Source organism: Amblyomma americanum, chromosome 8 (assembly GCF_052857255.1).
Source record: "Amblyomma americanum isolate KBUSLIRL-KWMA chromosome 8, ASM5285725v1, whole genome shotgun sequence".
Taxonomy (NCBI): Eukaryota; Metazoa; Arthropoda; class Arachnida; order Ixodida; family Ixodidae; genus Amblyomma; species Amblyomma americanum.
The window spans coordinates 79,343,268-79,415,356 of NC_135504.1; the positions used below are offsets into that span (position 1 = coordinate 79,343,268).

The 72,089-nt window shown below is 46.6% G+C and overlaps 1 protein-coding gene and 1 pseudogene across 1 annotated transcript; both read right to left on the reverse strand.

The window, feature by feature from the left end:
* Positions 1-5,631: 5,631 nt before the first annotated feature.
* Positions 5,632-6,871, reverse strand: LOC144101243 (uncharacterized; annotated as a pseudogene).
* Positions 6,872-30,928: 24,057 nt separating this feature from the next.
* On the reverse strand, positions 30,929-33,886 carry LOC144102532 (uncharacterized). The gene is made up of 3 exons (XM_077635782.1): positions 33,626-33,886; positions 32,697-32,780; positions 30,929-31,533 (listed from the first exon to the last, which is right to left on the reverse strand). The coding sequence occupies exons 1-3, from the start codon at positions 33,696-33,698 to the stop codon at positions 30,929-30,931; spliced, it is 762 nt and encodes a 253-aa protein (XP_077491908.1). The 5' UTR covers positions 33,699-33,886.
* Between the last annotated feature and the right edge of the window lie 38,203 nt (positions 33,887-72,089).

A 72,089-nucleotide genomic window follows, 5' to 3' on the forward strand; every position in this document is an offset into this window, starting at 1 on the left:
CTGTGACTGCCGAAGACACCTGGCTTTGTTAAGCGCACCATTAAAGCATGCGAGGCGCACACAACGAGCACGTAGTGCCGCTTGGTCTTAGGCAGCATTCCCACTGCAGCAGAGTGCGGACCACCTCGCATTCCGCGATGGACCCCTTTTTTCTTTCTTTTTTTGGCATTCTCGATGGCACAGAAGCGCCGCGGCTCTCCGCCGTCTGAAATTCCTGCGGAGAGCCAGTAGATCAGTAGTCCCGCCAATTAGCTGAAAAACAACTTTTCATCCTTCGAGAGGCGACGCGCTGGTGCGGCAGGGAAGGGAAAAGCATCAAGCAATAAGGGCGAGAACTCCCCCCCCCCCCCCCCCCCCGGGTAGAGGGTTTTCAGAATGTTTTCTGTATGCGTTTCTTTTTCTTTTTAGCCAAGCCCCGGGCTCGAAGTTGGGTCCAACCCTCAGGGAAGGTGGCTACCTCCATTGGTTATCGAAGCTTAGGGTGGGCCTCGACATATGATCGCCCTAACTTATTTGTTTGCAAAAGCTTTAAAATTGCATGTAAAATCATTGGAGAGCAGTCTTGCCTGGTTGAGCTACAGGCTACGTGCAGTGGCACGTAATTGTAGACCTAGACTCTAACCTCGGGTCGATGAGTAAGGGCTTGTCCAGTTTCTCTGTGTGAGATCTTTTCTTTTAAGTTACAGTTTGACTGTCCGTGTGACTCAACTTGTAACGCAGTTTGCCAATGTACATCCTGTAAATATATTTTCTTTTTGTGTCCATCATCTGGCATCAATCATCGTCTGTTCCTTCAACACAGTCGAATTCACGTTTGGAAAGGTCCTGTGCCCCTCCGAAGAAACGCAAAGAACCATCTTTGAATTTACTGGCACTGTCGACAGGATTCGGCACCCTTCCAAAAGCAAGCAAGAAGACCTCGGGCGGCAGCAGCAACCAAGGGACGGCTGTGCGAGCCACCTTCGAGGACGACCAGCCAAGGCGTGACATCCGGGCTCTGGGCTACAACCTGCAGCAACGCTGGTGCCGGGTGAGTGGGATTTCTCGCGTCTGGTCGAGGTTGGCTTGGCTTGTGTTAGGGATTTGAGGGTGTAGGCGTTTAAGATCTCAAGATGCATGCCGCAGCGAGATCGAGTTCCCAGTATGCTGTTACAGATACATTCGAAATTGAAAATCAGCGGCAGGAATTAGAATTCGAGCGGAAGAAACTCGAGATCTTGCGGGAGGAAGAGAGAATAATGAAGGCGCTCAGGCGGCAGCAGGAGGGCGGCAGGCAAGCTTCCGCTGCGCCCGACTCAAAGGCGCAGCGCAGGTCAGACCTAGGCCCCGTTGCCGTGCGCTCTACTGTAGGCGGCAACTCGTCTCGCTCCCAGACGGAGGGACATAACGAGCGTCGGCAGAATATCAGCAGCTCATCCCAGAGAAGAGCAGCGGCTCGCGGCGCAAGGCCGCAGGTGCATTCGGAGAACTTAGTGGCAAGGGGCGCAGCACAGATAGAGGCCGTGACAGCGCTCGAGACACTGCATGCAGGCGGCGGGCAGTCCGACGTTGCATCCGTAACTGAGGAGCAGCGCCGGCCAGACCTAGGCCTCAGGGCATGTCCCACTAGTACGGTAGGGAGCGACCCCTTCCGGCATTCGACGAATGCACAAAGTCAGGACGAGCGGAATACGGCAGCTCTTTGCAGCGATCGACCGAGACTGACAGCATAGTTCCCCAGGCTCAGCTCGAGCAGCCAGTGTCACTAGAGGACGAGCTGAACTGCGCAATCAGCACAGTGGCGCAAATGGCAAATCGAGAGGAACCGAAAGAGGTTTCGAAACTATTTCCAGCAATGCCGACCCACCAGTTGCCGCCGTCCTTTGCAAAGACAGTCGATGTTGATCTAACCGCGATGAGCGCGGAAGAGCCCAAGCCAGGAGCGAAAACGGGCACTCGGGAAGAGAGCCTCTTATACCCGGCGTGTCGCTCAGAACCTTGTAACGAAGGGCAGCCGTCGGAGGTTGGCGGCAGCGACGCAGACTCCGCTGTCGGCGGTTATGTTTCTGCACAGCGAGCTGATAAGCCAGAGGGCATGTGCGACGCGCCATTATTTGAGATCAGCGCGAGAACCCCAGGAGAGCAGCTTTGGGAGAAAGGGAGTAATAGAGAAGGTGCAGACGATGCTCTTCCAATTGGCCCTTATTCCAACAACCCGGATCAGGATAACGGTCCAGCAGGGCTAGGGCCGAGCCAAAGAGATACATTCGCGGCAAAATCGCTGGCCAATTGCAAGAGCAGCTTCACAGTGCGTAGCCCTAACAACTCGCTACCGCTAGGGGGAAGGTTTGAGTGTAAACTAGTCTTGCCAACTGCGTCGCCGTCAAAGCAGAACCAGATCAGGCAGGATTGCGGCAGCGGGATTCCACATGCACCAGAGCACCAAATTGTGCGGCAGCGCGAAAAGCGCGGTGAGTGCGCAAAGTCGGCGGGCCGCCTTTTTGCACGGGAAAGCCAGAGCGTAACTCCTGTCGTCCATTATGACAAACTTTACCAGGCAGCATCGACTCGCGAGCTGCCGCGTAGGCCGCGCACGCCGTACCGCAGCACCGGAAGCCTTGCGATCCGTATTTGGGACAGATCGCCAGGCATAGCCAGGCCAACCTCGGCCGGCGTGAACGTTCCCGCTCACCCAACGGGGGACGTGCACGGAACTGGTCAGCGCCGCCAAAAATTGGTGTAGACTGTAGAGACACTTGCACGACAGTGAACTTTGGTGTGTTTCGTGTGCGTGGGTGTCTGCGCCTAACTGTGCTGTGCGATTGTTAACGGACTTGTGCGCCGCTACCAAACTGTGTTTTTTAACTGTGTTTTTTATGTATGTGTGTTGCCTGTCAGTTATTCTGATTTGTAACTTTTGCGCCATGTCCGGATATGTATACCGTCATGTTGCAGTGTTGTGTATTCCTTTTTTTGTTAGTATGTGTGGCTATAACCCCCGCACCAACGGATTCGTGTGCCGGTGTGGCAAGAAGTTTTCGCATAAGAAGCTATGCTTGCAGGCTTAGGTTATTGCGGCCTTTATTTGGTTTTGCGTAAATGAGCAGACTCCAAGCTCATTTAGCATATTAGGAGGGAAGTGTAAGACCGTGCTTCACCAACGCGTGCATTTTTATTATTCCCTTAGCTTGCGGTCACTGCGGGCCTCCGGTCTACATGGACAGCTCTCAGTGAAGCTCCGAGCTCCCGCTACCGACGTGCCGCCCCCCTCCCCCCCCCCCCCCGCAAGCAGTGGCAAAAGCGCAGGAGGCACTGGCTGTTTAACAGCACAGCTGTGACGGCCGAAGACACCTGGCTTTGTTAAGCGCACCAGGAAAGCTTGCGAGCTGCGCACAACGAGCACGCGGTGCCGCTTGGTATTAGGCAGCATTCCCACTTCGGCAGAATGCGGACCACCTCGAATTCCGCGATGGGCCCCCTTTTTTTGCTTTCTTTTTTTGGGCATTCTCGATGGCACCGAAGCGTCGCGGTTCTCCGCCGTCTGAAATTCCTGCGGAGAGCCAGTGGATCAGTGGTCCCGCCAATTAGCTGAAAAACAACTTTTCATCCTTCGAGAGGCGACGCGCGGGTGCGGCTGGGAAGGGGAAAGCATCAAGCAGTAAGGGCGAGAACTTCCCCCCCCCCCCCCCCTGGGGAGAGGGTTTTCAGAATGTTTTCTGTATGTGTTTCTTTATCTTTTTAGCTAAGTCCCCTGCTCTAAGTTGGATCCAACCTTCACAGGCTGTGGCTACCTCCATTGGTTATCGAAGCCTGGGGCGGGCCTCGAAATATGACCGCCCTAACTTATTTGTTTGCAAAAGCTTTAAAATTGCATGTAAAATCATTGGAGAGCAGTCTTGCTTAGTTGAGGTTCAGGCTTCTTGCAGTGGCACGTAATTGCACAGACTCTAACTTCGGGTCGATGAGTAAGGTCTTGTCCAGTTTCTCTGTGTGAGATCTTTTCTTTTAAGTTACAGTTTGTCTCTCTCTGTGACTCAACTTGTAACGCAGTTTGCCAATGTACATCCTGTAAATATATTTTCTCTTTGTCTCCATCATCTGGCATCAATAATCGTCTGCTGCTTCAACACCGTCGAATTCACGTTTGGAGAGGTCCTGTGCCCCTCCGAAGAAACGCAAAGAATTATCTTTGAATTTACTGCCTCTCTACAGGAGCAGATGAGCATATCGCCGTGTTTTATTTTATGAAAAAGCTTTTTATCAACGGATAACGGAATTCGATGTGGCATATAGCCACATCGAATTCAGAATTGTGGCAGTATAGTTAAGAAACTCAAGTTTCACTTCCGCCTCTTGAGAACTTTGGCTTGTTGCAGCACCTGTTTCTTTGAAAAAAAAAGGAATGCTCCAGCTGATGAATTTTACGCTGCCTGCGCCAATGACCCCACTGGCCCACGCGTAACCTTCATTGCTCTGACAAAGTAAACACCAAATGTTCTGCAAGCTCCTAATCATGACGACGAAAGTCATCCGCTTCTGTTGGCAACCACCGCAACCTGAAAGAGGGATGAAGCCACATTTTTTTTCTGCCACAACAAACAGCCTATATTCTCATCCCTTTTGTCACCGAGTAGGCAGAAGCACAAGGTATACGTCATCTACCCGTCAAATAACGAACGCAGGAAGAAATAAGACTGGCCAGCACAACGGTACTGGCATTGCCTCTGTCTAATTGCACTTCATTTTTTTACACAGTACCCTATACCGTCTCAGTGAGCACTGCCGTCCCAAAGCCTGGCTCACAGTGGCCTTAAAAGCTGCTGAACATTTTTTTACAGTACCGTTAAAATGCACGATACACTAAATATATAATTTTGATGCCTATACTTTAATTTTTGGCAAGCGATACACAAAATGTAACGAAAGCTAGCGATACAACCCATGCCTGGTGATCGACTACTATGGTTATAAGAGGCGATGCACCGACTGTTTTGAGGCGCTGTTGAGAGCTACATTTCGGTTCGAGGGAAACAGACAGCGAGAGTGCTTACTACTTTTTATTTTTGTGTTCTGTCCTTGTAATCTTAGTTTTTTGAGGTGGTGTAGACCATAGCCTCCTCTATTTTTTTTCGTGCCCGCTCAACCGCGTCTAACGCCGTTGTTAGGCGCCGTTCGCGCCAGTAGGCGAAGCTGCCGACGAGTGGCCCGCGCAGCCCTGGATGGAGTAGACGACGCTGCAGGAGTAGCAAACAGCGTAAAACGCGGCGCGCAATTCTGCTTCTGTGTATACTCCTCTCCTTTTAGTAAGAGTGATATGTGGGCACGATCGTTAATGCGCTAAGTTGTTTTTGTTAAGCCATGTGCACATGTACTTTAATAAAAGCTGCATGCTCATCGAGGAAATTATGAAAGCGGCGGCCGGGCATACATATCTAACGTTGCTGCAGTACCGAGAAGAATTCCTCACTTTTCACCTTTATCGACGGTAATTATTAGTGTGCTTCTTTGCACAAAACACGCATTCTCAGCACAAGTCGTATCTGATTCAATATATAAGTAAGAACATAAAGGAAGCATTTTTGCGAGCGATGAGTCAATGGAAAAATTTTTACTGTCCTAGGTAGAATAAAACATACATGCACAAAAAAGTTTTCACAACTTTAATATCTTTCTAGATAGAGGCTTTGATGTGAGCGGCTTCACTACGTCGTTCCTGTCAGTCACCGATAACGCATAGTTAGTAAAAACAGGCCGGAAAAACTTTGTGCGATGAGAAGCTGGCTGTGGTGGTCATTGCAAGCCAGCTCACATTTCAGTGCTCCATGTTCTACAAGAGCATCAACTGCATTGTTGACTGCAGATTGCAGGGGTTTTGATAAGAACCTTCTTTCGTTGAGCAACGCCTCGACGTAGTTCTTGAGGGCGTACAGAACATACACAAACTGCGTTGAAGGATAAAGGAGACCTCCTCTGTCCTAATGACGGATCAAACTGTAACTGGGCGCAGATGAGGCTGGTCGCGTAAGAAGAGCATTGCAGTTGCTGCAATCAATTTTTCCTTGAACAACGCGAGCCAAATAACCTCCTAACATTGTAAGTGCTGCAGCGTCTGGCGCTGGCAGCAACGTTTTCTGTCCTCAGAAGGCCTTCGAGGAGACTTTTCGCCTCCGGTGGGAAGTCGTCCGCGCGCTGGGTGACGGCAGGTTTGTGTGTGCTGTTCAGGGCTCCAGGTATTTTCCTTTTCATTTTTATCACGTTGCTATCTTGGGAAGCAGACACTAAGCCAGTTTTCAGAGCCTTCTCTACGCCAGCGAGTACCGCTCTAGCGTCTGTCTGGTCATTGCTTCCTGCAGACCGCCTTAACCAGCCAAAAAACGACTCTATGGGGTCCAAAGAAAACTTTCTAGTCAAAACAAACTTGAACCCTTCATTAGCAATTAGGTACTTGACGCATTCCACGTTTTATTTTGTCGTCATCATAAGCGCTTGATACGTTTCCTTACTTAGGAACTGTTTCGCTTGGCAGTTACGCTGCATGTCTTCAAGATAGCATAAGAAGGACATTGTCAGCCAACTCAGGCGCCCATCTTCGACAGAGTGATATTGTCTACGGTCTGGCATTTTTTTTGTGAATGTGCTGCACCCACTTGCTGACATCCATTAGAAGAAACCATCGGTGCATCGTGTTCATAAACATGACGGTTGGACCCACAGCTGCAAAGCACATGTCACACGTTTGTCCTGCTTGTTCCTCGAGGAGCTTGAGCGCAGCAGTGACCAGAGGTGAGAGGACCTGGACAGCCCTTGAAACATTTATTTTCTCAATGTTTGACGGAAAGACGTGCTTACGCGGTTAAAAACGAACAGGTTTCACGATGCTCCCTTGTTGCATCTTGTAGAGGTCTTTGAGGTGGGAGGAGGAAACATCGCCGTCCTTACCAAGGTCGCGGGCAAGGAATTGGGATCTCACGTTCTTAATTATGTGACATTGGTCGAACGCGAGAAACAACTTTCGTGTCGGATCTTGAAGGTGCTGCATGCAGTGCGTTAAATTTCCATTACATAGCAGTTGAAAAGCAAAAGCGTTTATTTTGTGATTATCAGCCACAATCCGTACAATCTTAAAGCCAATTCTTTCCACTTCTTTAGGACGTACTTTATCAGGAAAAACAACTTCTGGCCAGTGCAGTTTCTCGTGAAGAAATACCCCACAGGTATCCGGATGCGCACCGAAAGCCCTACTAGCACAAAACACAGAAGTGAGTTGGCTAAAACAGGATCACTACTGGCTCTGTCTTCTGTGCTGTTCTCCAGGTCCACTTCCCCCACAAATGAATCTCTCTGCTTGTTATATTGAAGCCTCCGCTGAATTTGCATCTCATCAAGTACAAACGAGCACACCTTGGCCTGCTCGGCTTTTAGGCCCGTTATTTCCGCCTCAAGGCGTTGCTTAACAAGGGATGTGAAGCCTACTTCGCCTGAATTGACTCCGAGGAATCTTTGCAAAGTAGAGCTGCATGGCAGTTTCAGGAGACCTTCTTTGCAAACGTGCTCGTACGCCCGTGTTGACAGGTTCTTTAAAATTATGCAATGACGCACAACAAGCTCGGACAAGGTTGGCCTGATTTTTGAAAAGGTTTTGACTTGGTCGACCAGAAGGCTTGAACCTAAGTGTTTTTCACTCGCTGCTTTGACGACACCGGCAAAAGCAGCAAGATGACAGTCTTTTTTCAGTTGCCTTAGTTCCTCCTTGTACTTTTTAATTGTTTGTTGCAGTCGCTCTATTCGGGCTTTCAAGTCCCGCTCTTTTCGTCGTCACTTCTGGCGTTCGACTACAAAAATAAAACTGCGGATGTCAGTCTGTGTCGCCTTGTTTTTTTTGCAGTTCTCGGTGTTGAGGCTTCCAACTCGACCACGGGCTCATTGTTACCGATTGAGTAATCCATGTTTGCAGAGCTTTCAAGTGCAGGAAACGACGTAGTTGATGGTGGAGTCCGACCGACGACGTCGACGTTGTGACAAAGGCTACCTGCATCTGTCGGCTTAGAAGCAGCACGGACCAGGGCCGGCGGGCACGGAATGGACGCTTCCCGTTTTCGCACAACTGCATCGCTGCGCGGGCTCTTCGCAGGTGGCTGCATATATTGCGGATAGTCCAAAAAAACGCTTAGAGTCGCACCTCTTTTCAGCTTCCGGGTTTTGCATCTTTCCTTGTTGTCGCTTGAAAAGAAATGCTTGCTGCAGACGACCGAATACACAGGTGTGGTATTCGGCACCCAGTCCTTTCTAGAGATAACTTTTAACCACTGTGCTCTTAATTCGTTGTCGCTTGGAATCTCGTGGAAAGAAATACCTTCGGTCTTCCGCTTTGCGTCAGACTTACATCCCGGCACACAGCAATAAGCCATCGCACATATAATTTAGGTTGAAAAAATGCCAACTAAGAAAGTCACCACCACGACTTTACAAAGTAACCTACTCGGTTTCTTTGTCAGGTACGTGTGGCTGTGGGCGAGTTGCAGAGAGAGCGCCCCTTCTTGTGTTAAGCCGCTCTCTCCCTTGGCGGCACGTGATGCAACCTGAGGAGCAATTGCACAACACTGGATACCCTGGAACGTGGTTAAAGCTGTGAGTCAGGTTGTAGGACTATGGTGACGTTCACTGGGAAGCTGCAGAGCGCAGTCCCTCTTAGTACACACGTATACAGCGGGGAGGTTCCCTTTGTGGTGTTGATGTTGTTCGGGGTCGTTTGAACTTGCCAGGATTCCAGGAAGCGCGTGTTTGCTAACTTGTTCTGACAGCAAGTATGCTGGTTTCGTCGAAGTTGATTGTGTGTCTTAGGAATGTTCGGTTAGAGGACTGCGCTTTCTTGCATGAGTGGTTGAAGCGCACAAAAGACACGGCACATAGGCAAAGACGGACACGACACAGGCGCCTGTGTCGTGTCCGTCTTTGCCTATGTGCCGTGTCTTTTGTGCACTTCAACCACTCAAGCTATGAACCAACTTGCCCAAGAACGTGTTCTACTACAATAGCTTTCTTGCATAGTTGCCGACGTCGCTTTTGTGTTGCCGAATTTTTTCTTTTATATTTTTTTGTTTTTGCCGATGTAGCTTGCGTCGCATTCGGCGCAAGGAATTTTGTAGATAATGCCTTGGGCTCTTTTTCTCCGTGGCCGATTTTGGGAACACCTGGTAAGCAAGCGCAGCAGTGCTTGTAGACTTGGGCGCAACCTGGAGACCCCCTTGGCTCAGGATACGGGATATGGTTTCGCTGGCACTTAGGCATAAAGCAGAGTGACACAGTCATGTACAAGCGCAGAACAAACAGGGACAAAGAAGGATGGGACACCACGAGCGCTTTCTTACAACTAATGTTTTACTGACAAACAAGCACATTACATACAACCTTGCTGCATGACGCCAAACTGACAGCACTGCCGACATCAAGTGGCCGCACCCAAAAACATTTTTTCTTTTTTAGTGAGTGATACAGATGGTGCGCTGACGCAGGATGGACCCGCTTTTCTAATCAATTCTACTTCTATTATCTCTCTAACATCCTGGCACCTATGCTTGGCCACTATCTTGCATGCGCTGAAAAAAGGTTTGCATGGTTTCTTAGTCTTCTCCGCACAGTCATGACAATGTTCAGAAAGATGACCATACCTATAATTGCCTACCTTCCTCCTGTGCTCCTGCAATCTTTCATTCAGACATCGGCCAGTTTGACCGATGTACCTAGAACCACACGCTAGAGGAATTTCATATACTACTTCACAAGCACACGCTACAAAAGGATCTCGGTGCTTGATAGCGCATGGTTCTTTTGGCTTTTGGAAAGGATTGGTCATTTTCACTAGTTTTTCCAGCTTCTCAGGCGCCGAGAGCACTACTCTGACGCCACTACGTTTTGCAATCTTCTTATGGCGATGCGAGGTGTTGTGGAAATAAGGAACGACTACTATCTTATTTCCATTAGCTTTGCTCTGGTTCTTGTCCGTTTTCTTTGGCGTTTTCAACATGCCTTCTGATACAGAAACAATGAGGCTGATCAAATAACCAGCTGACTGGAGGCGCGTCACTTGGTTTTGAAAACTAAGGCTCAGTGAATGGCAACACGACATTTTTAATGCATTACTTAGACATTGCTCAGCGATTGCTCTCTTTACAAGTTTCGAATGTGATGAATTGGCTGTTTGTTTCCTCGCAGTGTGACTTAGCCCTGTATGCTATGCTGTATTAATGTGTTCCTTTTATGTTGATCGAAACTTTGTTCAACGATGTGACTGTACCTGCTGTTGAGTGATGTGTTTGGGAAGGGGGAAGGGGGCCGACACTGAGTCAGGCATTAATTTGCCTTTATGTCTGCCTCCTAGGCACCTATTACTGCTGCCTGAATAAAAAAAAATATTACCAGTTATTACCAGAAACGGTAAGAGAGGTTTATTAGCCCTTGGATGGTACTCCCAACAAGTAGAATTTTCAGTGAAATTTAGCTTTAAATCTAAAAACTGTAAAACACCATCTCTTGGAATTTCATGCGTCAGTACTGAAGGATTAAAACACTCACCAAAAAGGGCTAAAAGCTGGTTGACAGTGGCCGGAAATTCCTTGCACCCTTGTTATAAAATTAGGAAATCATCCACATATCTAAAAACTGTCACTTTGCTAAAATCCTTCAGGCGGTCACAAACGACTGTCACAATGGGCTAAAACAATGTCACTAAGAACAGGAGCAATACACGAACCTATACACAGCCCTTGCTTCTGAATGAAAGCTTGGTCATTCCATTCAATGTACGTTGACCTGAGATAAAATGAAAGCAATTCTAAAAAACTTGCTTCGGACAAACCTGCTGCATTCTGAAAACCTATTGACCCAAAACAATCAATGCACTCTTCCACACAACTGAGGAGGTTTTCTTGTGGCAAGGAATAATACAAACCCTTTATGTGAAAAGAGCAGGCCATAAGACCATTGTTATGATTCCTCTCCAAGAACTCCAAAACTATTTCAGAACTTCGAATCTGGAAGGGCTCGTCAATCACTAAAAGATTTAGTTTCTTTTGCAGGAAGAGAGCGACTGAATTTTGCCACGTGCCATTCTCTGATACAATAACCCTTAGGGGACACTCCACTTTGTGGGTTTTAGCAGTGAACATGACCTATAAAAATGCAGCATTACTTTTTTCAATGTTTTTCGCCAATATTTCAAGGTTCAGTTTGTTGCACAGAGCTTTACCAGACGACCGTAGTTTTTTCGCAGATACCGCTCGTGCCTTATGCAGCACTGACAGCACTGCTTCCATGGCCTTATTTCCAAACTCATCCCTTGTTAGCACCACAAAACCACCTTCTTTATCTGAAGGAAGAACGCACAGTTTATCTTTTCTCAAATTCGAAGCCAAACGACTTATCGAAGCACGTGGAATTACACCTTTAGCGTGATTTAGCACGTCAAACCCCTCCGGAATGCACCTTTCGGCTTCACTGGTATCAGCAAATCGCGAAACACGTCGTACAAGTGACAACTGTTCCGGGGCACTCAACTTTGGCTCAACGGCAAACTTGGGTCCAAGACCAAGAATGCGATCCATATTGTCCGGTAGATGAACCTGGCCTAAGGTCTTAACCGCACACCACATCGTGGGGGGCCGTTTGGGCTGGGCGGCTCGAAGCTTCCTCAGCTCTTGCTGCCACAAGCACTCGGGGACGCGGTCCACTGACATGAAGGCGGAGTGCAGAGCAATCGCTAAGCAATGTCTAAGTAATGCATTAAAAATGTCGTGTTGCCATTCACTGAGCCTTAGTTTTCAAAACCATGTGACGCGCCTCCAGTCAGCTGGTTATTTGATCAGCCTCATTGTTTCTGTATCAGAAGGCATGTTGAAAACGCCAAAGAAAAAGGACAGGAACCAGAGCGAAGCTAATGGAAATAAGATAGTAGTCGTTCCTTATTTGCACAACACCTCGCATAGCCTAAAGAAGATTGCAAAACGCAGTGGCGTCAGAGTAGTGCTGTCGGCGCCAGAGAAGCTGGATAAACAAGTGAAAATGACCAATCCTTTACAAAAGCCAAAAGAACCATGCGCTATCAAGCACCGAGATCCTTTTGTAGCGTGTGCTTGTGAGTAGTATATGAAATTCCTCTATCGTGTGGTTCTAGGTACATCGGTCAAACTGGCCGATGTCTGAATGAAAGATTGCTGGAGCACAGGAGGAAGGTAGGCAATTATAGGGATGGTCATCTTTCTGAACATTGTCAGGACTGCGCGGCGAAGAATAAGAAACCATGCAAACCTTTTTTCAGCGCATGTAAGATAGTGGCCAAGCATAGGTGCCAGGATGTTAGAGAGATAATAGAAGCAGAATTGATTACAAAAGCGGGTCCATCCTGCGTCAGCGCACCATCTGTATCACTCACTAAAAAAGTAAAAATGTTTTTGGGTGCGGCCACTTGAGGTCGGCAGTGCTGTCAGTTTGACGTCATGCAGCAAGGTTGTATGTAATGTGCTTGTTTGTCAGTAAATCTTTAGTTGGAAGTAAGCGCTCGTGGTGTCCCATCCTTCTTTTGTCCCTGTTTGTTCTGCGCTTGTACATGACTGCAATGCACCAACTAGCCCAAAGGTCTGTGCTCTAGAGTGACGCATTTTTTGTGGTGGCGTTGACTGTTATGCGTTGATTTCTCAGGGCAGTGAGCACAATGCATATTCCCTCAAAGTCAGCCAGGGAGTGTTCTGCGATCGCGCTCCTTTCCCTATTAATGAACAGGGCAGAGCACTACGAGGAATATGGACAAGGTTGACTTCGAGAGAACCATTGCAAAAATTTGAAATAAAAAAACACACAAGAAAAACATTTGGTGTCGAGGCGCTGGCGCTGCTGACTCACAATAAACTGGCGTTTAATTTCCAGGTGATATAAATGAGCGGTCCTCTTTGTTGTAGACATGAATCGGTAATGGCTTAGGAGGTGTTGGTCCTTTGAGAAGTAGGAAAAGCCCACGTTTATTTCGCGGCCGCCGAAGCCCCTGCATGCAGCAGGCCACAACTACGCGCACGCCCGTCCATCCAGGGCTGGTAGCGCCGCCTTGCGGAGAAACACGGCGGAGTCAGACGGTGCTTGAGCATCCTTTGACCAGGCAGGGAAAAAATAGAGCAGGCTCTGTGTAGACCCGTTCTCAACAATGCTTTGTTCACGTCAGGCATACTGACGGTCAAGATGTTCAAAAAAAAAAAGATGTATAAGGTACTGTCTATGCGGCACTGCATTTTTATTTTTCCTCTTCCTGTTTGGCCAAATGCACCTGCAGCATTGTGTAAATTAATAAATAAATAACGAAGGCGGGTCACGCCGGCACTCACGATTGATAGGTTAGTCCACAGGGCCCATGGCATTTACTTTGCTTGCATTACCCTTTCTGTTGTCTCGCGGCCTTGAGTTAAACCTGACTGTTACTCTAGTCCATGCGTGAGCTCGTAGCCAAGATGAAGCCACCGATCATTCACAAGACTTCAGTGCCGCAAACTGTTCACGCTTTTCTGACAGATCTGGACCCCTTGTTGACATGTAATAGACATGTTGGTGTGAGAACCATTTCTATGGCAAATACGAAAAGCCCACCTTTGCTTCTTTAGCGGTGACACCTTCTTAGCTTTGTCGGCGACATGGCAGAAAGAAACTTTTGACCGCATCTGCGCGAGTACCAGTGCAGCACTGCCTAAACGGGCAGTGACTGCGGCAACCAGCAAGCGTTATCGGCGTTATTTCAACCCGTGACGTCGAATCCGGTTTGAAGAAAAGATGTCACGTCCGACAATTTTTTGCGGTTTGAGCCATGTTTGAGCCGAGCCGAGCATTGCTGTCAGTAGCACTATGGCCAGTTGACAGAAAGAGCGCGTGATCGTGTTGATAATAATAATTGGTTTTTGGGGAAAAGAAATGGCGCAGTATCTGTCTCATATATCGTTGGACACCTGAACCGCGCCGTAAGGGAAGGGATAAAGGAGGTAGTGAAAGAAGAAAGGAAGAGATGCCGTAGTGGAGTGCTCCGGAACAATTTCGACCACCTGGGGATCTTTAACGTGCACTGACATCGCACAGCCCACGGGCGTTTTAGCGTTTTTCCTCCATAAAAACGCAGCCGCCGCGGTCGGATTCGAACCCGGGAACTCCGGATCAGTAGTCGAGCGCCCTAACCACTTAGCCACCGCGGCGGGTGCGATCGTGTTGCATGTGAGCAATTTGAACTTCCTCGCGCCTGACTATTTTGTGTTCGCAGATAACCCAGGACTGGCACTGAGCCCGCTTGCCCGACAGTGGACCCAAAGGCCCGGAGGGAAAGACTCATCTCTTTTATCGTATGTTCTGCTCAAAAGCTCTGTGCAGATCTACATAAAAGAGCATGCGCTAAGCGTGTTTTTATATCTTTTGTTAACCCAGCCCAACGTAACTCGTGGTCATGTAAAACACGCGTAATTACCAGCTATTGCGTGCTCCCGAAAAAAGCGGGAAACTTTTGACTACAGTCCAGTTGAACCACGAGCGGATTTATTACTAATAAAGCCGGTCGTGAGTTGAACTAACCGTTTGTACAATGAGTTTTGTACACGGTCCAATTTTTTGGGGCCCCACGGCTGGGAAAGTCTGTTTAGTGTTGACTTAATGCTGCACTTTACAATTCTGTGCTGCTGTTACAATTCGCTTTCTAAAACAGTTGCAAAAATTGCAGCGAGATAAGTGATTACGCTTTGGTGTCTGCGGAGCGAAACATTTTCTTTTTAAATTAATATTTATTTCAGGAAACAGCACTTGAAAAACTGACAGGCAGTTTTCTGGTATGCATGGACCTTCCCAATTCCTGCTTCGAGTCCGGCGTTCGGTTGCGGGCGCAGATGCTGAACAAATGGGAAGTTAAAATGTTGAGACAGCAAAGACTTTAAGGCTCCACAGGGTGAGCCCTCCACCTTCTGTGGGCATCGGTTTTACGTGGGGAAGGTGTTCGGACCCATGTAGCCTACTAGCATGGAGCGCATGAGGCAACTGGAAAAGCAAGCTTCCTTTTAAGGCCTTAAATCATAAGACCTTTCTAAAGGTGATGCTGTAAAGAGGCCTTAAAGAGATTAACATAGTGGGCAATGTGTTTGATGTCCTTTGACTTTTTGGAAGCTTGTGAGGTGCATAAAGCTCACAAGGGACTTTCGCAGAGTGTGACAGGTCATTATGGTGATATTAGAAGAAGGCATACTGTTGTGTCTGCACTTCATTTATTGCACAACTAAGAGCATGGTACAATACTGACACACAACATGCAAGCCATTCCGCCGGAACAACACACACACACAGCGTCAATACGCCCGCATGCAGCTTGTGTTCACAGTTGCCAACACACGCACGGTACGCCGCTGCTTTTGGCACACAACACTTCCTCCCTTGTAATTTTTTTACAAGTCCAGTTTCGATGGTGGTCGACGTACCCTCACTGGGCGACCTGCGATAGGATCAGCGAGGCTCACGGGAAGTGCTACCCGAGGAGTATTAAGTTTGTCTTCTGGTGCACTCACACATGGATCACGTTGAGGTGATGCAGATTTGTTTTCATCTGGAACACAAGCAGGTGATGTCTCGTTGTCCGGGGAGGTTTGCATACTGGGTAGGAATTCAGGTTCCGGATCCAGATGGCGTTTGTCGTCGGTGTAACCCTTGCGCAGTTGATCAGTGTGACGTTTCCAGGTTGTTCTTCCAACTTCCACTTCATATGATAGAGGCCCTGTTCTGGTTGTGATTGTTCCGGGCACCCATTTACTCGTACCCCTATAGGAGCGCACAGAAACTTCTTCCCCCTCAGAAAAGCAGCGCTGAGGCTTACTTGGTTGAGATGACCCTTGTTTCTCACACGTACGTCCACTGGGTTGTGGGCGTAATAGTGCCAGTCGAGTGCGTAGCTCGCACCCGAGATAAAGGTTTGCTGGTGTCTCACCAGTAGCACAGTGGGGTGTCGTACGGTATGCCAAAAGGAAGTTTGTCAATTTATTGATGATGGATCCCTCTCCTTTCATGGCCTTCATACTGTGCTTGAAGGACGGCACGAACCTTTCTGCAAGACCGTTCGTCGCCGGGTGATATAGCGCGCTAAATGTGTGTCGCACACCATTCTGCATGAGAAAGGTCCGAAGCTCTTCCGATGTGAATTGAGGACCATTGTCCGTGACAATGCGTTCAGGAATGCCGTGAGATGCAAACATAATGCGTAGTGCATCCACGGTGTGCTCTGCCATAGTTGAACTCATCACATGTATTTCTGGCCATTTTGAGAATGAGCAACATTTTGCCCAGGAATGGCCCTGCAAAGTCTAAATGAACTCGGCGCCATGGTCCACTCGGCACTTCCCACGGGTGCAGGGAGACCTTTGGTGGCATGTTGCTCTCGCTGGAGCACCCTGCACATTTCTTAGTGATGGCTTCGATATCGGTGTCAACAGATGGCCACCGCACAAACGAACGTGCAAGCGCTTTCATTTTCACAGTGCCTTGATGTCCAGAGTGCAGGTCGTTTAGGACTGCTCCTCGCAATACAGCTGGAATGACAGTTCTTATGTCCCAAACAATGATGCCGTGGTGTAAAGAGAGTTCATCTCCACGCCTGTAGAATGGAAGGATTTCGTTGTCTTGTTTGCACGATTCCCACCCGTTCACAACATGGTGGCGGACTCTCGATAGCAGACGGTCACGCTCTGTGGCTTGTCTAACTTGATGAGCTGTTACAGGTAGTTGCTCCATTTGGTTCAGGTAGAAAAGTTCAGCTTCATCTGGTTTGTCTTCAGGACTGTCTGGAAGAGGAAGGCGTGACAATGTATCTGCGTTGGCATTGTCCGATGACTTGCGGTACTGTATCTCGTAGTCGAGCCCAGCTAGAAACAAGGCATAACGTTGAATGCGTGCTGCCTGCATCGCAGGAACACTGCTGGTTGGGCCAAAGATGTGTGTCAGAGGCTGATGATCTGTGATCAGCTTGAAGTGTCTTCCATACAGGTATGCATAGAACCTTTGTATACCCCAGACAATGGCTAGTGCTTCTTTATCTGAGAGTACTGCTTTTCCGAAGTCTTCAAGGTTCGAGATGCAAATGCGATGGGTTTTTCACTCCCATTAGGCATTTTGTGCGAAAGGACTGCTCCGAGTCCGGGGGGGCCAGCATCACATGCCAGACGTACTTCCAGGCTCGGGTTGTAGTACACAAGGACAGTTTCTGAGGCTATAATCTTCTTTGCTCGCTGAAATGCCACCTCACATTCTTTTGTCCACTTCCATGGTGATGATTTCTCCAGAAATGCATGCAGTGGTCTGAAAAGATTAGCACTGTCTGGAATAAACTTCCCGTAATAGTTCACAAGGCCAAGGAATGACCTCAACTCAGACGTGGACTTGGGTGTAGGGGCATGTATCACTGCCTTGATCTTGTCCTCTGTCTTGTGTAACCCGGTTCCATTGAGCTTGTAACCACAGTATGTTACAGAGTCTTCAAAGAACGAACATTTCTGGAGGTTAGCTCTGAGCCCATACTCTTGCAGTCTTCTGAGCACTAGCTCTAGGTTCTTGAGATGAAAATCTTCTGACTCACCAGTGACAAGAATGTCATCTTGAGTAGCATGGCACATTGGGATTCCCTGCAGAATTTGATCTATTGTTCTCTGCCACACAGCTGGCGCAGGAGAGATGCCAAAAATCATTCTGTTGTACTGATACAGCCCTCTTTCTGTGTTGATGGTCAAGAGCGGCTTGGACTCATCGTCTACTTCCATTTGTAGGTAGGCTTGTCTCAGATCTATCTTTCAAAACTTCTGTCCTCCTGCTAACTTTGCAAAGATGTCCTCAATGCGGGGTAAGAGATACTGGCCCACCACCAAGTGAGGGTTGATTGTGGTTTTGAAGTCTCCACATATGCGGACAGTTCCATTTGCTTTCACTACAGGCATTATGGGCGTGGCCCAATCACTGTGATTCACTTTTGTAAGGATGCTGACTGCTTCCAACTGTTCAGGCTCAGTGTTCACTTTCTCCTTCAAGGCATAGGGCACTTGTCGTGGCCTGCAGAACTTCGGTTGCACACCACTTTGAAGACGCAGTTTCAGTTTAATGTGCTTGATTTTTCCAATGCTATTATCAAAGACGTCCCTGTGTTCTGCGAGGATCTTGTTCAGTTGATCTGCACGTGGCCCCAGTTGGTTGTCGATCCTCAATACACTGCTCAGCTCGAGAAGGTTGAAACGATTAATCCAGTCTCTTCCAAAGAGCGGAGGTCCTGGAGTGTCGACTACAAAGAACTGCACGCGTTGCGTTGACTTCCCAAACGTGACTTTGGCTGTTGCCACACCGTTAGGGCTGAAGGCTTCACCAGTCAGCGTCTTGAACCGTACTGAAGTTCCCTCCAGAGGCAGATGAGAGAGATGCGCTTCGTACGTGGTTCTTGGCACAAGAGAATACTTGGATCCAGTGTCCATCTCCGTTTCCAATGTGTGCCCTTCAATCTGTGGCTTCAGCCAGATCGGACTGCTTTTGTTCCCATCGTCGACATGTGCCAGAAGTTCAAATGCATCACTGTCTTGTTCAAGGCATGCACTTGACTTTTTGAAGCCTGCCTATTCTTGTAAGTAAGGCTTGACCGGCGTGGTGCTCTATTGGCATCACTTGACTTGCTTTTACACGCGGGACTTATGTGGCCAACTTTATTGCACTTGTGGCAAACACTTGTGAGAAACTTGCATTTCGACGGTGGATGCCCCTTGCGGTCACACCTGTAACGTCGTCGTGCTTCCTTCTCGACATGAGCCACGGAAGCCGTCACTTCTTCCCTGCTTTTGAATTCGGCGATGTCCTTCACTGCAAGTTCATGTGCTACTGCTTCGTCAAGGGCGTGCTTTAGTGTAACCTTTTTTGCGGTTAGCATTCTCTGCTGGACTTGCACGTAGCGAAGACCGCACAAATTTATCCCGCAGTGCCTGGTCCAAAAATGACCCAAAGTTGCAGTTCTGTGAAAGCCGCCGCAGTTCTGCCATATATTCGTTAGCAGACTCACCTTCTCTCTGAAGTCTCTTGTAGAACCGATGTCGCTCAGACATTTCAAGAGGCACAGGTGAAAAGTAGTCTCCCAGGTACTTTTTAATGTCTGCGTACGTGTTCTCTGAGGGTTTGTTCGGCGTGGTCAGCTTGCGAAGGATAGCGTAAGTTTTCGCTCCCATGCTTGTAATTATAGCCGCTACCTTCTTCTCTTCCAGTAAGCTGTTGAGCGCAAAGTATTCGTCCGCCCTTTCTATATACGACGACCAGTCTTCAACAGTGTCATCGAAACTGTCGAGCTTACCGATTAGCGCTGCTTGAGCTGTCATTGTTCTCCCGCCCAGAGTAGGGCTCGCAGAGTTAGGCCTGACACTTCGTGTTTGTCAATGCTCTTCTTGCGGCTGCCAGTTACTGTCACTTGATGTGGTGATCTTCAGGCCGTTCTTGGAGCGTTCTTGATCCCGTCCTCGTCGCCATTTGTTGTGTCTGCACTTCGTTTATTGCACAACTAAGAACATGGTACAATACTGACACACAACATGGAAGGCATGCCGCCGGCACAACACACACACACATCGTCAATACGCACGCATGCAGCCTGTGTCCACAGTTGCCAACACACGCACGGTACGCCGCTGCTTTTGGCACACAACACATACTACAGCACAATGGGACAGCGAAAACGAGCACACAGGATAAGCGCTCGTCCTGTGTGCTCCTTTTCTTTCTTCCATTGTTCTGCGCTATGTCTTCTAATATGCTATGCCAACAAGCCCAAACTACCACTTTGTTAAGATTGTGGTTATTATAGGTTTCTTTGATTTGGCTGCACTCTCTGCACTAGTTCTGTGAAGCTCCGCGGTGGTGCCGGCAGTATACAGCGTCAATTCAGGCAGTTCAAATGCACCTTCGCTCTGGCTGCTTCCAAAACGAATGGTCGAGTGCAGGCCCGATTTTCTGATAGCCTTGCTCTCGTTGCGAAATTGCAGCCAACTGCATGCCGCCGACACCAACGACCACTAGAATATTGAAATTCTTGGAAGAATTTTTAAGCAGCAAATCGCTATGAGGTTTTGCCATGAAGCTGCTCTAGGAAATCGTCGTTTCACAGAAAAAAATCGTTGCATGTATACACACAGGCGACTTACGAATGCGGCTCGACTTGACCGCTTAGGTTTTCAATATCACTCCTCAGTCAGTCCTCTCCTCTATATGTAGGTAGAAGAAGTAGAGAAGGTATGACACAAGTTTTTTAATGAAATGAGGAGAGTTATTTGCTGAAAGGTTATGGTTTATGGGGGTTTAATGTCCCAAAGCGACTCGGTCTAGGGGGGACGGCATAGGGAAGGGCTCCGGAAATTTTGACCACCTGGTGTTCTTTTAGGGAGCACAGACACCTAACTTTTAGATGCGTGGTTTCTTCTTTTTAATGTATTCACGCCACTGCGGTGGGTCAGTAGTTATGGGGCTCGGCTGCTGACCCGAAAGATGTGGGTTTGATCCCGGCCGCGGGGGTCGAATTTTGATGGAGGCGAAATTACAGAAGCCCATGTACTGTGCGATGTCAGTGCACGTTGAAGAAGCCCAGGTGGTCGAAATTTCCGGAGCCCTTCACTACAGTGTCCCTCATAGCCTGACTCGCTTTGGGACGTTAAACCCCCATAAACCAAACCAATCTTTTTGTAATGAGGTGTAAGGCATTATTATGCACGGATTACCACGTGGTATGCTACTACGGCTGCTAAATAATTTATAACTGTATTTCTTTCTCGTGCTCTCTCAGTTTCAACAGCTGAGCGATGACTGTGATATCAAAGAGAGGTTGTAGGTCATGTGAGCCCTGAAAAAGTGCAATATATTTGGTGCATTTGCATTTATTGTCATTCTTGCTTTTGAGGAAGGCTGGCTTCAGCACGGCAGTAAGTTAAAACGAGAAAGCAGCAATTTTATCGCAGTTTTTTTATGCCTTGTAAGACATAAACCTTTCTTTGACGTCACAGCTCTTGTTCGGCGGTTGAAACCGAAACAGCATTGCAGAAAAATTAGATTATAAATTATTTAGCGGTTGCAGGCGAATACCACATGGTGGTTCATGCATAGTAGTGACTTCCGCATCATTATAAAGAAAAAAATATGCCAACAAAATTAGGTCTCTATGCTTCCTTAACGTGCAGTGACATCATACAGTACACGGGCCACTAGAATTTCGCCTCCATTGAAATTCGACCGCCGCAGCCAGGATGAAACCCGAGACCCAAAAGACGCGGTTTCGATGCTGGCCGCGGCGGTCGAATTTCGATAGAGGTGAAATTCTAGAGGCCCGTGTACTGTGATGTCAGTGCATGGTAAAGAACCGCAGGTGATCTAAATTTTCAGAGCCCTTAACTATGGCAACAATCATAACCTGAGTCACTTTGGGGCGTTAAACCTCCATAAGCCATAAACATTTCAACAAGAACTGTCATCATTTCATTAAATAACTAGTGTCATACTTTCTCTACTTATTCGACCTACACATGGGCACCGCAATATTGCTGCACCGCAGCTGTGCTTCCATTTTGTCTAGTGCAAGCCAGCCTAGAACTCGTGCTGCACTTCTTGAACTAATGAAGAAAGTGCAGCCAAATGGAAGAGACCTGATGATTATGTGGCTATTTTCTTTGCATTGGGTGGGCGAGTTTTTTGTCCTAGCCATTACATAGAAAAAAGAAACAAAAAGGAAACGTGGAGACCTTCACTATTAAGACAACAGCTTTCACCTGCAGACCCCAAATGAAAAAAGCCTGCCTGTATAGTGAACAAAGCAACTAGGCGGTCACGGATCTAGCAATATAATTTTGAAAGTGGGACTCCTGCTGTGAAACTGGTAACGTTCGTGCCCCTATAGACAAGCAGTGGTGAGAGACGAGACGCCACAGACGAATGCAGGTAGGACAAGTAGCTGAATGAGGAAGTAGTTCCCATAATTGATGAATACATGGAAAGACAAGGACGAGACATGTTTATGTTCTTCCTCCTTCTATGTTTGTCGTTTTGTTTTCACAATTTAGGAGTAGCTGTTTGTTGTAGTTTCAGTTTTTCAGGAAAATGGGGAGGGGTTTTTCTTTATCTTCAGACATACAGCCCAAAAGACAGAGCGCAGGAGTGACTCACACAGCATTAGTGTTTGCGTTTTGTTCCTACTGTTCTGTGTGCTTGCACCCCTTGCCCCCAAATGAGGCATTGACATGATCTTACATGGTGCTATGCTGGTAAACGACGTGTTCTGCATGCATATGGGTGTGTGGCATTCAGATTGAAGCACCAACACACGGCTTCTAGTGCAGTAGGATTTGGGGGAGGAAAAAGTCCTCAAGGATGTAGATTAATAGTTTACCTCTTCAGTGTGCCTTTTCTGAAAATTTCTCTGACAGGAGGTTTTAATACGTGTCAGCCCACCTCTCATGTTGTACTCCCTTGTGGGCTTTTGAGGTACAAATAAATAAAAAGTAGTGCCCTTTCAAACAGTATAATTTGCAGCTTTGGTGCAAGATTTTCTGTGGCCCCTTCAGGGAGTGTTTGCCCAGAGCTTGTAGTGATTACTTAATGGTGCTTGGTCCCAAGAACCAGACAGTTAACCATTCGCCCTTGTGCCTTTTGGTGAGAAAATCTGAGAGTTAAAAATGACAATTTACCATAGCTGTGAACAGTAATGAGCTGGATGTATTGCCAAAGAGAACCGAGGTCATCTGCTTGACAGTGGTAAGAATTTTGGGTTGGCTATAGCATAGATGACTTAACACTGTCTCCCTTATGTTAATAGATGTGGCATTGTTGGCATGTGTAATCAAAGATTTGTTTTGATGTTTGTGGCTGGTGAGCTGTCAGCTCCGCCATGACAAAGTTGTAAGCTCAACCAGAAGTACCTGTGCTGTTTGAGCGCAGGACAAGAGCTTTGAGCAAGGCCACTGCACTACGTCCTTGTTGTACATTTGGCTTTCGTGGTGCTCCAACTTCCTCCTTCCCCCACCTCTGTGAAGAATGTCGCCATGGGGCCGAGCGAAAGTGGTGTGGTGTAATTAAAGCAGTGGCATGGCCATAAGGTCCGTCCGAACAGCACTGCGTAAGACTTGTTTGCTGGATTGGCCCTGCAGTCAGAACTGAGGCGAGTTATGAGTGGGCCACTGTGAAAAAAGACAGTAGAGCAACGGAAACATGACATGAATGGTGGAGAGCTATAATTTAGAGGCAACCTTTGATTCCTGTGTTGCCATTGTGGTCAAAGGTATCTGTGCGACCATCATGGGCAGCGCCTGTTCTGAACGCATCACATAGCAATACATCAGAACTTCAATTTTATAGTTGGCTCGTGGGCCTTACTGCCGGAGGTGTATGAATCGGTTCAGATTTCACATTGAGACGCATCAAATTCAGCAACCTTAGTACTCACAGGTACAGTAAAACCTCGTTAAGGCGAACCTCGTGGCACTGCGGAAAAATTGTGCGGAAAGCGACAATGTTGTCGTGAAAATGACGAAGCTGGCAGTGGTGCAGGAACGGAAAGGTCGCGTTATAGGCGAGCGGCCATTAAAATCATCTCACTGCCATCATTTTCGCCGCTTATTATTTGGCCGGTCGCCACGTAACACTTGGTGTGAGAGGCGGGGTATCATCTCCATCCTGGTCCTGGAGCTTCGGAGGCCTGCGCCTGCCGTTATCGTCGGCCGTGTGTACCTGGTTCGCCCGCCCGGCTGTGCTCCAGCCTGCCGAACCTGAACCGACCTCGCCGCTCACCCGAGCCCCGTCCCTCGCCTTAACCACAAGACACGTTGACATGAAACGCTGCCAGGACCCGACACGCCGCCCACACGTGAGGATACAGCCTCCCTGCCCATGTCAGTCGGTGCATTCAAGGGCTTCGGCCGTCGGCTCCTGGTGACCTGTGGCCCGGAAGCTTCGTCGACCAGGATTCATTCACACATATCGTTCATCGTGGCGGCCAGCACTTCCCCCCTTGCGATTTCTGTTGTAATGTCCTCTGAACCCATCTCCACTGAGCGCGTCTCTCCGTCGGTGTCTTCTATTCACTATCGCTACGACCGCTTGGCAGCCCCGGGTAGTGTCATGAAAGCGGCAAAGCTGGCGCTGGTGCGGAACAGAAAGGTCGCGTTTTAGGTGGGCGGCCATTAAGATCATCTCACTGCCATCTTTCATCGCCGCTTATTATTCGGCTGGTCGCCACGTAACAATATGCCCAAACTGAAAGCAGCCTCAGTATATCCGTTGACCTGGTAAAAGATGTCACCTGAGGCATTTCAAAAAATGCGCAGGCGAAACCCTTTAATCATTGGCTACGAGTGCAGCCTTGAAGGCATGTAAGCCAGGTTCCGTGTCCGAGCTGCTCTATTAGGCTGTATTTGAGTGAACAAGCAAGTGTCTAGCGCACATGCAGTTTTTTCCAACAGTATGGGTTTAGCTGTCTTCAGCTTCCATGTAGGTGCTACTTTCATTGGATGGCGTTTTGCCAATGATGGAAGCAGCAGTGTCAATACCAAACTGTGCTGAAGAAGTCTAGACTGCAGTGTCTAATACATCACCAATCATGTAAAAAAAATGAGTCTCCACAATGCCTCCTCTGCAACAAAATACCTCCTGTAAACAGGAGGTTTTTAGGAATACCTTCTCTATTCCGAGGCCTGGATTGGGAACAGTTGGGGATAAGAGGTAATGGAGAATACCTTAGTAATTTGCAATTCGCAGATGATATCGCTAAGATGCTCAGGAGATGAACTGCAAAGCATGATCAGTAAGCAGAATTGTCGGTCTGAAGAATTAGAGTACAGACACCTAACTTTTGGGTGCGTGTTTTTTGTTTGTAATGGTGCCTAAGGCGTTGTTATACATGAATTACCACCTGGTAGACTTCTATAACCACTAAATAATTTATAATAGCATTTCTTTCTCGTGCGGTTTCAGCCTCATTTTCAACAGCCGAATGAGAACTTTGACGAAAACGTGTGCTTACAAGTCACGTGAGGCATGAAAAAACTGCAATATAATCGCTGCTTCCGCATTAGTTGTCATTCTGGCTCTTGAGGAAGGACAGCTTCAGCACTGCAGTAAATTATAACGATAAAGCAGCGATTATATGGGCATTTTCCATGCCTCACGTGACACTAAAGCACTCTTTGACGTCACAGCAATTGTTCGGCTATTGAAACTGAAACTTGACAAAAAAATTCAATTATAAATTATTTAGTAGCCATGGGCAATTATCACATGGTGATCCATGCGTAGTAGTATTTTCTGCATCGTTGTAGAGAAGAAAAAATGCCACAAAATTACGTGTCTATATTCCTTTAGCACGCAGAAAACCAAATGTAAAATGTTCCTGGCCATTCCCTCCAATGCAAATGCTGTGTGGTGTATATTATTGTTACGTGGTGGCCGTCCGAAGAGTGGGGCGCAATGAATGATGGCAGAGATAAAATTTAATGGCCGTTGGTTTAGCGCGAGTGCTCTGTACCGCACCACAGGCAGCTTCGTCGTCTTTGTCACAATATTCCTTTTTCTCATGGACATTGCCACATGTAGGAAACTGGGTGGTGTGTCATCGTCTGCGTAAGAACTTAAGGACACTGAGAAGTTCCCTAGGCAGCCGCTGAGCACACACCATACGTGGCAAACTTATTTTTGAAAAGTAATTTAGTTTAATTACTAATTACTTTACTAGAAATCACAGAAGTAATTGAATTACATTACAAATTACTGGTCTCAGAAAGTAATGATATTACATTACAATTACCTGCCTTAAGTAATGAAAATTACTACTTAGTTTCGATGCTAAAACGTTGCGCATTGGTCATAGTTTGTGCAAAATTTCTAAAGTTTTTTTTGTATGCACCGCCACTGAGCTTGAAAATGGGCGTCCGAAATTTTGCCCCCTTTCAGTCAATTTCAACAGCCGCTTTGCTGATGTAGATGAGGTCTTTGTCATATCACTCTTCAATCAGAAGTACATCGTTAAATGTGTAATATGGTTCCACCATCCTGATTTTGAAGAATTTGTCATCTGCGTAAACAGCGGGAGTGCACTGACTGCTTATCCATGCATCAACTCAGAAGTGCACAGGTGCGCGAGAAGCTGCCAATTCTGCTGTTCAATTGATTTGTTCTGGAGGCAAGTTGGTGGAAATACATTGCATGTCTCTGGGACACTGTTGCCTATGCTGCCCTTGAGTTAGAAATAGGGCCTCAAATGAGGCCACAACAAACCCGAGAACTCCCGACCAACTTTCTTAGATGTGTCAGTTGAGACTTCTTGTCAGTGCGGCGACGTCAAAATACTTCCTCAAGCACTCGCAGTGCATCTGTGCGAAGGTGCCATATGGCGTGCCTTGGTCATGGATCTCTCTTGGTGGCCATGCAGTGCCTTTGTGTGTGAGACCGTATGCAGTGCAGGAAGATGCGTAGCAGTCCTGTGACTGATATGTAGACTCTTCACCAAGGCGGTGCTGACGCCTCTCATCACCTCTCGTCCGCGTGCGCCGCTTCCCTGGGGTGCTGGCTATTACTGCTTGCGTGCTTTTAAGGCACAAGCCTTAAGTGGGACATTATCATCGATAGCCGGCGTTATTGTCGATGCCCAGGAAAAGCGGTCCACAACCCCAATTATATCATCAGCAAAGAGAAAAATTTCTTCCGAGGGTGCAGAGAATTGAACCAAGGGCCTTCAGATTGCGAGGCGATCGCGCAACCCATGGGCCACAAAACCGCGTTGCTTCTTGATGATTCATTTAATGTATGTGTTGCCCTATGACTGTAAGCTAATGAGTAGGTGCGTCATTAGAAAGGAAGGAAACAATATAAATTAAAAAGTGAATTTTTTTCGCCTTCAAAGCATGGTAGTAGTCTTAAGTGTTTATTCTTGCTTTGGGAGTCGCCGGGGTGGCTTCATTGGTTATATGGTGCTCGGCTGCTGACCCGAAAGACTCTTTGGTTTGATCCTGACCCCCGCGGCAGTCTCTTTCGATGGAGGTATGCTATAGGCCCACGCACTGTGCGATGTCAGTGCACGTTAAAGAACCCCAGGTGGTCAAAATTCCCAGATCCCTTCACTATGGCGTCTCTCATAGCCCGAGTCGATTGTTTTGGGACGTTAAACCCCCCTAAACTGCATCTTTGCTTTGTAGATGCTCATCTCCACAAACGCAAAGCCAAAGCATGGAATACGAGGAGAAGCATGGACTCGGTATACAGCAAAAGTAATATCGCTAGTAATTAATTACTTTACGTGAAATTACTGCTTGAAAGTACTTCATTACATTACTAAATTACCAGGCCACAAAAGTAATGAATTTCATTAGAAATTACCGAGAAAAATAACTTAATTACTGTAATTTTATTACAGTAATTTAATTTCTGGCTAATCTGCCACACACTGATTTCAAGGTGATTGCACACAGCTTTTCAAAGAATGCGAAATCCTGACATGATAGCGTCTGCAAATGGTAAGAAGACAGGGCCTTTTCATTTTTAAGACAAAGGTTTGTGCCACCTTCCCTTCTAAATTTTTGTCTCCCCCCCCTTTTTTTCTTCTTTCTCTTCCCCCCTTCTTTTTGGATGTTATGAATGCAATGTTTTAGCAACAAGCTTGAATCAGCACCTACGAAAAATTTGTTCGCGGTTCTGCACGTGATTGTCGCAATGTCCAGGTTTTGCTCCATTTCCTAGTCCCTGGCATTTATTGGCACTTTCACTTCATTAAAAGTTTGGTGAATGAGCTGGCACATATTTTGAAAAGTTCCTTTTCTAGCGGTTGCAGGTTTCCTTATTTTTGTCTTCCATGGGGTTGAAGCTTCATGGCACGTCTAGTCCATCAACTATTTCTTATGGTGTCTTCGGCTGGTCGTTTTTGAGCGCTCTAGAGCGCTACGAAACGGGTGGTTGTATTCGGCTGGTCGAAAAAGAGCAATTGGCATGTATTCGGCTGGTTCTTTTCGAGCGCCTCTGACTTGGAGCGCTCTGTGCCAGGGGGCTCCGAGTTGCTCTCACTTACCCGACGGAGCAACGAAAGCTCGGCTGGAGATCGCATCACGTGATAGCCACGTTTTCCGGTGTTGGGATCCGCGCCAAGCCAGGCCAAGCCAGTTCCGTAACCTGCTGAAAAATTTGGCGCCAACGCACGAACAGATCGAGTTGCCTCTGCACCGAAGTTGTGTACCGGGTACCGCTGTGCTAAACTTTTTGGTTGTTTTAGCTCTGCTGAGTGCACGCAGTTTCGCAGCATCATGTCGAAGCGGAAGCGCCTAGTGGCGTTAGCGAAGCCATCAGTTCTTTTGTTAGCTGCAAATGACAGCACCGACAGCAGTTCCGACGAAGACGACACTCACGTGTATACAGCGATGTTCACAGAGTTGTTCACTGTGCCGGCTAAAATACCCAATGTGACAAGTTACGTGGACACGACGGTGCGACATTATTCTGAATCAGAGGTAAGCGCCAAGGTGCGGTCAATATTGCTAGCTCTAATTTACATGTTCAACAGTTCCGCAGGAATTTTCGCCTTCCGCGCAAGGCCTGCTACGAGCTTGTCTCCAAGTTCGAGGGCTCCAATTTCTATCCTTCAAGCAGAAATCACGGTGGCTCACCCGCCAAGACTGCAGAGGAGCATCTTCTTTCGTTTCTTTGGTAAGTTTTCTGAAATTTCCCCAGCATGATAAGTAGTGAAACAGTTTTCTTGCTCCACGCGATTTGAATTTACAACTAGGCATTCTTGCAAGGTTCGAGCTGAATTGCCGCCTGAAAACATCTTTAAACCATTCTTTGTCTGTAGCTAATTTCTTGGACTGTGTCATTTGCTCGGTTGGCTATGTTTAAAAGTGGTCAATCTACAGCTGACTAGTTGGTACTGCAGTGTTTAGAATTTTTCGTCGCTAGCGCACTGCTTTCCTGAATCCAACCCAGTTAAATAGCCCACACATCGACCTAAAGGGGTTACTTTTACATTGATAATTCATAAAACGTGCAACATGCATGAGTAACATTGCTTTATAATTGTAATCGCATCAAAGCAATCTTAATTCTATTTAGCACTTGCAATGCATCAACATACTCAAGAATGCGGTATAATAATGGCTTTACTCTTGTTTTTCAGGTATGCAAGTAACAAAGCATCCATGCGAGAGGTTGCAGTACTCTTTAACATGGCAGAATCAACACAGATGGCAGTGATAGACAGAGTTCTTCAGTTTCTCTGTCATATAGCACCAGAAGTCATCAACTTCGGAACCGACAAGGATGCCATCGCTAAGGATTTTGAAAAAGTATGTACACTTACTGTTCTATTGAGTAGCACTATGCAAGCGCAGGCAGTAGACGACAGCCTGGTGAAGGTTGAGGTAGCTCAAAGTATCTAGTGTAGTCAACGACCTATCTTGCGCAAAAATCACTTTCTAGAGCAGCACTGATATGCAAACGCCTTCAACGCTTCATTTGAAGGTACCGCAATTACATTATGGATGAAAAATATTTGCATGCGTAATAGCACGAGGTATCGTTTTTATCTTCTTGATTTTCTCACCTTTTCCAGGTTGCTGGCTTCCCCAATGTGATAGGATGTGTAGACGGCACCTACATACCCATGCGCTGCCCAAAGAACAAAGTGCGGTCCACATATGGAAACCGGCACGACCAGGTGTCTCTCACTATGCAAGGCATATGTGATGCAAATGCAAGATTTGAAGATGTGTTTACTGGCACGTCTGGAAAAATTCACGATGCTAGAGGGCTAAGGCTATCCTCTATCAGTAGTGATCTTCCAAAAATTTGTGAAATAAACAAATATCATCTGCTCGGTGATGCGGCTTACCCTGTCAGGGAGCATTTGCTCACCCCATATAGAGACTATGGCAACCTTACTGCAGCAAAAATTGCTTACAATAACCGCCACACAGCCACGAGAGTGAAAATAGAAAATGCGTTTGGGCTGCTAAAACAGAGGTTTCGGCAACTCAGATACATTGAGCTAACCACGATTGACAAGATAACACAGCTTATAATAGCATGCTGTGTCCTTCACAATGTTTGCATTGATGCTGGAGACTCTACAGATGATCTGTTAACAGAGGAGGAGGTGGTAGAAAGAGCACTACACTTTGCCCAGCACTCATGGCAAAATGAAGTGGACCCTGAGCAATGTAGAGCGGGTCAGACGACAGGTGAAAGTGTGCTACGTCATCTGGGGGAGCTGAAACGAGAGAAGCTAGCCGACCTCTTCCTAAGACGTGCTAGAATGAGGGTGCAGCATGATGCAAACTAGGCAATGCTCCCCTTGTTTGCAACCGTGTACAGAGCTGTGGCTTTCTCTTTACATTCATTAAGGCATTACTTTATCACTTTTATTTTTGAGTTAAATGTTATCTTATTTTGTGCAAGCTGTTATATTCTGCTCCTTACATTTGACTTCACACTGTGAGCTTAGAAATTGCAGTCAATAAAATTGCACCTGGCTGTTTCATTCTTAGCAATGCAGTTGCAGTGTATTATTCAACTCACTTTCTGCTTCATAGTACTTTATTGCAAAGAGGTGAAATGACAATATTCAATTGTGCTCCAAACACAAACAAAACAAGCTGTAAAAATAAAGTAGGAATCCGTAACATATGGTTGTGGATGGAAAAGTTAAAAACAGCTGTGAACTGCTCCACAACTCTGTGTAAACGAGAAAATGATAAAGTAACACAGCTGCAGCTTAACAGCAATAAATAAAATATTGATAAATATGCTGACTATTGCAATAGTAGACTAGTAGTGTAAACATTGCCAAGATGTGACGATGTCTTCTCAGTCTTCGTGATGCAAAATTTTCTTCAGCGTTTCCATGTGCTCTGCATGTGCCCTAAGCAATTCCTTATGACATTCTTCTCTCTTCTTTTTTGGCTTCATTTTCTTGGACAATTTCTCTCATTTTCTCAAAAAATAAGTCCATGTGCTTTGCTCGTGAAGTACTTGGCCGCATGCTTCTATCTGCTTTGCGCTTTTTGCACGGGCTGACTGTATCTGGTTCCTCCAAATTACTTTGACACAGATCCTCGGCTAACAAACCCTCAGATGCAGTATCAAGCTCTGCAGAGCCCTGACTACTATGGGATGAACTTCGCACATGTGTTGCTGTGTTTTTGTAATGGACATTTCCAATGCCTCGTAGCACCTCGGGCTCCAAGCTATCATCAATGGCCCTTATAGCGGAAAATTCCTCTTCAAAAGTTGGCCGACAGGGAGCTTGTCCCGACGTTTTGTTGACCTTCTCTTCGCTCTTCTTTCTTTTAGCTACGGTTTTAAATCGAGTTTCACACTGTATTGCAGTGCGCTTGGTTCCAAGGACCTCCTCTATCTCACGAGCAATCTGCTCGTACATGGCGCGCTTTGTCCGGAACCTCATCAGTGGACCCACTTTCGGCGTATACAGCGCATATTTGTCAAGGAGGTACTTCGTTTCCCCAGAGGTCCAGGGCGCTGTGTGGAAAACAAAGAGAATACTAATACATTTGGGTGTACTTGCGGGCCTCGGCAAAACAGTGACGCAGAAATTGAACAGCTACTTAATGCCAGCTACTGCAGTACATGCTTAATGCTACTGCAGTACAATAAAATCGATTTTATGCACAGCAGCTTCACATTACTCCCTGCAATGCACAACTTTTTAAGCGCACAATGCCCAACTGCTATAAAATGGCCATGGAAAATATTAAATAGATAGTAGTAGTAGTATTTTTATTTGGCCATATAATACAATATGCCCTCGAGGTGAGGCAAAAGGAGGAAGACGAGGAAAACCTCCTGACGAGGCCTACACCCCGAATAATACATCGAACAGTGGCCGCATGAAAAAAAAAACACTTTCAAAACAAGCAACAAAAGTTATACGATAGAAATAGCAAACACTGAAAAAACGATGCAAAGATAATAAACAGCAATTGGCAGAAAACATGATACGCACACTCGGCAGTAAAGGAAGCAATGCAAAAGACAAAATATACAAAGTTAGCTGAATTTATAGAGGAAAAAGAATCTTCAGTTTTTTCTTAAAACCAGATACACTATGACTTTCTACGGCGATTTTTATTAGAGACTGATAAGCATTACACAATGTTACAAGGTTATCTATAGTTTGTTTTCCATAGTTTGTTCTAGGTCTTTCAGTGGATAAGGCGACCGCACGTAAACCATACGTAACATTTCTTGAATTATAAGCATTTTGGAAAGACCTGAAATTATGCTTTACTTTATAAAAAATGTGAACAGCCAAACACAAATTGTAGGAATGAAAGAAAGTGCGAACATGAAATGTTTCGAAAAGATTATTTTCGACAACTGGGCTTGAACATAATGAGCATAGAGCTCTTTTCTGAAGAGAAAGCAATTTATACGAATCAGTCTTGTTGCAAGTTCCCCACACCAGGTTGCAGTATACAAGATGGGAATGAACAAGGGCAAAGTATAATTGTCTTCTAACCTGTAGTGGAAGTAGATGCCTAATACGATAGATAACACAAATAGACGAAGAAGTAAACGTGGGGAAGGGCGCACTAGTGCTGCATTTGAAATATTCCACAATCTCCATATTAGCAAATGAAGTCCGTGGAAACAGGCTAGACCATGCAGACGCTTCAGCATACCATTTGGTGGAGCATCCATGCTACTTGGCTGTCCATGCTCTGGGCTTGAGTACTGAGGCTCATCAGATGTGCTTGGCTGGCTACCTGAGAGAACATAAAGAAGGCAGGAGAGTCATCATATGATCGCTCAATGCGACGACCCTCACCCACACCGTGTTCTATGTTTACCAACATCAGTGTGTGAGGAAGAGCAGCATTAATTGGTCCCGACCTATAAATATGCCTATAAGTTGATATCAATACAGCTGAAGAAAACAAATCTGATACATTTTTTTTAGCGATGTGAACGACACAAAGTGGCCACTTTTTAAGGCAATAGCGCGATTTTTTCATTTCCAAATATATTTTCATGCGCGTAAAGAAACTGGGTGAGCAGTTAAGAAAAAATAAAGCCAAAACAACCGAAAATTAGATGCTGGCGAGGAAATACAAGCGGGGTCATTAGCTTTCCCACGCAGCGCTCTTGTCACTGTAACCGCTAGATAAGTATTATTTCGTAATTTATGTTTAACGCTGACAACTGTATCTATCATCGACCAGTTCGTTGTGAAGGCCCTAATAGGCCACGTCATTGAGGAGTGTCAACAAAAACAAAAGCAGAGAGCTTGACGAAATGCGCCTGCATATAACGTGCTACGGAGCACGCAAGTGGAAGCGCAGGCGAACAGCGGCAAAGTAGGAAGAGAGCGAAAATGATTCATCCAAACGCAAACATATGCGACTGGGGTTTAGATGCAAATTAACCTTCCGTATGTCGCTTGCGCAGAACATCTTCTTTCTTGAAAATAGCCCACCATTTAGGCGCCAACGCCACAGCGAGTTGTTGCTACACATAAGAAATTTGGTGCCAGCACTCGTGTTTGCACGTTTACATCAAAGCAACTGGTGCTGAGTTTAAAATGAATGCATTGCAGTCGCTGTAAACTTACCGTCCAGCATTGCGTACAGTAGCTGTTCTGCCGTAGACGGACTCGAATCCCCGCCGCCGTAAACGGACGCCATGTTGTTTGTTGCTGAGCGGCGAAACCGCGAAATGTTGGCGCTGCTGTCGAGCGCTTCCGGCCGCTCCGAAATGCACCCTTGTGTTCGGCTGGGGCGCCGTGCCTCCGGCTCGGATCACGACCCGCCCGCAGATTGGTTTGCTCCTGGGTTGCTCTGATTTGGAGCCTCAAAGCGACCAGCCGAAGACGCCATTAGCGTTTTCAGATACTTTGTCCCGTTACACTTCTGCATTGTGGAAGAGCCGCAGCTGCTCATAAAATGCTTTGTCTCCTTGTCTTTGTGCAGAACAGCAGCGTCGTCTTCTCCGCAGTGCTCAAGTGCATTTGAACAAAGCATCCAAAAATGATGACTAGCTTGGCTGGCATCTTCTTTTGGTCTCTGAATGCATCATATGGTCAGAATTTGGCAAAATTATGGTCATGTATACCAGGGAATCGTTTCAAAAAGTTATACAGGATTTGTATTGTGAATAATTATAGCACAACAAGCATAATTTTTGGTTTTGTGATACTGCAGATTACACGAACCAAGAACTGAACAGCAAGGTTCTACTGTAGTTCTTTGAAGTGCTGTGACAGTTTTAAAGGGTGTCTAGCAGCATAAAATTGTCAGAGCAATTTCGTTTACCTGGAGAAATCAAGGATATATGAGTGATACCATCAACTGGAATTCCAAAAGAGAAATACATTAGTGAACCCAGCTACATTTCCGCCCGCACTGACCACCCACTTAAGGTGCGCGAGTACAATTGCCGTATAAACGTATTCAAATATAGTTTTTTCCCACGAACAGTGCATGATTGGAACTGTCTCCCTTCGCGGGTCGCTACCGCTCCTCCTACATCGTTTCTGACCGATTTGCAAAGCCACCTGTCAATATAAGTGCAATAATTCTTGTCCGAGTGTATTATGGTTTAAGCAGTGCTGTATTTTAAAATGTATCTTTTTTTGTGTGTGTATGTGTGTGTTTAGGGTATGTTTGCCTTTCTACAATGGTTTTTATTTTGTTTGTTTGTTTGTTTTTGCTTCCGTGTGCATGGGTTTATTGTATTTTCTGTGTAGACCGCATCATTTGCCTAATTTATTATGTACTAGATGTTTGTTCTTATTTATGATGTTTCCCCCCTACAATAATGCCCCAATGAGGGCGCTGTAGGTACTGTGTATAAATAAATAAATAAATAAATAAATAAATAAATAAAGTGGCCAAGTCTGGGAAAAGGAGGGGCTTAAATTAAAGGGACACAGAGGAGAAATTGAAGTTGGCTTGTATTGACAGAATACCACCTCCCGATCACAGAAACGCCACTCTTACTGAAAGCAAAGCTTTTGTAAGGTATAAAATAGGAAGAACAAAAATACAGGTATCGCCGCCACAGGTCAATCTCGCAAGTACAAGCGTGATGGCATCATAGGACAAGAGACACCACCTTAGAGGAATATTTTTATTCCTACATGGTTTCGCGTATCTCTGAGGCTTACAAAAGAAGGTTGCTCAGTTCAATATTGAATTAAGTTTTCCTTTAAAACCACTAGTGCACTTTTATCACACAAGGAAGACAGACAAAAGACAACCTGGATGTTGGAAGCAATGAAAACCGATGCTTGGCGGCGCCACAGGTGGCCAGGGGAGTTTCGATTTATGGCGCTTCGCGTCTATGAGCTTTGCGTGCCTGTTGTTTTGTTTTTGATGCGCTTCGATTTACAAGTGCCGAACAGGAGAGGAACTCCAAGTGCCGCTTCAAGTGCAGTTAACCTTTGAAGGAGCCTGTGAAGGCTGGTCCGATGATCGCCAGGGTCGATGAAAAACTGATGGCACGACGGTCGGTGATCGTACAAGGCAGTTCGCAGTATAAAGAGCACTTGTGTGCATTCACTAGACGCGCCTTTATTCTTTGTTGAATTTGACCCGTCGTGACGGAGTGGTAGAGTCTCCGCCTCAAACGCTAAAGGCCCTGGTTCGATTCCGAGCCTCGGCGCAGGTTTTTTTTTCTATTCAGTGAGTGGGCGGGTGGTTTCAGTGGCTCCCATAGATGCCGCCACCGAATACGTTGGTTAGCGGTTAAGCGCAGGCTCTGTTAAGGCGCGTTTATGCTCCGGCGTAACGCGCGAAGGCGCGCTGCACGGCGATCGACGTCACGTCGGCCAAAGCGTGCCTATACCCCTCTATACTCCTCTTTTTTGGAACCGGGTGCGCGTAGCACGCCCACACCATTATAACACCCAGGCACCCTTCACTGTAAACAAGAATCAACCCTAATGGTAGCTTAAATATTCGGCGTTACCCTTTAAGCTTCATATGCTTAGGTATTTCCTTCTCCATGTGCCTATACCCTTCTATACTTCTCTCTACTCCAACTGCGCTTGACCGCCGACGCGTTCGGCGCCTTCAGCGCACTCTCACCGCACTGGTAGACTTGGAGCATGTCTCTATTTCGCGCAGACTGCGCCAGCCACCACCAACCCGGCCAGACCGGTTCAGCTCCGCGGCGAGGTGCGCGTTGTGACTTAATTCAATAGCTTCGGCAGTTGGGCGGAGCCTTTCTTTTCGAGCTCTCGGCTAATTTAATTCATTCACAGTACACATCTGACGGTACATGCAAGTGGGTGAGAGAGCCCGAGTAATCACTTCTTTTTCGGTTTTCCATGTTGGGAAAGAGCTTGAATAAGCAGCGTGATCTCCTTCACAGTTCGCGCAGCGCTGTGCTGCTTCACAGTTCTCTGGAACGTGCCCGTGTGAGGCGCATTTCGCGTTTGTTTTGCGATCAGGGCAACTTTTGAGCCATGAGCGTATCTCTGCCAATTGTAACACCGTCGCGGGTTTGGGATGTAGTGGCGGACATTTATTTTCAAATAGCCAACTTCTATTGCTTCGGGGAGTGTGCTTGAATTGAAAGTGAGAACAAGGTGCCTAGTTGGTATTTCTTTGTTTTCTTCCCTGATTGTGATGCGGTAGACATTGATTACATTTTGGTCCTTGAGACCCTCCAGCATATTTGTTAGGTCAGTTTGAGGAAGTCGGCTTCAGAGATTACACCCATGACGGTGTTTAGGGATCTGTGTGCAGTGATTAACACTCGGGTTTCGCCAATTGACGCTATGGTGGACATTTTTGAATTTTGGGTACTGTCTTTAAGCTTCAGTGGAAGATCACCACTAGGCATTTCCTTCATCTTGTAACCCGTGCCCAAAGTATCATTCAAGCTTTTTGTGACCCAGAATGGGGATATTGTTCTGGCAGTTATATCTTGGTCTTCACTATGCACAACATGGAGTTTTGGAAATTTTCTTTGAGTTTCAGGAGATACTCGGAAGTCACATCGGTCCATACTCTTTTTTGAGGGCGCTCATTTTGTTCTGGAAGGGGAGCCATAAAATAAGTGTATTGCTCGGCCATGGTGCTAGCCGCCCACCAAGGAGCCCAACGAGGGGATGTGACAGGAACTTGCAAGCAAGTCCTTCCCGTACGCCAGCTGTACTCCCCAACTATAATCAAATATGACGCAAATCAGGGTAGTTGGCCACACAAGGTTAACCCTAGCCGCCAGGAAGGAGGAAAAAACCAAATATGGGAGGAGAGGGGAGCAAAGTGGCGAGAAAGAAGATAGGAAAGTGAAATATGAAGGGGAGGACAGGAAAAGGCGACAGCCGATTGGGTCAGGCCGGAGGTGCCGTCTACAGGAAGCTGGGGCCAAAATGGTGTGTTGCCTCCGCCGAGGGGCCTTAAAGGTCCAAACCATCGGCATCAGCGTAACCACAAGGGTCCCCTATTCCCCGCCCACGGCGATGCCACGCACGGTGAAGCGCGAGTGCTCGTGTCCATGGTGATGCATTGTTCACCATCATCCCCCTGCTGGGATGTCCCTGTAGATGCTCGGGAACCCCTGGTGTCGCCACTCACCAACGCCTGCAACCTGCGGACGCCCCTCTGCGGGGAGGGTGGGACTGGTCACACTCGGGTGGGACAAGTAACAAAAACAACACCAATACAAACAACGGACGCAACCGTTACCTTGAGCATGAAGACATGGAGAAAGCAGCACTTAAGCGCGAACTAGAACTTGCACGCGTTAAACAGAACGAGTTGGAACGCCAAATTGGAGAACTCACAAAGATAGTCCACAACCTAAGATCGAATAGCCCCCCGCTGTCTAACGCTCCACAAACGCACTCCTCGATACAAATGAACGACGAGGAACGCTCAAACTTCAAAGTGTAAATACAACAAATGGTGCAGCAAATGATGCAACAATTGATGCAACAGAGGATGCATCAATGGTGTGTTGACACCATGGCGCCCGATGCGGACGCATGTGCGCGCTGCTCCCAGCCCATTCGTGGTAGGCAGCAGTTTTTGCCGTGCGCGTCTTGCAGTCAGCGTTTTCACTGCAAATGCATCAACATACAGGCCGAGGAATACAACATCCTCATGGAATCCGGTGCCAGCAAGTACAAATGTGTTCATTGCGTCAAGCGGCGTGATCCTTCGGCGGCAGAGCTTATCGGCGGAGCCGGCGACACAGAAACGCCCCCCGAAGTGCAGCGCTCTTCCCTGGATTTTCAAGACTCAGATTCCATCAGTGCTTCCCCGAGTGTTGTTTTAATGCTACAAGAAATGGCTAGTCGAATGGATGCGTTAACTGATGAGGTGCGACAGCTCCGTGCGGAAAACGTGCTCCTGCGTGAGGCTTTGAATGGCCTAAGTGCGTCTGTTCGTACCGTCAGCCAGAGTGAGTGCTCGCATTTTGTCTGCTCGGAATCTCCCAGCTACGCTTCAGCCGTGGCGGCAAATCCGCCTGCTGGAATGTCGGCCCCTCCATCGAAGCCTCCTGCTCAGGACCAGAGTACTCATCTGCAACGCCCGTCGAAAGCGGTGAGCCAACCACCTCGGCCTCGAGCAACGTTTGGCACAGCTAAGCAGTCCATGCTTAAAGTAGCGCCCAGACTACCGGCGAAGAAAAGCTTATTTGTTTCTCGTCTGGACCCGACAACAACGGCGTCGGACATACAGGAACTTTTGGCGGACACAGTAGGTGACAAGGTTGTTACTTGCACAAAACTGAAAACTAAGTACGATACATATTGCTCCTTTCACGTTTCTATGGATGAGCATTTATTTGAACTTGTGAGCAAACCGGAAGTGTGGCCTGATGGTTGCGTATTTCGCCCTTTTTATGGAAAGCTGTGGTCTTCACGGCGCTTTGATGACCCTAATGGTGCTCTAACTACATCCGAAAATGGCTCAGGAAATTAAGCTGTATTACCAAAACACGAGAGGGCTGCGAACTAAAAGGGAAGCTCTCTTCGCGAATGCATACGAATGTGAGTACGACATTATGTGCCTGACGGAAACGTGGCTAAACTCATCATGTTCAAGTGCGTGTTATTTCTCAGATGAATACACTGTTTTCAGGGCCGATAGGGTGTACTCTGACAAGATTAAATACGGGGGCGGAGTTCTGATAGCCTGCCGTTCTGTGCTAAATGCATTTAGGAGACCAGACCTAGAGACATACGAAGAATGTGTGTGGTTGGAAATTCCAACGTGTGACAAATCGCACTATCTAGTCGGCTGTTACTACTTTCCACCAAATTCTGCTCCTAACGTTTTTACCGATCATTTTTTGGATATTGGGGAAAAAATTGATTTTTTGAAGTACAAGGTTCACATCTACGGGGACTTTAATCTTCCTAAGGTCGATTGGTCCACTGGTTTGGTCACTAGTGACTGCACAGCAACTCGAGAAAAAGCCGAATGTTTAATTGATTTTAGTAATTTTCATGGTTTATATCAATTTAATACAATGAAGAACTGTGCTGGAAACATTTTAGACCTAATTTTATCTAATGTGCCTCTTTTTGGCGTGCAAGCGGTGCGCGATCCTCTTGTTCTAGTAGACAAATATCATTGCCCGTTTACCTTGTCGTTCTTCTTGTCGTTTCGTGCAGTGCGTGAGATGGTGCCAGAAAAATTTAGATACGCGTATGGCAATTACTTTAGGCTGTACAATGATCTTCTGGCCTACGACTGGTCAGAATTGCTTGAGACTGAGGATGTAAACACAGGCGTTGAGCTACTTACATCAACTGTACAAGGTATAATGAAAAAATGTATACCTCACCGTAAATCGAAGAAGTGTAGATTTCCATGCTGGTTTTCGCACGATTTGAGACATTACTTGAAGAAAAAACAGAAGTATCACAAACTCTACGTGAAATCAGAAAGTGAATATTGGTACCAAAGATATTCATTGTGCAGAAAAATTGTGAAAAAACTGATTGCACGTGATGAAGCCGACTACCACAGACTTCTCGAACAGAACTTTAAAAAGGAACCAAGCAGTTTTTGGGATTTTGTGCGCAAGCAAAGAAATGATAAGGTTAGTGCTGCTGTGATAAAGACGCGCGATGGCATCTGTTTTAAACATCAAGATGTGTGCCAAGCTTTTGCTGATCATTTCAGCTCTTGTTTTGTGCGCCATGATAACACAACTGCTGTTATCACTCTTGAAGACAGCGCTGACTGTTTAGCTTATGATATTGTCACCGAGCATGAGGTTCTTTCGGTGATTCAGAAACTTAAGCCAAAACTTTCAACAGGAATTGATGAAATTCCCAGCTTCATAATCAAAGGATGCGCTGACATTTTCGGCCCTGTTTTGGCGCATTTGTTCAACTTATCGTTGCGAACTGGTGTTTTCCCTCGTCATTGGAAGTTGTCAGTAGTTGTTCCTGTATTCAAGTCTGGCGATGCTTGTGATGTAAACAACTTTCGTCCTGTGTCACTAATTTGTTCTTTTGCGAAAGTTTTTGAAATGATTATGTGCGAACGCATGGGCTCATACTTCAAACAGAAGATCTCGATTCTGCAGCATGGTTTTTTGAAAGGTCGCTCTGTGGAAACGAATTTATGCAGCTTTCTTGATTATACTGGGCCACATGTATTTAATCGTGGTCAGGTAGATGCAGTCAACTTTGACATGACTAAAGCTTTCGATATGGTTTCCCATGAGGTACTTCTGATGAAGATGGAAAGATACGGACTTTGCCCCATATACTGCAGGTGGCTCAAAAGCTACCTTGGCAGCCGCCGTAACATGGTACGATTTTCCGGCTGTGTGTCCAACGAATTTCTGTCATCTTCGGGAGTGCCTCAGGACTCCAACTTAGGACCGCTGTTGTTTTTAGTGTTTATTAATGATTTGCCGTTACATGTCAAGAACTCTAGAATTTTGCTCTTCGCAGATGATTTCAAATTATTCCGTAATATTGGAGATATTGAGGACTGCCGCCAATTGCAAGCTGACATTAACAACGTTGAGAATTGGTGTTTGATGAATCGCTTAAAACTGAATATTAAGAAGACTTCCGTTCTGTCTCTAACTAGGAAACGCGACACAGTTACGTTTGATTACACACTTTTGGCGGGTGAGATTTCTCGCGTGGCTCATGTACGAGACCTTGGTGTTGTTGTTGATTCAAAGCTTGATTTTAGACTGCATGTAAATTCAATTGTGTTACGCGCATTGAGGCATATTGGTCTTATCTCTAGATTAACAAAAAAATTTCGACGGCACGAATGTCTACGCACTCTATACTGTGCCCTTGTGAGACCGCGTCTTGAGTTCGCGTCAGTAGCCTGGAATAGCGTATCTGTCGCCTATTGCACGAAAATTGAAAATGTCCAGCGTAAGTTCATACGCATCTATTATGATAGATATATTGGTCGCCGTCGTTTCTACGACTATGATTCTCTCTTGGCAGACCTCAATATGTCTACCCTTGGCGACAGGCGACGCATACGTGACATGCAGTTTCTGCAAAACGTCGTGCGCGGTTACATTAACTGTGGGACCTTACTGATGTCGCTGAATTTTCGTGTGCCGCATGCAAAAGCTGCAAAATGTTTCGACACATTTTATCCCGATTTGCACGCCATCTGTCCAATGACTCGTTTACAAATCTTATATAACAAAACGTTTAATGACATGGACATATTTGCCTAATTGTTGTTTTCGTGCCTGCTTTTAAATCTTTTGAAGTGATGTTTTTGATGTATCTGACCTAGTGTGCGCTCGTTTAGGCCACTTGGCTGTTGAGGCACACTCAAATAAACATATCTATCTATCTATCTATCTATCTATCTATCTATCATGTACAAGGCCAACTATCAGAGCTGAGAAGTGCCTTCCGCAAACAAAAGCACACAGAGAACATCAAGGAAAAGGCCTACACCCCCCCCCCCCCCCCCCCCCGCCTGCGTTAGCAGCTTTCGCCAATCCATCTACGTCCCAGGGAACGAACAATTTCACCAGCAAAAGAACTTAAATTATGGCTAACATGAACCCATGCAAACAAGACATTTTAGACATATGGCAGTGGAACTGCAGGGGCTATCACAAGAAACAAGGCCTCATGAAACAATTCATTCACTTGCAGCTGACACCCCCAGACGTTATCGCGCTTCAAGAAACGGGCGCGACACCCACTCTCACGGGATACACATGCTACGACAACCACATGACGCGAAAGACAGCGATCTTAGCTAGGCAGTCACAGCCATTAATAACGACAGCATAGCCGACACTGACATAAAGCTTGTGATAGTAGTAATCATACCGAAAAAGAAAAGGGAAGGGGGAAGTGCATTCATTGTCAATGTGTGCAGCCCGCCGAAGCAACAAAAAAGCAAAATTTTTTGTACTTATCCAGAGTGCCCACAAACTAGCGAAGAACATTACGCTAATCATCTTGGGGGACTTAATGCCATAGACAAGAGCTGGGGGTACCAAAAAGCCAATATTAAAGGTAAAGCATCAGCTGAGGTTGCGGATAACTTCAACTGCAACCTACTCACCGACCCAGCAATCCCTTCCAGGGCTGGAAATAGCGTCAACATCGACACCTGCCCCGACCTCACATTCGTAAGAGAAATTGGACATACATAATGGGAGAACCTATTGAAAAATTTAGGCAGCGACCACTACGTACTCAAGACGCAAGTAACCTCAGACAGGCTGAGACGCCAGTTGGGTGCGGCAAAAATAACGGACTGGAATGCGTTCCGAGAAGCCTGCGACAGCAACTTTACCGAGAATGGCATACCGTCGACAGAGGAATGGGGAACCATGCTAAGGGATACGCCAGACAAGTACACCAAAAGCATAAACCGAACGGCGCAAACATCCGAGGTGGACGCTTGGCTGCTCAAACTCTGGAATGGTAGGTGCAGTCTCACCAGTAGATGGAAAACACAAAAAACATAACAGGAAACTCAAGCTTAAGGTCGTCAAAATTACAGCGAAACCAGAGGAATGCGCCATACAGCAGGCAAAACAAAATTGACAACAATTCAGCGATTCTCTTAGTGGGACGCTAAGCACGGCACGGACTTGGCATATCATTAGAGTTCTTCTTGATCTGACTAAGACAAAAGCAGAAAACAATAAAGCCATCTACCGGTTGATTACCAATTCGACGGCACTGACTCGGAACTCCTCGACAGGGTGCGCGCCAAATGCTTTGGTAGCACGAACCCGGCGACCTATACAGGGGAGTACCGGGGAGACGATAACATTAATCTCGACAGACCTATCACACGAAAAGAATTCTACGCGGCCGTATGAAACTCCACCAGAAATACGGCCACGGGTGCGGATAACATCAACGACGCACTCATCCGCAACATCAGCGATGAGCTGGTCGCCGAACTGACCTACTTCCTCAACAAGCATTGGGAGACTGAAACAGTCCCCGAGGAGTGAAAACATGCCGAAATGGTCATGATACCCAAGCCAGGCAAGAAACTGTAGATAGAAAACCTCAGACCGATCTCGCTTACGTCTTACCTGGGAAAACTACACGAGCGAGTGGTAACGCACAGACTTCAACACTACATGAAAGACAACGAACTATTCCCTGACAGCCTGTTCGGGTTTAGAGCAAAATTTCAACTGAAGATGTATTCCTTCAATTATATGAAGTACTTCGCACCGTTCTTAGGGACGGAGAAAACGTTATGGCCCTAGACATCAAAGGGGCTTTTGACAATGTGAGCCAATAAGCTATACTTACGGGCATGGATGACCTGAACTGCGGGCGAAGGATTCACAGCTACGTCAGTCTTCCTACCAAAAAGAAGGGAAAGAATCGGTATAGGAGAAACACGGACATTTGAGCTAGTTGGTACATCTATGAAAACTTTCGAACACAACAGGGCGTCCTTCGTGTCTTTCTCTTTGTGTCCCCTGTCGCAGCGCTTTCGAAAGTTTTCAAAAATAGGGGGTCCTTCGTGTCTTTCTCTTTGTGTCCCTAGTCGCAGCGCTTTCGAAAGTTTTCAAAAATAGCGGGCCCTTCGTATCTTTCTCATTGTGTCTCCTTTCGAAGCGCTTTCGAAAGTTTTCAAAAACAGGGGGTCCTTCGTGGCTTTCTCTTTGTGTCCCTAGTCGCAGCGCTTTCGAAAGTTTTCAAAAACGGTATAGGAGAACTTCGGTCAGAGAAGTTCCGAACGCCTAACAAGGAAATACCTCAAGGGTCGGTCATCTCGCCCACGCTATTCAATGTGGCCATGATCGGACTGGCAAAGCAACTAAAAGAAATCGACAGCATACACCATGCTATTTATGCCAACGACATCACCATATGAATTAATACTCGCTAACTCGGCGAGAAAGAGGACAGGCTACAAGAAGTGGTCACTTGCGTGGAAAACTACGTCAAAGCAAGATGGCTAGCGTGCCCGACCGAAACATCTGAGCTCCTGCGGGTGTGGAGAGGAAAACAGCGCCGAACAGTTCCTACCAGTAAGAAACATCGACTAAAAGTCTGCCTCGAAGGGGAACCAATACCAGAGAAGACACTCATACGGGCCCTAGGGATGTGGGTACAGTCAAATCAACGCTATGCTCATGCCCGTGAGCTATTAAAGGCATCTACACTCCAACACGTGCACGTGCATCTCACAGATGTCACGCCATGCGCGAAGACACACTTAAGCTGGCCGGGAGCCAAGTGGTCAGCCGGGCGACGTACAGTCTCCCGTACTACAACCATATCAAGAGTGAAATACAACAGACGGACGCGATTTTAAGCAAAGTGTATAAAATCGCGCTTCGCCTACCCCATAAAACCTCAACTGAAAAGCTCTTAGCCTTGGAACTGCATAACACGTTCGAAGAACTACGGGAAGCGCAGACTGCAACAGCCCCCACCGGCAGAGTTCTCTTAAAGAAACTGGGCTGCACCGAGCAAATTCGGTAAATATTGCGAACCGAAACGATCACCGATCAGTACCGCAGCACGCTCAGGGTGGCTCCAAAACCATGATATATGGACCCCAACTCGCACAAAGACCGCAGAGAGACAAGGGCCGACCGCTTACAGAAAACACACGCATCCCAGAATAAAACAGTGTACGTGGACGCTGCCACATGCGCCATGACCAGGGGACAAGACACCAACAACGCAGTGGCAACAGTAGTCAACTCGGAAATACAGGAGACTACCAGCGCCTCATTGCAAGACTGCACGATAGCCAAGGCTGAAGAGGCGGCCGTCGCTTTAGCGGCAGTGAAGGGCTATCTCATTGGGCGGACACTGGCAATTCTTACTGACTCGCAAGCAGCCTGCCGTAACTATCTTTGCGGCAGAGTCGGTCACAGAGCGCTCCGCATACTCCGCTCTGCAGACTGCAAGACACAGCAGACAGATGCAGAACCGATCAAACATAAGATCATCTGGGTACCGGCACACACGGGCATGGCACGAAACCAAGAGGCGGATAGGATAGCTCGAGGATATACTAACTACCGAGCATCCAACATCAACGACCTTGAGGAATCCCTGCCAGTACCTCAGGAATACTGGGACATACTAAACAACTACAAAGGCAGCAAGATGCGGTGCCCACCACCGCACAAATCCTTAAAGAAGAGGCTGTCACACGGAGACAACTACAAACGGGGTCATATCTAAACCTAAACACACTAAGTAAAATCCACCCCACTCTTTACGATCACTACTGTCCGTGTGCGATGAAAAACCTACACTACATCACATAACATGGGCATGTCAAAAAGTCGACGTCGTTTCAATTATATCAAACCGAAATACGGAACAATGGGAGGGTATGCTCTCCAGCGACAGCCACGTTGATTGGATTGATCCGATACGGCAAGCTCAGCTGACGGCAGCGTCCAGCGGAACCCTGGAATAGTGGCCACCGACCGTTGCGGAGGTGGACTCATCTGGACCGCTTAAAAGCATTTGCGGTAGAGCTCAATAAAGTATTCCTCTGCCCAAAGTACCGGGCTTCTCAGGAGACCGCACACAGAGACCAGATCTTCGCTTGTCGCAAAGGGGTTGTGTACCAGATTCCACTCTCCTGCGGAGCCCGGTACATTGGGCAGGCAGGAAGGTGCTTAAATAAAAGGTTGCAAGCGACAGAAATAATCTAGACAACCACAATGAACTTTCATACCTGGGGAGCCACTGTAAAAAGTGTGAAGTAATAAAAAAAGAAGAAAAAAACGCACGGCCATGTGGCGTAGCACAAAGGTGCTTTACACGTACTGTGATCAGGCCACGCGAGAAGTAATGGAAGCATTCTATATCAGTAAAGAGCCAAAGTGGGTTAGCAAACCGTCAGTCACTTTCAATGACAGAGATAGCTTTTCTTGGTGGCCTTTGAGCGTCGCGTGCTTCTCTGCCTCATCTGTTATCTCTTTTAGCGTATCATGTGTTGTACTATGTGTATGTTTCTCCCTTTATAAGCACCAGGTGTTGCTAATAAAACCTTAGCTGAGAGTCAGCGCTCGTCCCGTGTGCTTCTTATTTTTGTCCGACGTTGTTCACGCTGTCTAACAAAACATTTAAAAGTTGATTTCTTTTAGTGTTATCTTTGGCCAGCAGAGTAATGCAGGAATCAACAGACCATATCTCATTGTTACCAACTGCATGCTGAGTTTTTAAAGTTGTATTTTACTATGCGTGTACGGCTATGCTAATTAAGCTCACTTGTATCAAGCACTCTAATTTAACTGCAAAGGTGGAAGAGTAGTTTAGCCGGAGAGAGAAAAAAATTGACACAGTGGACTCCAAGAAACACGTTAAATATTGTTAGCTAGATTGCAACGCGTCCACATTAAAGTACGTGCCACTGGTTATCCATCCATCTATCGATCCATTATCGCAGAAATCTGAAGTTGGAAGTATGTATTTGTTAGCCTGTTGGCGCTGGCGTGTAGCGCAAAGACAGGTGCATACAGGCGTGAGTCTTCATTAGAAAAAGCTACAGGGTTTATAGAGGACTGCAGCTTCACAGGGGGACGCTGCAAGCAACAGTGAAAAGCGCTCTCTCCGGCCGACTCCTCACAATTGACCGGGCAGACCGGTCGCCCTTCATATCTTAGTAGCTGCGCGAGTAGCGCGCTTTCTCTTGAAAAAGCCAAGTTCTGCACGTGCTTTGCACGCGTTGGCCTGCCTACAATTGTTTTTGCGCTGTCACGTACTTTCTCCCTCATGCCTGAACGCTGACGAGCTTCGGATAGGATAGGATAGGATAGGATAGGATACAGTTTATTGCTCTAACAAGGTCTTTCGGTCAGACAAAGGTCTTCATCTCCAAGCAGATGTCTTCCTTCGTCTCCCACAACAAATTAAATCAACAAGATGCTTCGGAGGATTAGGAAAATGTACAGGTGTGATAGAAAGAAATGCGAAGAGCGCGGCGCCCACGCGCTGCGCAGTTGGAATTCATCTCCAATGCGCTTTTACCTGGGTGGTAAGAAAAAGATTCTAGAGTGGTACATTATTGTATCGTGGATGTCTCTTAAGCATTTGTGTTGCGATCCAAGTGTAATTATGACGGAAGTAAATTGCAACAGCTGAGGGCGTAGGCGCGCGCTGTTCGCATTTCTTTCTATCGAGACAGTATACTTTGAGATGTAGGTTCAACGGAATAGTGAAATTTTTTTTTCGCAGCACAAATTTGAAAAAAAGGAGGACTGCTAGTGGATCAGCTCCACTCCGTAGAGCAGACGTTTGACGAAAACACCGTTAGCGCAATGGGAATTTGTGTCGCAAGTAAATTACAAGATCATTTAAGATGTGGAATCCGAGGTATATACCTTTTTTTTTGCACGGTCATTTTCGCAAATGCCTATTTTGTTGGTTAGCGATAGGCGAGGTTGAAGAGAAAAACTAAAACACGCACGAAATGCGCCTACCAGCGGTTCGCTTATGGGTAACGGAAAAATTCGCTACTTTGGTTAATCGTTAGAGATTGTTTACCTAAGTCCGTTAACATACAAGCTATGCCGCAGTGTTCACGCCAAAATAAAAACTGGATGGGACTGTCTTTTGTTCAACTTAGCACAAAACTTATTGAAAGGAAGTTGTAGAAAATGGCGAAAATAACAGATCAAGCTTCTTTCTGTGCTGGAAAAGCCAAAGCATTTTTTAAAGATATAATATGCTATTTATTAACATTTACAATTTGTCACTTAGGCCTACTGCATTAAACGCATTTATTACATGCTGTGCTGTATAAAATGTGTCCTCAACTGTTTTTGCAATACAAATATCAGATGTTATTACCTAGATGACAAGAAGAGCTTCCAATTAAAAGCCGATGAACTTTCTCATTTCGCTGTTCAACAGTAAACCTGCCTAAGTGAGGAGTTAGTTCTGCTTTTGGCTGTGGTCTGCTTTGTTTTTTCTTTGTGCCGGACTGTTTATGCCGTGGTGTCCGTAACGAAGCTCTGCAGCAAGCTTTGAGGCTTTGCTTTGACTTGAGGTTTTCATTAAAAAAAACACAAGGCAAGCTAATCTTCTGCCTAGCTGTTTGTGTACTTCCTTGCCTACCTTAACTTGAATACTCTGCATACAATGCATAAGTTTTATATTTCCCCACTTCTGTACATATGCATCAACAGCTGATGTGCCCGCCATTGGGGACATCTGTATGTACATTGGCTGGTGGTTCTTCTTTGACTAGGCTCCAGCACTAATTTCACGACAGCAAAATGGCTACAGGCTCTCTTCCGCCTTGATGGAAGCCACATTGATTTACTTTCTGAAGCTTGTGAACATTCAAGAGATGCCACAAAACAAAGCATTTAATTTAGTACTTCTTTTTCATCTACATAATGCAGCAACCAGCCCTGGGAAACCAAGCACAGGAATTCTTAACATTCAGAGCGACAATTTATATAAAAATGGCATGTAATGTCCCACACCATCATGCGGGCTGTGAAATGCATTGCTGTGCATAACCATGCATGGTTAATTTTGTGTGTGAGTGAGGTTCGTGTGCACGTACCAAAGCCTCAGTAAATGGGTGCACCTCTTTCAGTGCTGGAATAGATGCTATGTCACTAGCCTATCCAAGCCATTGACGCACGTTAGTAGAGGTTCTCAGCCACGAAGTCTCGGCGCATGCTCGGTGCAAGTCATACTGGGAGAAAGAATACAGTAGGGCTGAAAATGCAACATATTTGTCATGCAGTCGAATTTTTATTACAGACGAACTGAAATTCAGTTGCTTGAGACAGTTACGCATGCCAGATTCTGCACTAATTATTCCCTAAACCATAGCAAATATTCGACAAAAGCAGTTGATCTTACTAGAACATTTACGGACATTAAAACAGATTGTGCACCTTTGGTAAGGTTGTGAAGCATTGTCAAGTAATGAGACTTTATGGAAGAGCTCAACCTGCGGCATGTGCCAATTACAGCGCAGCTAAAACGCGGTAAACCTTGCTTGCAGGCAACGATAGCTCCGGTGCTATCGCGTGGCAAGAGACCCTTCTAGCTCCGATTGAGTGCACGTGAAAGCTTTGTAAACACTGGAAACTCAAAAAAAATATTGTAAATTGTGTGGTATTATGTCTTGAAGCGATACGTGGGAAATGAGGGACGCCGTAATGAAGGGCTCAGGATTAGTTTAGAGGGCCGCACGGGCGCCTTTCGCGCTTCACCTCTATTGAAACGCGGCCGCAGCGTTCTGGATTGGACCCGGGTGCTCCGACTCGGTAGCCGAGTGCCTTAACCACTAGGCCACCGCGGCTTGTGTAGAAAAGGTACGGCAAGTCTTCCGAGGGATTGCATGACGCAAGCTCTTCGCCCTCGCAGCCAGTCTGCTACAATGTGCGCAGCAGTGCGCTCGTAGTACGTAAGGCTATGCTACGGTTGCGGGTAGTCCATATATTCAGCGCCTGGTAGCGCGAAACTTTTCGTAAATATGTACCTTAACATATATTAGAGGTCATCCCCGCAGGGGGGCGTCTTCAACTTGCAGGCGTTGGTGAGTGCCGACACCACGGGTTCCCGAACATCCGCAGGGACATCCCTCTAGGGGATGATGGTGAACAGTGCATCACCACGGACCCGAGCACCCGCGTCTAGCCGTGCGTGGCATTGCCGTGTCCGGAGAAAAGGGAAATCTGGTGGTTGAGCCGATGCCGAGCGTTTGGACCTTAAGGCCCCTCGGTGGAGGCAACACCACTTTGGCCCCAGCTTCCTGCAGACGGCACCTCCGGCCTGACCCGACCGGGGGGAATCGGCAGTCGCCTTTTCCTATCCTCCCCTCTATCTTTCACTTTTCTATCTCTGTGTCACAGCTCTCCTATATCCTACTCACTTCTTGGTTTTTCCTTTTTTCCTGACGGCGAGGGCTAACCTTGTGTTACCAATTACCCTGAGTTGTGTCATATTTGGTTATAGTTGAGGTGTACAGCTGGCGTGGGCAGGACTTCCTTTCAAGTTCCTGTCCCGTCCCTTTGTTGGACTCCGTGGTGGGTGGCTGCACCATGACCGAAAAACTAAATTTTTTATGGCTCCACTCTTATCCAAACCTGATCGCTCTCTAAAAAGAGGGCGGAACGAAGCAGCTGATTTTTTTCTCAAAAAAGTGACAAACACTTTCAAATTTCCACGTTTTCCACAGTGAAAGTGACGGAATACAAGCAAGAATAATATCCCCATTCCTTGTGTCAAAATGCTTAACCGATACCTTGGGCCCTGGCTACAAGGTCTTAAAAATGTCCAGCGGCGACTTCTCGAACTGCGCGACAGCATCCAGTGTTTTAAACTCTCAAACATTGCGTCTATAGGGGACATCTCAATCTCTGTAACCCCCAACCGATCTCTAAACACAGCCCGAGGTGTGATCTCTAAATCTCACTTTATGCATCTGACAGAAGCCGAAATGCTTGAAGGGCTCACCGAGCAGAATGTAATCGACGTTCACTGAATCAAGATCCGCAGGGATAACAAAGAAATAGATACCGAACACATGGTCCTCACATTTACACCAGTACCTTGCCCGAAACGATCGAAGTTGGATACTTGAAAGTCAACGTCAGACATTATATACCCCATCCCCGCCGATGTTTCAACTGTCAAAAGTTTGACCACGGCTCACAAAGTTGCCGTGGCCGCAAAACCTGCGCGAAATGCGCTTCGAAAGACCACCATTATGAGGAATGTGACTCAGCACTGCGCTGCGCAAACTGTGAAGGAGACCATGCTGAGTACTCCAGGGCATTTCCGTCCTGGAAAAAAGAAAAAAGAAATAATTACCATAAAGACAAAAGAAAACATTTCATTCAAAGAAGCCAGGAGGCGTTTTGCGCTTACGAACACATTCTCTTTCACAGCAAAACCGAACTTCGCTGATGTGGTGCGCGGGGGCGTAGCACCACACAGCACTACGGCACCTGCCGAGGCTGCTTTCACAGAGCCTATGGCAGGACCATCCACGCCCCAGGCAGGGACAGAGAAGGCCGCTCTGCCACCCTCAAAGCAGGGAGCGCCGGTCCATGGGTCGGCATCCCGCAAGAGCCCCCCCCCCACCCCCCTCCGTCGGGAGAGGCCTGAAACTAACACAACCGCGGCCCCTCCGCGGTCCTCCAGCACCTCGGTTGAGGTGATGGATACAACACCCACTCCGCCTCCTTTACAGAGGCGGAACAGCTCTCTTGAACGAAAAAAAGACAGGCCCTTCATAACAGGCACACCACATAAGTAAGCCCCGCTTCATTTCCTCTCCAAAACATAAACATGCCTTTTTTAATTCAAGGGAATTGCAGAGGACTTATGCGGAATTACAGTGACATAACACATATTTTAGGGTCACTGTTACCTGCAGTTTTATGTCTTCAGGAGACCAATCTTGGTCCACAATATGTGCACATCCTAAAACATTATAAAACTTTTAGACGTGATCGAGAGCAGGCAAATCAACTCTCGGGAGGCGCTGCGATTGTTGTCCAACGTGGCTTCCCTGCTCAAGAAATCAAGCTCAAAACAAAACTTGAGGCTGTAGCAGTCAGCATTGTCAGCGACAAAGCACTAACAATCTGTTCCATGTACATTCCTCCACACTTTACTTTAAGAGTCCATGACCTACAAGAACTGATAGATGAACTTCCAGATCCATACCTGGTAGTTGGGGATTTTAACGCTCACTCCCCTTTTTGGGGAAGCGAGCGCTGCGACTCTAGGGGGCAAACAATCGAAGATTTTATCCTTACAAACAATATACGTCTTTTAAATACGGAAAAGGCCACATACTGCTCTCCAACCTCGGCAAATATGAGCTGTTTAGATTTGTCTTTTAGTTCTTGATCTGTTTTTAACGATTTTAAATGGGACGTTATGGACAACCCATATAGCAGCGATCACCTTCCTGTATTAATCAGTTTGTCATATGCGCCAGAAATCATCCCAACTGAACCGCGATGTTGGAAGCTGCATTTAGCAGACTGGTAAATTTTTAGAGCACAAGCCAATGTAGAAGATATATATTAGGAAACCTCGGCATGGACGAGATAAACGAAATGTTCACGAATTGTATAATTAATGCTGCACACTTAGCTATTCCTCAGTCTTCGGGAGTGGTGCGGCAAAAACACAGTGTGGTGGTCGAAGGAATGCAAGGAAGCAAAAAAAAAAAACACAAAATAGAGCTTGGGGCAAATTTCGCAGGTATCCGACACATGAAAATCTCGTATATTTTAGAAAGGCAAGAACTAAAGCTCGGTACATCCGTCGCATTGCCGAGAAAACTTCATGACAGAGTTATGTTTCATCTATAAACAGTCAAATCACATCTATAAAAATGTGGGAACAGGTTCGAAAATGAACAACTTCTCACCGTTCACAATTCCTCTTCTGACAACACCTGGCACAGAAACAAGCCTAAGGGAACAGGCAGACATTTTGGTGAACACTTCGCTGCAGTTTCAAGTTCATCGCAATATACGCAGTCATTTATAATAGACAAAAATGTAACCGAAAAACGAAGACTTCCAATAAGTGGAGGTGAAAAAGAAGAATACTACAACTTAATTACTCTCCATGAAATAAACACAGTACTGTCTCCCGGAAAGAAAAATGCTCCAGGAGCCGACCAAATACACTACAAAATGCTCGCCCATCTTTCTGAGCCTGCCGTAGAAGCACTTTTAAGAGTCTTTAACAAAGAATGGGTTTCGGGGAAAGTACCTGAAGCCTGGAAAAAAGCTATTATTGTACCGTTTCTTAAACCTTATAAACCTCCAACATCTCCTAGCAGTTATTCACCCATAGCCCTTACCAGTTGCCTCGCCATGACCTTTGAAAGTGTCCTGAATATAAGATTAACTTTTGTCCGTCAATCCTGTGAACTTCTAGGTATCCATCAATGCGGTTTTAAAAAGGAATTCTCCACAACAGATCACCTAGTCCGTCTAGAAAATACTGTCGGAGAAGCTTTTATTCGCAAACAATACTGCCTTGCAGTCTTTTTCGATTTAGAAAAAGCTTATGATACAACATAGAGGTTCGGGATTCTCCAGGACTTAGCTGAGCTCGGCATCAGTGGCAGAAAGCTGAACTTCCTTAATGACTTTTTGTCTAACCGTTCATTTATTGTCCGCCTGGGCTCAACGCTTTCGAGAAATTTTATCCAAGGAAATGGAGTACCTCAAGGCTGTATTTTAGGCACTACCCTCTTTGTTGTGAAAATGAACTCTCTCAGTAAAATAATCCCGAGGTCCGTTATGTACTCAGTCTATGTAGACGACCTTCAAATAGCTTGTACATCCTCCAATGTAGCAACATATGAAAGACAAATACAATTGTCCATAAATAAACTAGCAGCATGGGCTGATAAAAATGGTTTCCGATTTTCCCCACAGAAATCGGTGGCAATTCTGTCCTCATTAAAACGAGGATTACAGGCAGATCCGACCCTACATCTGAACGAAACAGAGTTGCCAGTAAAAAATGAGCACACATTTTTAAGTATAACATTTGACAAAAAACTCACTTTCCTGCCTCATATAAATGCATTAAAAAAGAAAATTTGCCGATCACTGAATATACTCAAAGTCCTTTCACATAAACACTGGGGTTCTGACAGGGCAAGCCTTGTAAAAATCTACCGCTCTGTGGTACGATCCTGCATAGACTATGGCAGTATAGTATTTGGTTCAGCAAGGTCATCGTATTTAAAACGACTCGACCCGGTACACAATTTAGGTTTACGCCTTTCAACTGGTGCTTACAGGACGCCACCTATAAACAGTCTTTATGTTGAAACCAATGAGCCGTCACTTACAGACAGAAGAGCCATGCTCACATGCTCGTACATTCTAAAAATTCGTTCACTGCACAAACATATTTGTTACCCCATCGCTACCCGTCCACTGCTCTTACGATTCGAAGACATGTGCCAGAACCTTGGCGTACTAGACATATTGCCAAGCATTTCTCGAAGCCGAGGTCCACTTCCGCCATGGTACAACTTTCCGCAAGTCTGTGATCTCACTTTTACAGACTTCCGTAAAAAACAAATTCCGCAAGAACATATACTAGAATTCCTCACACTTGAGAAAAAATACAGCAATTACGCAGCTTTTTATACAGACGGTTCAAAAACAGACGCTTACATGGAAGTGCAGTGGTACACGGGAATTGGAATAAAATAGTAGGACTTCCACAGTGTGCTTCAATCTTCACTGCGGAATGTTACACTATCTGTGTAGCCATAGAAAAAAAATAGTAAATGAGAACCTCGCCAACAGTACTATTTACACAGACTCGGTAAGTGTGCTCACAGCCGTTCATTCTAAAATGCAATAACCCCGCTGCTTGGGGACCTCATACACAACATTACAACAGCCTTAGCTCAAGGACAAAACATAAGACTCTGCTGGGTACCAAGTCACGTCGGCATAAAGTGCAATGAAAGAGCAGATTTGTCTGCTGCTCAAGCTTGTGGCAAGCAAATAAAGAATGCAAGTGTGCCCTATAATGACCGCATGAAATTAATGCAATGTAAGGCAAAAAAAATTTGGAAGTCCACTTGGGACAGTGAAGTAAATAACAAGCTACACTTAATAAAACCAGTGCTCGGTGAATGGAAGTCATGTGTGCATCAGAAACTTTTCAACAAAGTCATTATCTGCCGCCTCCGCATAGGCCACACACACATCACTCACAACTTCATGATAACAAAATAAGACCAAGCAGTTTGTGCATGTGCAGATTAACATACAGTCAGTCACATTTTAATTTCATGTTCGAAACTAGAAAAGCTACGAAAAAAGTGCTTCTCTCCGTTGTATAACCAACGCATCCCTTTTCATCCATCACTGCTTTTAGGTGAAAATGCAATTGTGGACATGTCCTGCGTTTTTAGATTTTTAACAGAAGCTGGTGATCGTAAAAATATGTAAAAACATGACCCAGTACTTTGCCTGATGCACCTCAGGCACTTTCGCATTCCAGAGAAAAGTGTTGAGGTTTTTTATTTTGATTGGTTTGGAGCCTCCGGTCCTTGCCCAGCCAAGGACGGCTGATGAGGGTACACAGCCTCCTTTGAAACCTTTAAACCTTTATTATCTTGTTTTGCTCTCAATACTGGGCAGAAGGATATAACATTTTAGGCATTCTACACCGCCATATTTTTATACCTTTGTAAAAATCTACAGAAAAGAATTTCTTATACCTTGAGCTTGGCGCATGATAGCCTTAGTCGCTTATGCGCCATTAAACTCAACTCAACTCAACTCATATATTAGATGACAATGTAGAAACCGCAGGATAACAGTAACAACAGGAGAACTTTTTAGCGAGTGAATGAAGCGCCCTAAATTTTGCGCGAACAGACGACGCACGCCGAAACATTCGCACTTGCAACGCTTTTTCGCCATTAATTCAAATACGGAACATCGCGCACGGACATAATAACGCATGTACAGCATGTTCACATTTTTTACGGCTTCATTCGTCCGTATTAACACAAGAAGAGCCGAATTCACGCTTGTCCGTTACGCATTTCAAGCCAAGCGCTGTACGACCCGGAAGTCCGATTACCCAGCTTACCTTGTTACTCGTTCAGATTGGACATCGCCTATTTTTCAAAACAGGAATCTCGGGGCTCGACTCAGGGAGCCCACCGAGTTTCCGGCCGTTCGAATGCCATTGGCTGTCTTGATCATGTTGAGCGTCGGATTAGAAGACTTCTCTGCTGTAACGCAAAACATCACCTCGCAGAGCTGTTCCAACTACTTCACCAGTGTTTCTTTAACGGAGTTACAAAACAGGTCTACACCCTCAAGGACGTCCACTCGCTTCGCCTGTTCGAAGCCAACTGAGCTCGTGGCGTTGCGAAGCTGAAGCTCCCCCCCCTCCCCTTCCCCCGGTACGGGTTTCCAAGTCAGGGGCACGTGCGCACAACGCCACGACTGTCTCCTTACTTTAAAGGCAAACCCTGTAGTCCTTTGATCAACGGGGGTGGTGGTGAAAACGCTTTTTAAAGCCAAAGCCTTTCTTGGCTCATGAGTGTGCGCAACACCTGTCCACAGGAAACGAGTACAAGAAGTGTGCGCTCCACCTGTCAAACTAAATGGAAAATTAAAAGGAAAAATAATAAAGAGAGAAACAGTAAATGAAAAATAAGAAAACAAATAACACGCAGTAAAAATACCAACGTAGAAACGAAACCAAAAAATGAAATAAGAATTATAAAGCAATCGAGAAAAAATGATAAAATTGAGGGAGAAAGAGGGGACAGGGAAAGGCTCTCGCATTTTCGCTCATAAGCAGACTTAAGTGCAATACTATTTTTTCGAAAGGTGACTGGGTGGTCGGCACAGCGCGGCGCATAGCGCGACGATTTGACTTTGTGCACGTGTTGGTCACGAGATCGTGGTCACATTTTGGTGACGAACACAATAAACGCTACAAGAGACTTGCAGAAGATTCGCCTTAACAGATATGCTGTGAAAAGCTATGTTCAACATTATGAGAAGGGTGCGAACGCTTGCTAACGGTGTAGAGGCGGTGGAGGTAGTAAGGCTAAGGCAAACAATGGCCGCACATCCTGACCACAAGATTCCCATTTCTGGGAGAATAAGAATGGGGTGGAGTGCATCACAGAAGCACTCTCAGGTGATGAATATAACTTTACCTGTATCCCTTAAAGGGACACTGAGGACAACGCTATCAATTTTTTTTGTTTGTAACCTCCAACAGTTCCTCATTTTTCGGTTTTGTTGTCGCTTGTCCGGTGGCGAAAGGTGCACTTGTTCCCCGACACAGAATATACCTTTAATTGTTTCTGTCACCTGTCCCTTTTTATTATTTTGGTGGAAAGCTTTTTTTTTCTATTCCAGTCATGATTTGCATGGCAGCGCCTGGAGAGCCACCTGAATGACAGAAAGTTTAGGCTGCATTCAGTGTCCGGCTGTCCTTTGTGAGAGGCTGTAAGGACGAACTGTCTTTTAGATAAGGATAGGTGCATGCTGAGGAAGCACCACTATTAAGCTACAGGGATTTACTCCAGCATTTGAGATTAACGAGGAAAGTATACGTCAAGCCACACAAAAATCTAAACGGGGAGCAAGGGGTAAGTTTAAGATAATACTTATATAAATCCTGTCAAATTCAGCTATATGTTTAAAAATTCGTATGATCTGCACTGCGCATTCTGCGGTGAAGTGGAGGACTTATACCATATGATATGGGTATGCCAGAAAGACCCAGCTATATCAAGAATCAATAACCTAACAACTGAGGACTGGGAGGCGGCGCTTTCCAGATCACATTCGGAGGACCGGCTTTCGGTGGTGAACCGGGCAAGAGCGGCGGCAAAAGTCAATAGGCTCCTGGAATGAGGGCCAACCCAAACATTCTCTCTATTAAATGTTTTTCTCTCCCTCTCTCTTTCACAAGACGGCGCCTGCCATGCATAGAAAAGCGAACAGCGGCGTGGTAAACATCTGTCTCCAGTAATTAACCGGACTGGTAGGAACTCCAGAAAACCATGTTTTACAGATATCGTTTCTTAAGTTTACAAAACCTAAGGTGAAACTCATCGTTACTTCCTTTGTAGACAAGAATTCCACTCGAGATGTAAAAAATAGTCACTAATTTTGAATGCCTCCTGTCATCTCCGAAAAAGTATAACACATAATGACACGTGCCACTGTGGAAGAAGAAAATGCGCCTGCATCCGTGGAGAAAGATTTTGTATGGCCCGATCTCGCAACTGGTTTTTGGTCGACGACGGCTGCTCCGCCGTTCCAGTCGCACCCATTCGCGCCGGTTACAAACCTCTGCTGGGAACGATCGGCTAAGTTTCGGGTGGCTGGTTGTGGCTTTTTCTCTCTGCGTCTTTGCGCGGTAAGGCAGTAAGCCCGGCCTATGTCGACCCAGCCTCCCGGCCTGGGGAGCTCCCTCTGGTCGGCTTCTCTGTCCCCTGATCTCCTGCCGTTGGAAGTTTTTCTGCGCAGTGGTGTCGGCAGTATCCCTGTCGCGCTGGTGCCTAAGGATGGTGGTGCAATCAAGATGAACAACCCTGGTGCTGTTCGGTCTGCTCTCCACTCGGCGACTTCTCATTATGGGTCGGTCTGAGAGGTACGTCAGTTTGGATGCGGCGGGATTCTGTGCAGATCGCCAGACCTCGCCTGTGTAAGACATTTGCTAAACTCCTCATCCTTTGCCTCCCTTCGGGTAAGTTCCTTCATCCCTTCACATCTGGCGTGCACGAAAGGTATTGTACGAGGCGTAGACTCTTCCCTGTCTCCGGCAGAGACTCTTGAGCTTCTGTCGGCGCAGGTGTTGCTGTGCACCGCTGTAGCCGGGATGTTAACAACTTGCGGATGCCCACTCAATCTGTGATTGCTACCTTTGCCGGCACTTCCCGCCCCTCTGAAATCAAGGCATGGCCTCTAATTTTTCGGGTAGACCCGTTATCATCTCGTCCTCTGCAGTGTAACAACTGCTGGCGCTATGGACATAGCGCCGGCGGTTGCAAATCCAACTTGAGGTGTTTTAACTGTGGGGATGGTCATTCAACGAGGAAGGAAGGAAGGAAGGAAGGAAGGAAGGAAGGAAGGAAGGAAGGAAGGAAGGAAGGAAGGAAGGAAGGAAGGAAGGAAGGAAGGAAGGAAGCAAGGAAGGAAGGAAGGAAGGAAGGAAGGAAGGAAGGAAGGAAGGAAGGAAGGAAGGAAGGAAGGAAGGAAGGAAGGAAGGAAGGAAGGAAGGAAGGAAGGAAGGAAGGAAGGAAGGAAGGAAGGAAGGAAGGAAGGAAGGAAGGAAGGAAGGAAGGAAGGAAGGAAGGCCTCAGACGTTGCTGGCACATACCCACTACGGGGGAGTGGCCAAGACACAGGCGGTTAATTACTGGATACAGGAAAGTTTTGACAGGAAAAGGAGTGGCAATAGTATGTAGTCTGATACTGAGAAGAATGAGAAGTGTTGCCTTTGCGGTGGTGCCCACTCTGCAAACTACTCAAATTGTCCCTCTCGAGCTCTGGAAATCTAAATTCTGGAGATAATTGACAGAAAACGCTGTTCGCACCGTGACGCTCTTTCAGAGGTCAAAGAACGTGCCCACGGTTATGCTGGTGTGACCGCTCGGCAAGGTGTCATGTTAGACTCAACGCTGTCCCAGGCAATTGCGGCTGCTGTGGGGGCTTCTATGTCTAAAATGGTAGAAAAGATTGTCGCAAGTGTGTCGGAGTGCCTTACAAACGTTCTAGCGACTCAGCTTACACATGCCGTGCAGGCCGGTTTGGCACCTCTTTCGACAGCAATTCCCTCTCCTCTTATCCGGTGTACAATTCCAGTAGCATCACAGCCCGAGCAACAACTTTCTGCCCCTTCCGCTGCACCTACCTCGGGTATTTCGAGGGATATTGGTATCATCTATGATCCCGAGATGGTGGAGTCTGAAGCGCGGCTTCTCAAGCGCAGCGGGTCCCCCATGTCTCATTCGTTGTGTTCTCTGCGCACCTAGCCCAAATAAAAGAAGCAGCAGCTTGGCACCAAACCCAAGGATACCATTTTTGGAGCAGGCAGTTGCTGCTGCTAGGCTTTCGCAACCATAGCGTCGTTGCGAGTTCTGCAGTGGAACCGTCGCTCTATTCTTTCAGCTTCCACAGATTCACACTGCATTTCTACCCAGCTTAATCCGGATGTCATAATTCTGCCAGAAACGTGGCTTTCAACCGAAAAACATTTTCATATCAAAAATTACCGTTCATTTCGCCTAGATCGCTAGTCAATAGGAGGGGGTTTACTAACTTTAGTCTCTTCAAAATTTTGCCACAGGGCTATGGTATCTTTTCAACAAATGTCTCCAGACTGTGAGATTTTGGCACTAGACTGTACTTCCTGGTGCTCTCCATTTTCAATAGCAAATTGTTATTTCCCCAATAGAGTCTAGGATGTTAGACCTCTGGACTTGTTACTCGCTGACTGTAAAACTCCAGTTCTCGTGGCTGGGGACTTCAATTCTCACCATGTGTCGTGGCTTTTTAGGACTAATACATGCGACAAGCGCCTTTGGGACTGGGTTTTTGATCACAACCTGATGTGCTTAAATTCAGGATCCGACGCTTATCTTCGCTCACACACTCAATCTGTTTTAGGTCGCACGTTCGTTAGTCCTGGAATTGGTGTAACGAATTGGTCGACTGTTGATAGCGGCACCTCAAGTGACCATATACCTATTCATTTTGGTATCACATGTCGTGTAACTCCAGCGTCTTCTCAGTTGTGGTCACATGTAAATTATGACAGATTTCAGACGGCGTTGCGCTCTGCCCTTGCTTCAGTGTCTAACATCGCCGAGACCCACCAGTCAGCAAGCATATGTCTGGCTATAGAGAAAAGCCGTAAAAAGTCCGAGTTCCTGGTGAGGCCAGCAAAAGGGAATTCTTCTAACTGGTGGAATGCGGACTGTACAAGAGATTACAGGCGGAGGAAAGCAGCATGGAAAAAAGCTTCTTCATAACCAATGCCCGAATAACTGGAGTGATTATAAATTTATTGCAGCCACCTTTAAACGCACAGTTTCTCGCGCGAAGGAAAAATATGACTCAGAGCACTTCGATTATCTTTCAAAGGCGGGCAACCGACGTGCACTATTCGGTTCTCTACGGTCTAGGAAACAGCTCATGTCATCTCATAATTTTCAGTCATTAGTTATGGCACCTGAAGAAGCTATCCAAGCGGTTGAATTAATTGCCACAGGCCTGCAAAAGCGGTTCTCGTCCTTACTACCTTTGCGCCCAATGTTGTTTGCACCAGTCGTGCCAAATGATAATGCCTCACAAGTAAATCTATCAGAGCTTTCACAAGTTGTCCAGAGATTGCCAGCTGCTGCTTCTGGTCCTGATGGTGTTACTACAAAGATGCTCAAGATTCTCTTTGAAGAGTCTCCTAACTCCTTATTGCACCTAATAAACTACTAACTCAAACACGCTTGGATACCTTCTGAGTGGAAGCTGTCCAAGCTAATCCCTTTACTTAAAAATGGAGGTGGAGGCTATGAATTGGATAATATTATGCCAATTTCTTTAACATCAAACGTGGTAAAGTTGATAGAAAGGGTGTTACTAATACGGTTCTCAGCCATTTTGGAGTGCAAAACTATACTAAGCCCGTGCCAACTCGGGTTCCGGCCACGGTGTTCGATATGGAATGTACATGCTGATCTAGAGAGCAGAATTCTCCTTGCTCGTCTTCAACGCCTGGTTGCGGCTTTGGTTACGTTAGACGTCGCCAAAGCTTACGACAGTGTAGAACACTGCATCCTAATACATAGGCTACAGTCTCTTCAATTTCCAGATTATATAGTTGCATGAATATCTGCATTTCTTTATAACAGGGAATTCTATTGCGTCCATAATGGTGTTCATTCAGACAGGTACAGACAAACGCGAGGTGTACCGCAAGGAGCTGTTCTTTCTCCTGTGCTCTTTAATATTCTGTGGAGCTCAATTCCTCTCCACCGCCATGTGCACAATTACGTCTATGCGGACGAATTGCGTTTTTCGCTGCTGCGCCGGATATACATTCCCTGTATGGTCTGTTGCAGTCATATTGGAATACACTTGAGCACTGTTTGAGCGCATTACACCTGAAGTTAAATGTTGGCAAGTGCGCCACCCTTGTTTTCCCTCTATACACTCCTGTAGTGGTCTCTCTCACTTGCCAGTTAAAAATAATACCGCAGGTTCCATTCCTAAAATACCTAGGGGTCATTCATGACAACAAACTCACCTGGCGACCTCACATTGATCATGTCGCGGCGAAATGGGCTCGTGCCGTAGTCATGTTACGTAGATTATGTCATCACCGGTACGGCATGCGCAGACATGCGCTATTAATGATCTACATAATGTATGTCAGGCCAATTTTAGAATTTGGATCAGTGTTGTTTTCAGGCTCGGCTACTTATGAACTTCGTCCTCTCGTCCTTTTAGAGAGGGAAGCACTTCGGATGTGCCTCGGCCTTCCAAAATTTGTGGCTACCAATGTGCTGTACCTTGAAGCCCGCATTCCGCCTCTTATCACGACTTCAATTTTTAACTGTGCAAACTTACCTCAGGATCTATGAATCCCATTTCCACCGTTCCCAAAGCATTTTCTGCTGCCAGCCGACATCATTTTTTGGTGTCCTCTGGTCTCGTTTCAATTCCCCTCAGGTAGAGTTTGCGCAAAGATTACTTCAACCTTTAGATGTAGACATTTATAATATCCTTCCTGCGCTTCGCAATGGGCCCGCTATCCACATTGTTTTCGACGACATATTCCCAAAAAATGCAAAACTTTTGCCACCGAGTATTCTAAATGGTCTACTAGAAGATCCCCATCTGAGGACCCTACCTACAGATATAGCAATTGCCACTGACGCATCGCAATGCAATGAAAAAACAGGTGTGAAAATATTTTGCTCGCATTTAGACTGGTCCTTTTCACTGCGCCTTCCAGATTTCACGCCTATTTTTCAAGCAGAGTTTCTAGAAGTTGTACTTGCTCTACGCAAGCTAGACCCCTCTATTACAGCAGTTGCATTAATTACTTATTCTTTATCTTTGTGTTCGTCCCTCGCTGCACATGTTGACGGTCCCATTTTAACAACTTTCTTGTCCATACTTCCTCCGCATTTGAGCCTTGTTCATTTAGTATGAGTTCCTGGCCACAGCAGTGTGACAGTAAATGAGATTGCTGACAATCTCGCAAAGGCTTCCCTCAGCGGCCCCGTGTTGCCATCATCCCGGCTACAGCCTATATTACAGCATCTAGATTTCGGCGACGTGCGTTTTTAAGCACGCAAGACACAACAGTTTTAACATCGGCGGATTATGAGCACCTTAAGTATTATTGGAACAGGAAAATTTGTTGCTCTCGGCAGCTTGAAGTATCACTGACGAGGCTGCGCTGCCGCATCCCCCCTCTAAATTTCTATTTACACAAGTCGGGTTTGGCGCTCTCTACCCTTTGTGCATTTTGCCGTGAGCCTGAATCTATAGAACATTTTTGGCTGTATTGTCGCCGATTCAACTCTCTGAGAAAATGGTTGCTGGAGGAGCCCTTGCAGCATCTCGGCCTTAGTTTGAGCAGCCCGCTCTTGCTATCATTTGGCGCCACCACATTTGGGTTCAGCCACAGATCTGTTTGTACCGCTGTTTTAAATTTCCTGATAGAATCTCACCGACTTCCTTGCTAAGTGTTCCAAATTTTTCTTTTCTATCAATTATTATATTTTGACTTAATCATATTTTTTAATCCCTCTCTTTATTATTATTCTTATAATTTTGAAATCAAAACTCTCGTCCCCTTTCTGTTCATGAGGAAGAATCCATCGGTGTTGCGGTCCCACGTGCTTTTCCTTTTTATTAACTGCGTTCTGGTGAATAGCCACCCGATTATTGGCCGATCCCCCAGTGTGGGTATGTGCCATCTTTTGATAGGCTAACAACAACAACAACAACAACAACAACAACAACAACAACAACAACAACAAGATTTTTCTCTGTTGCTGGAAAAGTTGCGCTTGTAGAGAACACCAGATTGTAAAGTGAAGGTGTGGACCCCGCGACGAAAAACATGCGGGATGCGAGCGTCGACGCCTTCGAGGTAATCGATGAGCGGCGCGAACTCCGAGTTCGCCCGCTTAAGCTGTGCCATTTGGGTGGTACTAATAGCGCCCAGGAAAGGAAAATCATCGGCGGCTTCCTCGGGACCGATTGTGATAGGCGCACGCGACAAACAATTCGCATCCTGATGCTTACAACCCGACTTGTAGACGACTGTCAAGTCGTATTCTTGCAAGCGTAAGCTCCATCTAGCCAAGCGTCCTGAGGGGTCTTTGAGGCTCGCCAGCCAGCATAAGGAGTGGTGGTCGCTTACCACACGGAAGGGTCGCCCGTAGAGGTACGGCCGGAACTTGCTGATGGCCCATATCACTGCAAGGCACTCTTTCTCCGTCGTAAAATAATTGGTCTCGGCACGCGTAAGTGTTCGTCTGGCATAACTGATGACCCGTTCTGCACCGTCTTGCCACTGGATCAGTGCCGCACCAAGGCGACATTGCTGGCATCAGTGTGGATGTCCGTGGCAGCGTGTTCTTCGAAATGGGCGAGTATCGGAGTACGTTGTAGACGGTTGTGAAACTCGACAAATGCAGCCTCTTGGTCGCTTCCCCACAAGAAGGGCGTGTCGTCGCGAGTCAGTGAGTTTAACGGTTCGGCGGTAGGCAAGAAATTTTGAACAAAGCGCCGACAATACGAGCACAGACCCAAAAACCGGCGAACGGCCTTCTTGTCACTTGGGCGTGGAAAACCTGAGATGGCAGCGGTCTTTTCAGGGTCCGGGCGAACACCTTGTGCGCCGACAACGTGACCAAGAAAGCGAAGTTCTTCAAAGCCAAAATTGCATTTCTCTGCTTTGATGGTGGGTTGTGCGGATTTGAGTGCTTGTAGCACAATGCGCAACCGCTCCAAGTGTTGGTAAAACGTGGTCGAAAATATAACATCGTCCAGGTACACCAGGCAGGACTGCCACTTAAAGCCAGAAGAACGGTAACCATCATGCGTTGGAACGTGGCTGGTGCTGAGCACAGACCAAATGGGAGCACCTTAAAGTCATAGAGGCCGTCGGGCGTCACGAAAGCTGTCTTCTCCCGGTCTCTTTCGTCCTATTCGATCTGCCAGTACCCACTTTTAAGATCTAAGGACGAGAAGTATCGGGCGTCCCGCAATCGGTCGAGCGCGCCGTCTATCCTGGGCAGTGGGTAAACATCTTTTTTTTTTGGTCACGTTATTAAGTTTTCGATAGTCAACACATAAATGCAGAGTGTTGTCCTTTTTTGACAAGAACCACAGGCAACGCCCATGGGCTGGTGGACGGCTGAATGACATCGTATGCAAGCATTTCAGCAACTTGATTTTGAATGGCTTCTCGCTCCATCGGCGAAACACGGTAGGGGCGCTGGCAGACGGGTCGCGTAGTCGCATCAGTGTTGATACGGTGCTTGGCGAGTGGAGCGCGGCCGATCTTCGAACACTTAGCGAAACAGTCCAGAAAGTCTGCCAAGAGGTCCGACAGAAGATCCTTCTGAACAGATGGCAAGCCCGAATTTATTTTGACTGACTGAAGAGCGTGGTGTGGGCCAGCATTCTCTGGAGTGGGTCCTCCCACGGTGCACAAACCTGGGACCTCAGCAACGTCGTAAAGGAAGGCAATAGCTGTGCCTCTGACGAGGTGCTGATATTTGTTGGAAAAGTTGGTCAGGAGGACGTTGGTACGGCTGTCGCGTAGTTGGACGAGACCTCGGGCAACAACAAGGCCCCGCTCAAGCAGCAGTGGAGTATGGCCATCTGCCAGGCCCTCGTAGTCGTGGAATAGGTTGTTCCGCACGAGCACCAGGACACTGCACCACGGCGGCACCGTGACGTCATTCTGAACAATGCGCATAGCGTTGCTGCAAGGATCTCGGGAGTCTCGGGAGGGAGGTGCATTTGGTAGAGCAGTGCGGGGTAACGCTTCCCGACTACCGCACTCCGCACAGCATTACAACGGACCTCACACCTGTCCACCAGCGACTCAGCCACCGTATCCGGGGAGAGTCGCCTGAATTTTAGCTCCTTCCCCCGCCTAAAAGAACAACGCAGCCTCGGCCAACGAGTCTAACTGACATGGCCACTGACACCGGGTCCCCGGCGCCGACCCAGCCTAGTCCGGTGAGTCCAACTGCCATGGCCACTGACCCCCGGCTCCTGGGGCTGATCCTTTGCCACCCACCGCGAACAACGCCATCTTTTCACGGTGACGTTTTCGAAGACGCTGAGGATTGGATGGAGACCTTCGAGCGGGTCGCCCGCTACAACGGCTGGAGCGACGAGCGCAAGCTCCACAGCGTATATTTTGCTCTGGAAGAATCTGCCCGGACGTGGTTTGGAAACCACGAGACTACCCTTCCCACCTGGGAGTCGTTTTGCCAGAATCTCCTGGCAACATTCCCCAACGCCGACCGCCGGGATAAGGCTGAAGTTGCTCTACACTCCCGAAACCAGCGCACGAATGAAAGTGTGCGCATGCACATCGAGGACATGGCACGTCTATTCAAGCGTGCCGATCCCAACATGACTGAGGAGAAGGAGCTTCGCCATCTGATGCGAGGAGTTAAGCAGGAGCTCTTCGCAGGCCTCGTACGCAGCTAACCCTGCAACTCCACTAAATGTTACGAGCAATTCGAAGGAGAACCTCCGGAGACGAGACGTAAAGCTGTGGCGGTCCCTAAGTGGCCCGAGCGCGTGAGCGGGAGAGAAAAATCATCTTTCTCCGCGGATGCAGGCGTTTTTTCTTCTTCCACAGTGGCACATATCACTATCGTCTCAACATCTACTGAACAATGAGAGCAGGAGACTCAGTATGACAGCAAAAAACCGGTCAGTAGACGGGAGTCATTGCAATTAAAGAAGTGTAAACTAGGTTCGAAACTATTCCAGAACATTTGCCACCACAAATGTCTGTATAGCTGTCAGAAAATACACTTTTCACCCAGATTATATACCGCGGCGCTGTGACTATGTATAGGAAGCACAAGAACACAGCGAAACACTAGTCTTTCAGTCTTTTCTTGAAAAAGTTGTTAGTGATTAGAGTCATTCACCTTCAGATGTGGTGTTGACGTAGAGGATGCATTTTTTACTGCGTTGGCTGACATTCTAAACCTAGATACCAGTCTTCAAGTTACTATTTATTTATCGTCCTTACGGCCAAAGGGTCTTCCAGAGGAGAGGGGGTTAGTTATATACTCCCCCTCACTTTTTTATGCTCCCAGGGCCTGCTGGCGCTGTTTGATTGTGCACAAATAAGAATAAATTAATTTTGTTCAGTCGCCGTTGTAAACGTGCTGCCTTTTCTATACTCCTATACCACACATTTATGTGCTTGTTCGAATCGGCACTCAGGTGACTTTACTCTCACTTCTACTCATGCTCAGTACGGCCCACAACGTTGAAGCTGTAGTTCGAGGTCTGTTCTGTTGACGACACAGTGCGCACTCAGAAACGGTAGGAAAAAAGAATCAACCAGTACTTAGAAGGAGAATTATTCTATCCAGTTGACACAGTACTTTTTTGAGAAAATCACGACGTACTGCATTATTAAGAACCGTAGGGCTGCGCGTTATAATGAACAGGCGTAATCGTAGAAGGCTCTCACTCGCCGTTGGGTTTCAACAGCGCATTAATGGTAAGGGCGGCCTAAGGAAAGCGACGAGATCGTGAGGTTGTGAGGCGGTGTTTTTGCTGTCGCTTTATGATCTGTTATGATGGAGTACACATGAAGTAAATGGGCCGCCAAATTGAATTCCGGGCCACCGTAAGTGATCCGTATGGAATTATAAGCGTACTATACCGTCAAGCTGATACATCGGCGACAAGGGAGCTATTCTGTTATAGTTTTCGCGTAATTATTGTTACTCTTTAGTACTCACTCATTCAGACTAGTTTTTTACTTTAGTCTAATGCATAACATCTAATGAGGGCCTGTTTCCTGACTGCCATTTGCATTGTGAAGCGCTTTACATATACTGCTGTTGGTAGCACAATGTGCTGCACAAAATATACCACTATAATTAAAAGTAATTTGACCACAGTTCTCGATGAATATATGAAAGAATGAGGAAACTAGCTACAAAAGTAAGGACATTATGTAGAGCCTTGAAAATACGTCCTTATTTTGTTGAGCGGGGATCCAAAAAGAATAACCATCTAAATATGGAAAGGTGTAAGTTGTCAAAAGAATTTATATCGCTGTGAGGCACTGAACCGCTCTGCAATGTTGTAATGAACCCCTGTTGTCTGATAACTGGTAAATAAAAAAAAAAGTTGCTGTGTGCGTTTTTTCCCCGCAGTCTAATGAAGCATTCAGGAATGAAAATGTCCGTTACGTTTGAGCACCAAGACATATCTCGCATTCCTGCGTTCCTGCGCGAGGGAGCAGGGGCCTCTAAGGTCAAACAACGGTAAGTGCACATATATTAGGCGATCACCCAACAGGGCAAACAGATGAACTTAAGTTTCCTAATTTGAATAATGTGGAATGAGGAAATCATTACAGAAACTCATTTTCCTGGAAAGTGACGCTGATAAGTGCAGCTGGTCGTAATCGCGTGTACAGGTATGTAAGTTTGGTATGGTTTGGGTGCGGGCTAGTTGGTGCTGCATTGTAAGACGAAAAGCGCGAAAAAAACACACGGACGCAAAGAAAGACGAAGGACAAGCGCTTACTTCCAACTGACGTTTATTGGAAACATCGAAAGATATATAGGCACATGAAAGGGGGAAAGACAAACTACCAATGACAGCAGCATACAAAAAGTCATGTCACTCATACCCGCTGAGGTACACCATCTCCTTTTTTGAAAGGCCGATCGATGGCGTGCTTACGCAACCATGTGCCTATATATCTTTCGATGTTTCCAATAAACGTCAGTTGGAAGTTAGCGCTTGTCCTTCGTCTTTGCGTCCGTGTGTTTTTTTCGCGCTTTTCGTCTTACAATATAAGTTTGCTGTCAGACAGGGGGATTAGCTGAACTTTATCCGTGCATTCTACTCGGTACTCCTGCGCTCTTTCCACATACAATGCTCCTCCTATGAAAACTGATGTCGACCTGCTTTCTCTGTAAGTTGCTCTTCATGTTTAGTTGAGGGTGTGTTTTTAGTGTTCGTTTTTGATTAAGTAACGTTGCAGAATTCATGTAGGTCTACTCCTGAAGTTCTGTAGCACTGTAACTCCCGCAGCTAGTTTGATTTTTAAATCATCTGTCTGCTAATTCTTTGGTTCAAAAGCGAAAATTTTTCCTCGCGTGTGCATCAGTTCCGGAAGAGGCAATAATGTTTGCTGCATTCTCAGGTCGCTGTTCAGTTTGTGGTAGATGCTATGCAAAAAGTTTAAGCGAGAGAGGCAACTCTTGTTTACTAAAACAAGTTGGTAAAACCTCCATTCAGCACCGCAATGCATGTCTTATATATTTGACGCTCCTGAAATCTACGAAATCCATTCGGTATATGTCGCATAGAGCGAGTTAGGATTGCGGCACAACAGTGTGGCTTAGTTCGTTTGGATCTATGTGAATTCTACGCTGCTTATAGGTGTCCAATCCAAAATAAGTTATAGATACCGCGGTGTCTAAGTGGTTATGGTGCTCGGCCGCTGACCCGAAAGACGCGGGCTCGATCGCTGCCGCGGCCGTCTCATTTCGACGGAGGCAAAATGCTAGAGGCCAGAGTACTCTGCGATGTCAGCGCGAGCTAAAGATCTCCAGGTGGTCAAAATTACAGGGAGCTCTCTGCTATACGGTGTCTCTCACAACTTGAGCCGCTTTAGGGCTCTGAACACCATAAAACCAAGCCAAAATGCGTCACCTATTTTGTACGAATGCAAGAACATGCGCTTGTATGGAACATAAACTGGGACTATTCGGTGTCGATCCTCGTGACCTCCTTAGGGGTTCAAAACCCAAGCGATAATTCCACTCTCCTGCACTGTTTCCTACTTTTTACTTGTTTTTGTGGTCTGCGATTCTGCTTCCAAAATATTTATATGCGCGCTTATGTTGAAAATTAAACACATGTGCTCGACAGTCTTGCTCCCCACTTTCGCTTTCTGTTTGCAATGAACAAGCATATGCAGTATATAAGAACCCTTCCTCAGCGCATACTGGAGAATATTTGTAGAGCAGATTCGCTATCTCAGTGTTTTCTATGACGGATTGTATTTTGTGTTTCCTTTAATATTCTCGACTGCTAGGTTTTAAACCACTGACAAAACATTTGTGAGTTGTATCAGGGTGTGTCTGGTAACTTGAGCCATAGCTCAGAAATAGTGGTCCGTCGAAGCCGCGCGAAGACAACGAGATATTTTTCTCCATAAGGAATGAAGTTGAGACAGAATTTTCAATTTCCCGCTAAATAGTAAGCTAGCCTAGATTATTTTGCAAAATACTTAGTTTTCATTTCATTACCTAGTTGGTTGCGTTATGCTCGTGGGGACGTGCTCTACTCATCCCCTTTGATTTGCTTTTCCTCGATGCGCCCTTCCTTGTTAGTTAGCCTAACTACGAAGACAGGGCGCCTGCGCCGCAGCTGCACGAGCGCCTCGCAGGGCGTGATTGCTGCGTGCGCGGGTGAGGACTCTTCGACTGGGTAACTGTCATTCCGGCTTCCGGCGCGGCGCTCTGCTCTCAGCTTAGCCAGCGTGGCGAAGCGGTGGGGTAGAACCCTCTCCGGCGTCTCGTCCCGTCGGGCTGTCGAGTATCCACCCTGTGCTAGCGTGGGCGACCGTTCGCTCGCAACCGTGCTGGTCAGTCGGACGACCTCGATTCCTTAGCGCATTTTGTTGCTAGCTGGTGTTATTGTTGTTGTAGCAATAAACGCCTGTTTGTGTCAGCCAGAGTGCCGTTCCTTTGCTGCCCTCAGCGAAAGGCCCGCCGTAGTCGGCGTGCGCTCGGTAGCGCCACGCGATAACGGGGTTGGGGCCGGGCGGTTTTGAACTGTGTCAGCCGCGAACAAACGTTGTTAACGTGATCATTCCCCCTGGTACTACCCCCCCAAGCTCTGAACCAGGTTGAGTAGGAGCTATTACATTTAAAAAAAGCGGAACATATTATGGATTTCGCGGACAGGAAGCCGGAAAAAAAGCACGTCCAGCACACTGTTGTATTCCTCTGCCCTTCAACGGCAGCTTGTGTATTCTTGAGGTTTCTGAGGACACTTATTAGAAATTTAAATTAATGTGCGTCACATTTAAGGCCACACAGGTCGATGTAGAAATGGTCGATGTAGACCGACGCAGGAAGTAGGCGACGGCCTCGGAGTCTTCACGGCGTGTCTCCAGTGCGCACCACTTACGATCGATATGGCGAAAGACGCTTGTCCGAGCTAGAGGGAAATTTCCCAAAGTACCTCGTGTTCCAAAACACAATCTGCACGCCATTTTGTTTATGTCACTATGCACCTTTTAATCTTATTGCGTTTTCAAGTTCTTATAATTGTTGTTTATAGATGGAATCACCGTACCGAACGTTACTCTTCTTTATTAAAAAAATGGCTGCTAGAAAATAACAACCACCGGCACACTTCAACGTATATACGTCGCCACACATTTCTGCCGTTGCCGGTGTTGCTGACCGAACAACAGCCACTTGCGTGCAGCAACGTTTATCCGCTGTGGGCTTTTTTACAGCGAGAAAAGAAAGCGTAGCAAATATGATAAAAACTACAGGACTGCGCTCTTGCAACATTTTATTCTAACGCATTTGACCATGATTTGAATGAAAGGAACATGTGCGCTAGCCTTGTCGGATTAGAGGGCGACGCAGCTGTCAGCATTGGTCGGAGAATGCGTCAGCACACTAGTCAGGAATATGGAAAGCGCACGCTATGATCTGTGCGAGATTATAGGCACGCCACCGAAATGACCCCGGAAGTGTCCGCAAAATGTATCTCCGGAAACTCTCCCTTGCGTCACTAGGTATGTGACATCATTGGTATTATGACATCATGAGCCATTAGAATAAAACTGAAATTAAAATACG

What these genes read in the sequence shown, in the direction of transcription:
- LOC144102532 (XM_077635782.1), bottom strand. Translation starts at nt 33,698, where the DNA reads ATGGCGTCCGTTTACGGCGGCGGGGATTCGAGTCCGTCTACGGCAGAA. An exon ending in ACTGTACGCAATGCTGGACG is followed by an intron (nt 32,781 to 33,625) that starts GTAAGTTTACAG and finishes ATGTTCTCTCAG; the next exon opens with GTAGCCAGCCAAGCACATCT. An exon ending in CATGGATGCTCCACCAAATG is followed by an intron (nt 31,534 to 32,696) that starts GTATGCTGAAGC and finishes TTTTCCACACAG; the next exon opens with CGCCCTGGACCTCTGGGGAA.